Source organism: Haematobia irritans, chromosome 1 (genome assembly GCF_050003625.1).
Source record: "Haematobia irritans isolate KBUSLIRL chromosome 1, ASM5000362v1, whole genome shotgun sequence".
Classification (NCBI taxonomy): domain Eukaryota; kingdom Metazoa; phylum Arthropoda; class Insecta; order Diptera; family Muscidae; genus Haematobia; species Haematobia irritans.
This window is the reverse complement of record NC_134397.1, coordinates 182,288,037-182,360,125: the sequence shown is the minus strand read 5'-3', so window position 1 is coordinate 182,360,125 and position 72,089 is coordinate 182,288,037.

Below are 72,089 nucleotides of genomic sequence, written 5' to 3'. Positions count from 1 at the left end.
TGGGGATCGGTTTATATGGGAGCTATATATAATTATGGACCGATATGGACCAATTTTTGCATGGTTATTAGAGGCCGTATACTAACATCAGGTACCAAATTTCAACCGGATCCGATGAATTTTGCCCCTCCAAAAGTCTCCGGAGGTCAAATCTGGGTATCGGTTTATATGGGGGCTATATATAATTATGGACCGATATGGACCAATTTTTGCGTGGTTGTTAGAGACCATATACTAACATCAGGTACCAAATTTCAATCGGATCGGATGAATTTTGCCCCTCCAAGAGGCTCCGGAGGTCAAATCTGGGGATCGGTTTATATGGGGGCTATATATAATTATGGACCGATATGGACCAATTTTTGCATGGTTGTTAGAGACCGTATACTTAGACCACGTACCAAATTTCAACCGGATCGGATGAATTTTGCTGCTCCGGAAGGCTCCGCAAGCCAAATTTGGGGATCGGTTTATATGGGGGCTATACGTAAACGTGGTCCGATATGGCCCATTTTCAATACCATCCGACCTACATCAATAACAACTACTTGTGCCAAGTTTCAAGTCGATAGCTTGTTTCGTTCGGAAGTTAGCGTGATTTCCACAGACGGACGGACAGCCGGACAGACGGACAGACGGACGGACGGACAGACGGACAGACGGACGGACGGACGGACATGCTTAGATCGACTCAGAATTTCACCACGACCCAGAATATATATACTTTATGGGGTCTTAGAGCAATATTTCGATGTGTTACAAACGGAATGACAAAGTTAATATACCCCCATCCTATGGTGGAGGGTATAAAAAGTGATGAACATTTTTTTATTTTATAATTAAAAATGTATTTCAAACAATCATTTGTTATTCCAAATAAAAACTCTAAGCCAGTTCAGAAAGTAATTGAAAATATTGACCTTTTTTAATTAAAAAATTAATTGAGTTTTGCAATCAACATCAATTAAATTTTTAATTGAATCAATTAAAAAACTAATTGAAATTTGTTAATGAAATCAATTATTTTTTTAATCAAGAATTTTTTCTATGCTAAATTAAAACTGTGATTGATACTATTATTTTCGTGATTAAAGACATTTCAATTAAAAAACCAGTAAGGAAAGTCTAAAGTCGGGCGGGGCCGACTATATTATACCCTGCACCACTTTGTAGATCTAAATTTTCGATACCATATCACATCCGTCAAATGTGTTGGGGGCTATATATAAAGGTTTGTCCCAATACATACATTTAAATATCACTCGATCTGGAAGAATTTGATAGACTTCTACAAAATCTATAGACTCAAAATTTAAGTCGGCTAATGCACTAGGGTGGAACACAATGTTAGTAAAAAAATATGGGAAACGTTTAAATCTGAAGCAATTTTAAGGAAACTTCGAAATAGTTTATTTATGATTTATCGCTCGATATATATGTATTAGAAGTTTAGGAAAATTAGAGTCATTTTGACAACTTTTCGACTAAGCAGTGGCGATTTTACAAGGAAAATTTTGGTATTTTGACCATTTTTGTCGAAATCAGAAAAACATATATATGGGAGCTATATCTAAATCTGAACCGATTTCAACCAAATTTGGCACGCATAGCTACAATGCTACTCCCTGTGCAAAATTTCAACTAAATCGGAGCAAAAAATTGGCCTCTGTGGTCATATGAGTGTAAATCGGGCGAAAGCTTTATATGGGAGATATATCCAAATCTGAACCGATTTCAAGCAAATTCGGCACACATAGTTACAATGCTAATTCTACTCCCTATGCAAAATTTCAACTAAATCGGAGCAAAAAATTGGCCTCTGTGGGCAAATGAGTGTAAATCGGGCGAAAGCTATATATGGGAGCTATATCTAAATCTGAACCGATTTTGCTGATATTTTGCAAGTTTTTCGAGACTCATAAAATATTCGGATGTACGGAATTTGAGGAAGATGGGTTGATATACACGCCAATTATGACCAGATCGGTGAAAAATATAAATGCAGCTATATCTAAATCTGAACCGATTTTTTCCAAAATCAATAGGGATCGTCTTTGAGCCGAAACAGGATCCTATACCAAATTTTAGAACAATCGGACTAAAACTGCGAGCTGTACTTTGCACACAAATATACATCAACAGACAGACAGACAGACAGACAGACGGACAGACGGACAGACAGACAGACGGACAGACGGACATCGCTAAATCGACTCAGAATTTAATTCTAAGCCGATCCGTATACTAAAAGGTTGGTCTATGATTACTCCTTCTTGGCGTTACATACAAATGCACAAACTTATTATACCCTGTACCACAGTAGTGGTGAAGGGTATAATTAATTGGATCAATTAATTTCGTGATTGAATCAGAAAATTTTTTTTTTGTGTGTTAAGAGGAATCACAAACACCTCGTGTAGGTGTGCAAGAAAATGATGAACAAACGCCTTGATTTGAAATCCAAAATCTGTAAATTTTTAACCCCATTATTCAAATGATTAGAAGAAATAAAATCTGGAAATTTAGCTTTCAGTTTTAAGCAATTTTCATGATCAGTGCGCCTTCTATACTGACATCGGTCTATATGGAGGCCTTACAAAATGGACCGATAAAAAACTAAATCCGTTAAAATTTCAGGCAAATTTGGTAACAACTATGGTTTATATAAGCCCAAGGAATTAAATCGAGAGATCAGTCTATATGGGTTTATAAGAGGGATATATCAAAATCTCTCTACCGATACATAATATATTCGGAACACCTATTTATGGCCCTAAAAAACCTCTAGATGTCAAATTTCAGGCAAATGGGATAAAAACTATGGTTTCTAGAAGCCGAAGAAGTAAAATCGGGAGATTGGTCTATACGGGGGCTACACCAAAAGATTGATCGATAGACCCAATTTTCTGCAAACCTATTTGTGGTCATAAAATACCTCTAGAATTCAAATTTCAGGCAAATCGGATTGAAAATACGGTTTCTAGAAGTCCAAGAAGTAAAATCTGGAGATCGTTCTATATGGGGGCTATACCAAAACAAGGACCGATATGACCCATTTTCGCCACATCTATTTTTATACCCTGCGCCACACTGTGGAACAGGGTATTATAAGTTAGTGCATATGTTTGTAACACCTAGAAGGAGACGAGATAGACACATGGTGCCTTTGGCAATAATGCTCAGGGTGGGTCCCTGAGTCGATATAACCATGTCCGTCTGTCCGTCCGTCCGTCCGTCTGTCTGTGAACACATTTTTGTAATCAAAGTCTAGGTCGCAATTTAAGTCCAATCGCCTTCAAATTTGGCACATGTTCCTAATTTGGGTCAGAATAGAACCCTATTGATTTTGGAAGAAATCGGTTCAGATTTAGATATAGCTCCCATATATATATTTCGCCCGATATGCACTAATATGGATCCAGCAGCCAGAGTTTTATACCGATTTGCTTGAAATTTTTTACAAACATAACACTTAGTCGTATAGTCAAGTGTGCAAAATTTGATTGAAATCGATTCAGATTTAGATATAGCTCCCATATATATCTTTCGCCCGATATGGACATATATGGCCCCAGAAGCCAGATTTTTGGCCGAAATTCTTTGAAATTTTGCACTAGGAGTGCAATTAGTAGTTTAGTCAAGTGTGCAAAATTTGATTGAAATCGATTCAGATTTAGATATAGCTCCCATATATATCTTTCGCCCGATATGGACATATATGGCCCTAAAAGCCAGAGTTTTGGCCCAATTTGGTTGAAATTTTGCACAGGGAGTAGATTTAGCATTGTAGCTATGCGTGCCAAATTTGGTTGAAATCGATTCAGATTTAGATATAGCTCCCATATATATCTTTCACCCGATATGCACTTATATGGACCCAGAAGCCAGAGTTTTATCCCGATTACAAGGAGTACAATTGGTAGTATAGACATGTGTGCCAAATTTGATCGAAATCGGTTCAGATTTAGATATAGCTTCCATATATATTTTTCGCCCGATATGGACTTATATGACCCCAGAAGCCAGAGTTTTGGCCCAATTTGGTTGAAATTTTGCACTAGGAGTACAATTAGTAATATAGTCATGTGTGCCAAATTTTATTGAAATCGGTTCAGATTTAGGTATAGCTCCCATATATATGTTTTTCTGATTTCGACAAAAATGGTCATAATACCAACATTTTCCTTGTAAAATCGCCACTGCTTAATTTTCCTAAACTTCTAATACATATATATCGAGCGATAAATCATAAATAAACTTTTGCGAAGTTTCCTTAAAATTGCTTCAGATTTAAATGTTTCCCATATTTTTTTTTTTACTAAAATTGTGTTCCACCCTAGTGCAGACTTAAATTTTAAGTCTATAGATTTTGTAAAATCTATCAAATTCTGTCCAAATCGAGTGATATTTAAATGTATGTATTTGGGACAAACCTTTATATATAGCCCCCAACACATTTGACGGATGTGATATGGTATTGAAAATTTAGATCTACAAAGTGGTGCAGGGTATAATATAGTCGGCCCCGCCCGACTTTAGACTTTCCTTACTTGTTTTTTAATAAAATTGTGTTCCAACCTAGTGCATTAGCCAACTTAAATTTTGAGTCTATAGATTTTGTAAAAGTCTATCAAATTCTGTCCAATTCGAGTGATATTTAAATGTATGTGTTTGGGACAAACCTTTATATATTGCACCCAGGGCTGTGGAGTCGAGCCAATTTTGCTCGACTCCGACTCCGACTCCAGCATTTTTCATCAGCTCGACTCCGACTCCGACTCCGGAGTCGACTCCGGGTAATATAACTAAATCTCATTTTAATACCACTAATTTGTAGTTCTATTGTGGGGGTACCGTAAGTGGATCGATATAAAGTATCGTATTTATTTATGTGTGCAAAAAAGGTCTTAATTTCACATTAAATGCCAATTGAACTCTATATTTCAAATTTAGGGCAATGTTTAATAAATAAAATAATGATATAAATACCCATCATAATATGAGAAGATACCAACAGTATATGTTATGTATTTGTGGACCAAAATTATTGATACTATCTCAAATCCTTTAAATTTATTGCGAGCTATATAAAGGTTTATATTCCCATATGCATGAATTTGAATCTGAATCGATTTAGACAAAATTGTATATACTTCTACAAAATCTATGTACTTAAATTTTAAATCTAACGTTATGGGACGTAACACAATTTTAACAAAAAATAAAAATGCAAGGAAAGTCTAAAGTCGGGCGGGCCGATTATAATATACCCTGCACAACTTTGTATTTAGATCTACATTTTGATAAAATCTCAAATCAGACTTCTACAAAATCTCGGGCAATATTTGGGAAATATTTATAATTGTTTAGACAATTTCGCAGAAATGCATTTATTATTCATTCATTGAAAATTTTGAAAATTTGAGTCATTTCTACAAGTTTTCGACTTAGCAGTGAGTATCAGTGAGCATACAATTTTGGAAAAAATTTTGTCTAGTAAATAAAATTTTGCAAAATTTTATATAGAAATAAAATTTTGCAAAATTTTCTACAGAAACAACATTTTGACTAAATTTTCTATAGAAATAAAATTTTGGCACAATTTTCTATAGAAATCAAATTTTGACAAAATATATAGGAATAACATTTTTATAGAAATAAAATTTGGCAAAATTTTTATAGAAATTAAAGTTTGAAAAAATTATCATAGAAATACAATTTAAAAAAAATGTGTAGCAAAAAAAAAAAATTTGCAAAATTTTGTATAGAAATAAAATTTTGCAAAATATTCTACAGAAACAAAATTTTGACTAAATTTTCTACAGAAATAAAATGTTGACTAAATTTTATATAGAAAAAAATTTTCTATAGTAATAAAATTTTGAATACATTTTTTATAGCAGTGAGTATCAGTGAACATTAGTAAGAAAAAAAAATTTGAGAAAATTTGCTATAGAAATAAAATTTGACAATTTTTTCTTATAGAAATAAAATTTTGAAAAAATTATCAATAAAAATACAATTTTAGAAAAAATTTTGTGTAGTAAATAAAATTCTGCAAAATATTCTACAGAAACAACATTTCGACTCAATTTTCTATAGAAATAAAATTGTGACAAAATTTTCTATAGAAATAAAATTTTGACCAAATTTTCTAATAAAAAAATCTATTACTATAAAATTTTGGCAAAATTTTCTATAGAAATAAAATTATCAATAGAAATAAAATTTTGAAAAAATGTTTGTGTAACAAACAAAATTTTGCAAAATTTTCTATAGAAATAAAATTTTGCAAAATATTCTATAGAAACATAATTTTTTACCCAATTTTCTATAGAAATAAAATTTTGACTAAATTTTCTATAAAAAAAAAATATTTCTATAGTAATAAAATTTTGAATAAATTTTTTATAGAAATAAAATTTTGACAAAATTTGCTATAGAAATAAAATTTTGACAAAACTTTTTATAGAAATAACATTTTGACAAAATTTTCTATAAAAACAATTTTGTCAATATTCCACATATGTATATGGCCTTAAAATAAAATAAAATAAAAAATAATTTCGATTGTTCGAAATATTTCAAATAAATTGATATGGGCATTAAAATGGATCGATCCAGCCCATCTGCTAGTCTAACATTCTAGGAGACATAAAAAGATAGCCGTAATTGGAAGTTGATTTTCATTTACAACAATGCTGTACATTGATCGATTGAATAACGCAATGGAAACTAATTTGCGTAAAAACTTGCTTAGTTACAAAAATGTGAAGTGTTTTAAAAAATTTGGTTTAGCCGGAGTCGGAGTCGAGCAAAAATTTTACGACTCCGACTCCGACTCCAGCAAAATCTTCAGACTCCGACTCCAAGACTCCGACTCCGACTCCGGCTCCACAGCCCTGATTGCACCCAACACATTTGACGGATGTGATATGGTATCGAAAATTTAGATCTACAAAGTGGTGTAGGGTATAATATAGTCGGCCCCGCCCGACTTTAGACTTTCCTTACTTGTTTTTTTTTTTTTTTTTTCAATATCCCATTTACACCAAAGCTATTAATATTTCTGTCTAAAATGTGGATCTATAAAGTGGTGCAGGGTATAATATAGTCGTTCCCGCCCAATTTTAAAGTTTCCTTACTTGTTTCTCATTGCCATCTGCCAAAACTCTACTTAACTAAATTGCATATTTTGCAGAATTTAGTAAAATTTTTCGCTATTTTTTTTTAAGCAGTAGAATTGCATCTATCCTTATCCTTCCATTTTTTTTTTTTTCAATATTCCATTTACACTAGAGCTATCAATATTTCTCTCTAAAAACAAAATCCCAAGAGCTCAGATGCAAATGTTCTGGCACTTAGGCATAATGAAGGACCATTATGCAAATTTATGCAATTCCATTTTGTGGCGAAGGGACTTTCCTTAATTCGGTAAAATCAAATAACATAAAACAAAATTTATTGGAAAAACAATAAATTTCAGATCTTACAAAATTCATTGATGTTTAGTATGAGCCAAAGGAGAAAGCAGGATAAACCAAAGTAAGTGACATAGGAGTGGAAAAATGAATTCCATAAAATTGATTTAAATGATTATACCATCCCAGCATAAACCCGTTACGGCAAACGACAAAGGCCAGCATTTCCTTTTGTAGGTCATCAATTTTTCCAATATTTACCAAATATCCGGTGTTATGCATTGTATAAGAAATGAAGTGGAGAACAAAATCATGAATAAAAGAGGAATATTGTTTACCAAAAAAATTTACTTAGCCTATCAAAATTTATGATAAAACAAGCAAGGAAAGTCTAAAGTCGGACGAGGCCGACTATATTATACCCTGCACCACTTTGTAGATCTAAATTTTCGATACCATATCACATACGCCAAATGTGTTGGGTGCTATATATAAAGGTTCGTCCCACATACATACATTCAAATATCACTCGATTTGGACAGAATTTGATAGACTTTTACAAAATCTATAGACTCAAAATTTAAGTTGGCTAATGCACTAGGGTTGAACACAATTTTAGTAAAAAAGCAAGTAAGTAAAGTAGAAAGTCGGGCGGGGCCGACTATATCATACCCTAAACCACCATTACAGAATTAGTAATCATAAGCATTTGTGGGGTAACATATAGGTCTGGGAGATAAACCGCAGTTGCATATTTACATGTCTTTGGAAGCTTTGTGTCAATCTGACTATAGCTCATAGTCAATGTTGCCACTGAAAATGTTCGGTTTACCCTACAAGGACAAAAAAAAAATTTACAAAACAAAAATGGTTCTAAGTACTTTATTATCTTAAAACATGAGTATGCAACGTATATAACTTAGAATATAAATTTGTATTACCACCACGGTTGCCACAGTTGCTAGAATTCTACCCAAATTAGTAATCTTTTTTGTTAAATCTCTATAAAAATAAAATTTTGGAAAAAGTTTCTATAAACAAATTTTTGTGAGAAATTTTTCTATAGAAATAAAATTTTGACAATAAATTCTATAGAAATAAAATTTTGAGAAAAAATTCCACAGAAATAAAATTTTGAGAAAATTTTTTATAGAAATAATATTTTGAAAAATATTTCTATAGAAATACAATTTTGACAAAATGTTCTATAGAAAAAAAATGTTGACAAAATTCTCTACAGGAATAAAGTTTACCAAACATTGTTAAAGATCAAGTCTTGCCGGCTTCTAATTTCCTCCTCTAGAGCCACCAAAATATATAAATTATTACAAATTGTGTTGAGTGAAAATGTCCTACATTGTGGCCCTACGTCCCTACAAGACGCTAAGTATTAGAAACCCCCTACATATAGGGAATTTCCCCTACTTCTAGCAACACTGGCTGTGCTGATATTGCGCCTACGGAGTTAGTATGCCACTAATATTGAGCACATTATTAAAAAAGAGAAAATCGTTAAATTACTGTGGGTAATAAATCCAAATTTGTAAAAATCGAGCATTATTCTTATGTAAGAGCTAAGGGTACGGATCGGCTAGTACATCAAAATTTGAAATTTGAGTAAAATTGGTTAATAAATAAGATTACTATGGCCAAATTTGGGAAAATCGAACGATGCATATATATGGAAGCTATATCTAAATCTGAACCAATTTGCATAATATTTTGCGGGTTTGATTAATACCACAAAAGGTTATCTTGTGCAAGATTTGTAAGTAAGTAAGATCAGTTAAGAAATGAGGCCTGTATGGTCAAACATAATGTTATTAGGGGCGAATTTTTCAAAATCGGGTGATACATATATGGGAGCTATATCTACATCTGAAACGATTTTGATGAAATTTTGCACATACAGTTAGTACTATAGAGGACTGGATCTAGCCAACTTTTAGTAAGATCGGTTAATAAATAAGGATTCTGTGGCCAAATTTGGGAAAATCGGGCTATACATATATATGGGAGCTATATCTAAATCTGAACCGATTTCGATGATTTTTTTATAGTTAGTGCTATAGAAGACTACATTTAGGCAAATTTGGGTAAGATCGGTTGATAAATAAGGGTTTTATGGCCAAATTTAGAAAAATCGGGCGGTACATATATATGGGAGCTATAGCTAAATCTGAACCGATTTGAATGAAATTTTGCAGACTTGAAGCGCGATGGAAAAGATTACCTTATGCCAAATTTGGTGACGATCCGTTTGAAAAAACGCGCAACGTGACCCCATTTATCGAAATCGGGCGATACATATATATGGGAGCTATATCTAAATTTGATCCGATTTCTTCCAAATTCAATAGCGTTCGTCCTTATGCCCAAAAAACTCCCTGTACCAAATTTCATCAAAATCGGTTAATAATTGCGACCGGAATCCTGTGAACAACAAATACATGGACAGACGGACGGACGGACGGACACCAAGCGCTAGATCCACTCAGGAGGTGATTCTGAGTCGATCGGTATATATTTTATGGGGTCTAAAATCAATATTTCTGGTAGGCACATTTTTTGGCCGATCAAACTTATTATACCCTGACCACTATGTGGTTTAGGGTATAAATATGGGAAACATTTAAATCTGAAGCAATTTTAAAGAAACTTCGCAAAAGTTTATTTATGATTTATCGCTCGATATATATGTATTAGAAGTTTAGACCATTTTGACCATTTTTGTCGAAATCAGAAAAACATATATATGGGAGCTATATCTAAATCTGAACCGATGTCAACCAAATTTGGCACGCATAGCTACAATGCTAATTCTACTCCCTGTACAAAATTTCAACTAAATCGGAGTTAAAAATTGGCCTCTGTGGTCATATGAGTGTAAATCGGGCGAAAGCTATATATGGGAGATATATCCAAATCTGAACCGATTTCAACCAAATTTGGCACGCCTAGCTACAACGCTAATTCCACTCCCTGTGCAAAATTTCAACCAAATTGGGGTAAAACTCTGGCTTCTGGGACCGTATTAGTCCATATCGGGCGAAAAATATATGTGGAAGCTATGTCTTAATCTGAACCGATTTCGATGACATTTAGCACACTTAAAGGGTGGCCAATTGGATTACTTTGTGGCAAATTTGACGCCTGTCAGTTAGTAAAAGAATGCAATCTGACCCCATTTATCGAAATCGGACGATACATATATATATATGGGAGCTATATCAAAATTTGATCCGATTTTTTCCAAATTCAATAGCGTTCGTCTCTGTACCAAAAAACCGCCACATACCAAATTTCAAAATCGGTTAATAATTGCGACCGGAATCCTGCGAACAACAAACACATGAACGGACAGACGGACGGATACCAAGCAGATAGATTCAGGAGGTGATTCTGAGTCGATCGGTATATATTTTATGGGGTCAAAATTAAGTTTGTTTTATTTAGCGCTTTTTCTAAACATATGATTTTTTTTCGGAAAATTTGTTGTACTTCTGAGTAATCTACAATCAAAAATAAAAATCAAAGTTTGACCAATAGGTTAGGTTAGGTTAGGTGGCAGCCCGATGTGTCAGGCTCACTTAGACTATTCAGTCCATTGTGATAGCACATTGGTGAACTTCTCTCTTATCACTGAGTGCTGCCAGATTCCATGTTAAGCTCAATGACAAGGGATTTCCTTTTTATAGCCGAGTCCGAACGGCGTTCCACATTGCAGTGAATCCACTTAGAGAAGCTTTGATACCCTCAGAAATGTCACCAGCATTACTGAGGTGGGATAATCCACCGCTGAAAAACTTTTTGGTGTTCGGTCGAAGCAGGAATCGAAACCACGACCTTATGTATGCAAGGCGGGCTTGCTAACCATTGCACCACGGTGGCTCCCAAAATTTGTACAAATCTGTACACTTAGTACAAATCTGTACACTACAAAAATCATGCCCAGTTCCAAAGATTTTGTCTTTAAAAATGTTGGTATTGATTCCGAGCCAAAGAAGCGGAGAATACAAAATTTTCTATTTTGACAAAATTTTCTATAGAAATAAAATTTTGACAAAATTTTCTATAGAAATAAAATTTTGACAAAATTTTCTATAGAAATAAAATTTGTTTTGTTTTGTTATTGTTGGTTTTGTTCTTTAAGCATTGTTGTTTTTTATTTCAGCTTAAAACCATACATTGACTAAACCACAATTGTAGCTTAACCAACAGAGGAAAGAATGTTTGTCAAATTTATTTGGGCAAAGCCCTATAGACTGCAAGATGGTTGGATGGACGCACGTTTCGGAATTACCACATTCCTCATCAGCATCCTCTACTTGCAGCAAAACTATCAACCAATTATCAGAATAAATTCAGGCAGTTTATTAAACCCAACAAAAACTACACTTGAACCCTCCGAAAAAAGGTTTTACATTGATAGCCGGCTTATGCCGAAATAAATTCGAAACAAACATATCTCTTTTCCTATGCCACTGTCAAATCATCGATTTGAATTCACATGGCTGGGTTTATTTTGAGCGTGCCTCCTCTTCTTTTTCCATTTGTTTTGTTTTGTTATTGTTGGTTTTGTTCTTTAAGCATTGTTGTTGTTTTTTATTTCAGCTTAAAACCAAAATTTTGACAAAATTTTCTATAGAAATAAAATTTTGACAAAATTTTCTATAGTAACAAAATTTTGACAAAATTTTCTATAATAATAAAATTTTTTGGTAGATTATTTTTGGGGATCGACTATATATAACTATAGACCGATATGGACCAATTTTGGCATGGTTGTTAGCGGCCATATACTAGCACAATGTACCAAATTACAGCCGGATTGGATAAATTTTGCTTCTATTAGAAGCTCCGCAAACCAAATCTGCGGATCGGTTTATATGGGGGCTATATATGATTATGGACCGATATGGACAAATTTTTGCATGGTTGTTAGAGACCATATACCAACACCGTGTACCACTTTTCAGCCGGATCGGATGAATTTTGCTCATCCAAGAGGCTCCGCAAGACAAATATGGGGATCGGTTTATATGGGGGGTATATATAATTATGAACCGATGTGAACTAATTTTTGCATGGTTGTTGGAGACCATATACGAACACAATGTTCCAAACTTCAGCCAGATCGGATGAAATTTTCTTCTCTTAGAGGCTCCGCAAGCCAAATCTGCGGATCGGTTTATATGAGGGCTATATAATTACGGAACGATTTTGACCAATTTTTGCATGGTTGTTAGAGACCATATAATAACACCATGTACCAAATTTCAACGGAATAGGATGAGTTTAGCTCCTCCAAGAGGCTCCGCAAGCCAAATCTGAGCGTCGGTTTATATGGGGCCTATACGTAAAAATGGTTCGATATGGCCCATTTGCAACACCATCCGACCTACATCAATAACAACTATTTATGCCAAGTTTCAAGTCGATAGCTTGTTTCGTTCGGAAGTTAGCGATATTTCCACAGACGGACGGACGGACGGACATGCTTAGATCGACTCAAAATTTCACCACGACCCAGAATACATATATTCTTTGTGGGGTCTTAGACCAATATATAAATGTGTTACAAACGGAATGACTAAGTTAATATACCCCTCATCCAATGGTGGAGGGTATAACAATAATCTCCGATAGTAAAGCTGAAATTTATATAAAGTAAAAATTTCTTTCGATATACTACACCTATAATGTATGTACGTTGCCTTTATATAAAGGGGTCTATACAAACGGCATGTCTTCCTTTGATCATAACTCATGCCCATTGGTACATTCCAAAACTTCATTGCCACATCGACCTTCCTTTTACAAATAGCCCACTGCCCTTTGAGACAGCACCCCTACTAAGTCCAGTTGATTCAGCACCTTTGACGAGTTTTTCATACTCACAACTTCATTTTGTGTAGTACCTTTTGTTTCATTCACTTTGGTTATTCCTTTGATATCAATAGCGTTGAAATGTTTAATGCAAAAAATATAAATGAAAATGCCGTAATGTCATAAAGCTTTTGAAAAATTTATGATGTTACAAAATCAAAAGGGCAATGGTTCAGCCCACGACAGATTGTAGGTATTGGCAGCAAAGGATTTCTTCATTATATCTTGCAACAGAGCACAGAAAACAACTTTTACTAGAAAAATGAACTACACGGTGCGAAAATTTAAGCATTTTTTTTAGGATTGTTTAAATCCAAGGAAAATGGAATTGTAAAACTTTGCAAACCATTTACGAAATTATTCTCTCTAAAAGAACAAAGTAAATAAAACACATTTAAAGAGAATTAATTTTGGCCTGGCCGAATCTTAAATGTCCAACACAATGAATAACATAAAAAAAGGTTCTTTTGAAAATTTTTCATAGTCGCGTATTACTTGCAAACATATAGATTTTCAGGTGGATTTGGTAACAGATACTCTACCAAATAGATCGGCTCAGTCTAGTTTGAGTTCTAAAGGAAAAAGAAAAATTTTCTATAAAAATAAAATTTTGACAAAATTTTCCATATAAATAAACTTTTGACAAAGCTTTCTATAGAAATAAAATTTTGACAAAATTTTCTATAGATATAAAATTTTGACAAAATTTTCTATAGAAATAAAATTTTGACAAAATTTTCTATAGAAATAAAATTTTGGCACAATTTTCTATGGAAATAAAATTTTGAAAAAATGTTTCTATAGAAATAAAATTTTGACAAAATTTTCTATAGAAATAAAATTTTGACAACATTTTCTATAGAAATAAAATTTTGACAACATTTTCTATAGAAATAAAATTTTGATAAAATTTTCTATAGAAATTAAATTCAGAAAAAAAAATTTCTATACAAATAAAATGTTGACAAAATTTTCTATAGATATAAAATTTTGACAAAACTTTCTATATATAAAAAATTTGGACGAAATTTTCTATAGAAATAAAATCTTGAGAAAACTTTGTACGGAAATAAAATCTTGACAAAATTGTCTATCGATATAAAATTTTGAAATAATGAAATAATAAATTTTCTATAGAAATAAAATTTTAACAAAATTTTCTGTAGAAATAAAATTTTGAAAAAAATATCCCAACAATGAACCACACTTGACCATCTTGCAGTCTATAGGGCTATGCAAAAAATAAATTTGACAAACATTCTTTTCCTCTGTTGTTTAAACTACACTTGTAGTTTAGTCAATGCATGGTTTTAAGCTGAAATCAAAAAAAAAAACAACAACAATGATTAAAGAACAAAACCAACAATAAAATAAATAAAATTTTGATAAAATTTTCAATAGAAATAAAATTTTGACAAAATGTTCTATTGCAATAAAATTTTGACAACATTTTTTATAGAAATAAAATTTTTATAAAATGTTATATCGATATAAAATTTTGACACAATTTTCTACCGAAATAAAATTATGACAAAAGTTTCTATAGAAATAATATTATGACAAAAGTTTCTACAGAAATAAAATTTTGACAAAATTTTCTATAGAAATAAAATTATGACAAAATTTTCTATAGAAATAAAATTTTGACAAAATGTTCTTTAGAAATAATTTTTTGACAAAATTTTCTATAGAAATAAAATTATGATAAAATTTTCTATAAAAATAAAATTTTGATAACATTTTCTATAGAAATAAAATTTTGATAAAATTTTTCATAGAAATAAAATTTTGACAAAATTTTCTATAGAAATAAAATTTTGATAACATTTTCTATAGAAATAAAATTTTGATAAAATTTTTCATAGAAATAAAACTTTGACAAAATTTTCTATAGAAATAAAATTTTGACAAAATTTTCTATAGAAATAAAATTTTGACGAAATTTTCTATAGAAGTAAAATTTTGACAAAATTTTCTATAGAAATAAAATTTTGACAAAATTTTCTATAGAAATAAAATTTTGATAACATTTTCTATAGAAATAAAATGTTGATAAAATTTTCTATAGAAATAAAACTTTGACAAAATTTTCTATATAAATAAAATTTTGACAAAATTTTCTATAGGAATAAATTTTTGGTTAAAGTTTCTATAGAAATAAAATTCTGACAAAATTTTCTATAGAAATAAAATTATGACAAAATTTTCTATAGAAATAAAATTTTGACAAAATGTTCTTTAGAAATAATTTTTTGACAAAATTTTCTATAGTAATAAAATTTTGACAAAATTATGATAAAATTTTCTATAAAAATAAAATTTTCTATATAAGTAAAATTTTGATACAATTTCCTATCGAAATAAAATTTTAACACAATTTTCTATAGATATAAAATTTTGACAAAATTTTCTTAGAAATAAAATTTTGATACAATTTTCAATAAAAATAAAATTTTTACAAAATGTTCTACAGCATAAAATTTTGACAAAATTTTTTATAGAAATAAAATTTTGACACAATTTTCTATCGAAATAAAATTTTGACAAAATGTTCTTTAAAAATAATTTTTTGACAAAATTTTCTATAGAAAAAAATTTTCTATAGCATACAATTTTGACAAAATTTTTTATAGAAAGAAAATTTGTATAAATTTTTATATCGATATAAGATTTTGACACAATTTTCTACCGAAATAAAATTATGACAAAAGTTTCCATAGAAATAAAATTTTGATAAAATTTTCTATAGAAACAAAACTTTGACAAAATTTTCTATAGAAATAAAATTTTGACAAAATTTTCTATAGTAGTAAAATTTTGACACAATTTTCTATAGAAAAACAAGTAAGGAAAGTCTAAAGTCGGGCGGGGCCGACTATATTATACCCTGCACCACTTTGTAGATCTAAATTTTCGATACCATATCACATCCGTCAAATGTGTTGGGGGCTATATATAAAGGTTTGTCCCAAATACATACATTTAAATATCACTCGATCTGGACAGAATTTGATAGACATTTACAAAATCTATAGATTCAAAATTTAAGTTGGCTAATGCACAAGGGTGGAACACAATTTTAGTACAAAATATGGGAAACATTTAAATCTGAAGCAATTTTAGGGAAACTTCGCAAAAGTCTATTTATGATTTATCGCTTTATATATATGTATTAGAAGTTTAGGAAAATTAGAGTCATTTTTACAACTTTTCGACTAAGCAGTGGCGATTTTACAAGGAAAATGTTGGTATTTTGACCATTTTTGTCGAAATCAGAAAAACATATATATGGGAGCTATATCTAAATCTGAACCGATTTCAACCAAATTTGGCACGCATAGCAACAATGCTTATTCTACTCCCTGCGCAAAATTTCAACTAAATCGGAGTTAAAAATTGGCCGCTGTGGCCATATGAGTGTAAATCGGGCGAAAGCTATATATGGGAGAAATATCCAAATCTGAACCGATTTCAACCAAATTTGGCACGCATAGCTACAATGCTAATTCTACTCCCTGTGCAAAATTTCAAATAAATCGGAGCAAAAAATTGGCCTCTGTGGTCATATGAGTGTAAATCGGGCGAAAGCTATATATGGGGGATATATCCAAATCTGAACCGATTTCAACCAAATTTGGCACGCATAGTTACAATGCTAATTCTACTCCCTATGCAAAATTTCAACTAAATCGGAGCAAAAAATTGGCCTCTGTGGGCAAATGAGTGTAAATCGGGCGAATGCTTTATATGGGAGCTATATCTAAATCTGAACCGATTTGGCTGATATTTTGCAAGTTTTTCGAGACTCATAAAATATCCGGATGTACGAAATTTGAGGAAGATCGGTTGATATACACGCCAATTATGACCAGATCGGTGAAAAATATATATGTCAGCTATATCTAAATCTGAACCGATTTTTTCCAAAATCAATAGGGATCGTCTTTGAGCCGAAACAGGACCCTGTATCAAATTTTAGGACAATCGGACTAAAACTGCGAGTTGTACTTTGCACACAAAAATACATCAACAGACAGACAGACAGACGGACATCGCTAAAAGGTTGGTCTATGATTACTCCTTCTTGGCGTTACATACAAATTCACAAACTTATTATACCCTGTACCACAGTAGTGGTGAAGGGTATAAAAATTATGACAAAAGTTTCTACAGAAATAAAATGTTGTTAAAATTTTCTATAGAAATAAAATTATGACACAATTTTCTACAGAAATAAAATTTTGACAAAATGTTCTTTAGAAATAATTTTTTGCCTAATTTTCTATAGAAAAAAAACAATGAGAAAATTTTCTATAGAAATAAAATTTTGACAAAATTTTCTATAAGGATAAAATTTTGACTAAATTTTCTATAAGAATAAAATTTTGACTAAATGTTCTATAGAAATAAAATTGTGACAAAATTTTCTATAGAAATTTTGACAAAATTTTCCATAGAAATAAAATTTTGACAAAATTTTCTATAGACATAAAATTTTGACAAAATTTTCTATAGAAATAAAAATTTGACAAAATTTTCTATAGACATAAAAATTTTGACAAAATTTTCTATAGAAATAAAATTTTGACAAAATTTTATATAGATATAAAATGTTCTATAGAAATACAATTTTGACAAAAGTTTCTATAGAAATAAAATTTTGACAAAATTTTATATAGATATAAAATTTTGGCAAAATTTTCTATTGAAATAAAAATTTCGAAAAAAATTTTTATTGAAATAAAAATTTGCAAAATAAATTTTTTTGCTAGGAAATTTTTTGCAGCTGGGCTAGGAAATTTTTCTACATTTGTAAAATCATTTCGAGAGGCCTTGGGCTTAAATATTTTGTCCGCAAGAGCCAGAAAAATGCTGACAACACTGTCAAGAAGTCATCTATGGAGATCGGTTTATATGGGTAAGATATACCACAATTCTTTGAATTTCAAGCAAATCGGTATATGTGGGGACTTTACCAAACCATGCACCGATACATACATACATAGTCAGCACACCATTTTGTTGATCTAAAATCGGAGCCAACTAGGCATAACATTGCGGTGCCTAGATACTCAAGACCCCATTCATGTGGGCCTATATTAAAACTGCGACCGATATAGCTCATCTTTGAACTTGACTTGCGTGCAGACACAGTGGTTCAGACTAAACAATCATTTATACCAAATCATGACAATGCTTACTGTGCAATAATTCCTTCTTAAAATTATTTTTAAATTTTTTTTCCGGCTTCAGTTTACATTGAATTTTATTTATACGGCCTTTGAATTTTATACCCATGTTTATGGATCAGGAAAATTTCAAAGAAAACACAAAATTAAGCTAAAACTTTTCAAGCTCCTCTGAAGCGCAAAGAAAAATTGTTTTTATAATAAATGTCAAAAATGTATACGCATTTCTGGAGAATTATAAGATTGCTAGCATACCACCTTTTGATTTTCCACTTGACAATTTTTTTCTCACGGAAAAGTAACTAAGCTGAATACTATCACTGGTTCGCTAGTGATTTGTTTCTCATCTGCTTTTGTATGGCCTAGGGTAGTCAACTTGAATGCGTATAAAAAATTAAAAAAAGCGTTTGAACATTCTTTCGCCTGTCACAAGGAGTAAAATATCGCTCCATTATTCTAGTGTTTTCAGGACATTTTAAATTGAATTCGTTTGCATCTCATCTTCTAAACGTTTACATCCTTTTTCCAACATTTATTATGAGTATGGAGGACATGGAATACTGAATGACCGTCTATGGTATTCATGGGGAAGGGTAGAGATTTTTTTGTTATTTGCATTGTCGATTACCAACCAACCATGATTCGTCTCGCAACACGGATGCTTGGCAGGTATTTGATATAAATTATAAAAAAAAAAAAAACAAATTCCATGAAAAATGAAATGGATCTTTTGTCATATTTCAATTTTTTAAATGACAATGATGAACGTTTTTATACCCACCATCATAGGATGGAGGTACAAAATATTGTCATTCCAATTGTAGGACATCGAAACGTTGATATTCGACTATATAAAGTATCAGGATAAAATTCAAAGACTGTGTCTGTGTGGCTGTCAGTCAATAGTTGCAAACTTAGAGGCTTTGCAGTATTTCCATTCATAATACCATGGAACCAAGGTTCCAGAACCACCTTTTGAGTCGATCTAGCTCTTGGTGTCCGTCCATCTGCCCAACCACTAGTTGTTCAAAGATTCAGGTCACAATTATTAACCGATTATGATGAAATTTAAAACAGCGTGTTTTTTGACACAAGAACAAATATTATAGAATTGGAAATTATTCGGATCACATTTAGATATAGTCCACATACATATCCTAGCAAAAAAAGCGTCGCCAAAAACAGTAGTAAAAATGTTTTTTTTTTTTTTTTTTTTTGGAAACCAGAAGTGGTGCAAAATTTGTTCAAAGGCAATGAATTTAAAATAAGATGTCATTATTTCAATAGCCCGTTGCATTGAATTTCCATCACTTCTTAAGGTGTGGTCCACATTCAGTGTTTTAGATGTGGATTTAAACATTTTGTGATAATTTTTATATATTTTATATTTTTAATATTTTTTATAATTTTTATATTTTTCATAATTTTTTATAAGTTTTATATTTAGTATATTTTTTTTTAATTTTTAGTGTATTCCACGGTTGTCACTCGTGTTAAAAATAATTTACCAAAATTTGAAGAAAATTTTTGCAAAATCAACCAAATTAAAAATGAAATTATTTTGAAGTTTACTACATCTACAAAAAGGGAGAACTTTCTCATAATGGATTTTGATAGTATTAACTAACATAAAAATAAAAAATTTTAAGGATATTATTGAATTTATAGAAAATTTTGCCAAAATTTTATTTCTATAGAAAATTTTGCCAAAATTTTATTTCTATAGAAAATTTTTTCCAAATTTATTTTTATAGAAAATTTTCTCAATATTTTATTTTTATTAAAATTCAGTCAAAATTTTATTTTTATAGCAAATTTAAGTACCACTTAGTTGGAGAAATATATTTTACAAAATCTACAAAAAATATCAAGAATTCTTCCAATCTATCAAACAATAAAAAATCTATAATTTTTGGTAGAATTCTACCAATTGTGATAACCGTGATTTTAACGCTTGTCTAAACGTTTGACCTCAAATTCAAATTTCAAATTTTTCTAGAATTTGGTATATTTTGATTCTTTTTTAACCTAATTGAAACAAATAAAGTTAAAATTACTCATTAAAAATATGATACAAGCGAGTTATAAAAAAATTGAAAAAATTGAATTGAAAGAACTTCCTCCACTAACCAAATATTTACGTGATACGCAACCTAAATTTTAGGATGCGAAATTTACAAAATATTAAGGACAAATTTCTTTAAATAAAATAATGAAATTTTGATAAAAAAAATAAAGTTTATAATCTTTGCTTCAAAAAATTTTTTTCATTAATTTTTTAGGACACAAATTTTGTCAACTTGTTTCCCTCCGTTAAAGTTTCATGTATTTGAACTAAGGCTAATTTTCCTTAAAGTAAAGAAACACATTTTTATACCCTCCACCATAGGATAGGGGGTATATTAACTTTGTCATTCCGTTTGTAACACATCGAAATATTGTTCTAAGACTCCATAAAGTATTCTGGGTCGTGGTGAAATTCTAAGTCAATCTAGCGATGTCCGTCCGTCCGTCTGTTGAAATCACGCTTACTTCCGAACGTAACAAGCTATCGACTTGAAACTTGGCACAAGTAGTTGTTATTGATGTAGGTCGGATGGTATTGCAAATGGGCCATATCGGTCCACTTTTACGTATAGCCCCCATATAAACAGGCCCCCAGATTTGGATGCGCAGCCTCTTAGAGATCAAATTTCATTCGATTCGTTTGAAATTTGATACGTGGAGTACGTATATGCACACAAAAAAAGTTTTTTTTTCTAATTCAATTACGAAATTAATTGATCCAATTAATTTTTTAATTGGAATGTCTTCAATCACAGCAATGATAGTATCAATTAAAAAATTAATTGAAGGTCAATTTAAAAATTAAATGATGGTCAATTTAAAAATTAATTGATCCAATTAAAAAATTAATTGATACTATAAGTTTTTGTGATTGATTTTTGGTTCAATTATAAAATTGGTTGAATCAATTAAATTTTTAATTGAATATTTTTTAAAACTCAAATAAAATTTTAATTGGAAAAATGATCGTGAATTTTTTTTTCTGTGTGGTCTCTAACAACCAAGCACAAAATGGTCCATATCGGTCTATAATTATATACATAGCCCAATATATACCGATCCCCAGCTTTGGCTTCCGGAACCTCTTGGGGCAAAAAATTTCTTACGATTAGGTTGAAATTTTGTACGTTATGTTAGTATATAGTCCCTAATACCCATGGAAAATTGGTTTACATCGGTCCATAATTATATAGCCCCCATATAATCCGATTCCCAGATTTTCCTTGAGGAACCATTTGTATGAGCAAATTTCATCCGACCCGTTTGAAATTTGGTTCGTGGTTTTAGTATATGGTCTCTAACAACCATCCTAAAAATTGGTCCATATTGGTTCATAGTTATCTATAGCCCCCATATAAATCGATCCCCAAATTTGACCTCCGGAACCTCTTGGAGGAGCAAAATTCATCCGATTCGGTTGAAATTTGGTACATTACGCTAGTATATGGCCGCTAACAACCATGCCAAAATTGGTATATATTGGTCTATAGTTATATATTGCCGATCTCCAATCACACAAATCGCCAAAAATAATTTAACAAAATTTTATTTCTATAGAAAATTTTGTGAAAATTTTAAATCTATACAAAATTTTGTCAAGATTTTATTTCTGTAGAAAATTTTGTCAAAATTTTATTCCTATAGAAAATTTTGTTAAAATTTTATTCCTTTAAAAAAGTTTGTAAAATTTTATTCCTATAGAAAAGTTTGTCAAAATTTTATTACTATATAACATTTTGTCAAAATGTTTTTTCTATAGAAAATTTTGTCAAAATTTATTTCTATAGAAGATTTTGTCAAAATTTTATTTCTATAGAAAATTTTGTCAAAATTTTATTCCTATAGAAAATTTTGTTAAAATTTTATTCCTTTAAAAAAGTTTGTAAAATTTTATTCCTATAGAAAAGTTTGTCAAAATTTTATTACTATATAACATTTTGTCAAAATATTTTTTCTATAGAAAATTTTGTCAAAATTTATTTCTATAGAAGATTTTGTCAAAATTTTATTTCTATAGAAAATTTTGTCAAAATTGTATTTATATAGAAAATTTTTCAAAATTTTATTTCCATAGAAAATTTTGTAAAAATCTTATTTCCATAGAAAATTTTGTCAAAATTGTATTTATATAGAAAATTTTGTGAAAATTGTATTTATATAGAAAATTTTGTGAAAATTTTATTTCCATAGAAAATTTTGTCAAAATTTTATTTCTATAGAAAATTTTGCCAAAATTTTACTTCTATAGAAAATGTTGTTAAAATTTTATTTGTATAGAAAATTTTGTAAAAATTTTATTACTATAGAAAATTTTGTCAAAATTTAATTTCTATAGAAAATTTTGTCAAGATTTTATTTCTGTAGAAAAGTTTGTCAAATTTTTATTGCTATAGAAAATTTTATTAAAATTTTATTTGTGTAGAAAATTTTGTCAAAATTTAATTTCTATAGAAAATTTTGCCAAAATTTTATTTCTATAGAAAATTTTGCCAAAATTTTATTTCTATAGAAAATGTTTGCCAAACTGAATTATATACGCATTTAATCGGCCTTTTTTATACACTCCACCATAGGGTGGGGGTATATTAACTTTCCGTTTGTAACACATCGAAATATAGTATATATATTCTGGGTCGTGGTGAAATTCTGAGTCGATCTGACCATTTCCGTCCGTCCGTCCGTCTGTTGAAATCACGCTAACTTCCGAACGAAACAAGCTATCGACTTGAAATTTGGCTCAAGTAGTTGTTATTGATGTAGGTCGGACGGTATTGCAAATGGGCCATATCGGCCCACTTTTACGTATAGCCCCCATATAAACGGACCCCCAAATTTGGCTTGCGATTGCTCTAAGAGAAGCAAATTTCATCCGATCCTGCTGAAATTTGGTACATGGTTTTAGTATATGGTATCTAACAACCGTGCACAAATTAGTCCACATCGGTTCATAATTACATGTAGCCCCCATATAAACCGATCCCCCGATTTGGTTTGCGGAGCCTCTAAGATAAGCTAATTTCATCCGATCGGGGTGAAATTTGGTACATGGTGTTGGTATATGGTCTCTAACAACCATGCTAAAATTGGTCCCCATCGGTCAATAATTATATATAGCCCCCATATAAACCGATCAACCGATTTGCCTTGCGGAGTCTCTAAGAGAAGCAAATTTCATCCGATCCGGCTGAAATTTGGTATATGGTGTTAGTTTATGGTCTCTAATGATCATGCATGAATTGGTCCACATCGGTCCATAATTATATATAGCCCCCAAATAAACCGATCAACAAATTTGACCTCCGGAGCCTCTTGGAAGACCAAAATTCATCTGATTCAGTTCATATTTGGTACATGGTGTTAATATATGGCCTCAAACAACCATGCAAAAATTGGTCGGAATCGGTCAATAATTATATATAGGCCCCATATAAACCGATCACCAGATTTGACCTCCGGAGCCTCTTGGAAGAGTAAAATTCCTCAGATACAGTTGAAATTTGGTACGTGATGTTAGTATATGGTATCCACCAACCATACAGGAATTGGTTCATACCATCCCATAATTATATAGAGACCCCATATAAACTGATCCCCAGATTTGTCCTCCTGTGCCTTTTGGAGTAGCAAAATTCATCCGATCTGGTTGAAATTTGGTACGTGGTGTTAGTATATGATATTTAACAACCATGCCAAAAGTGGTCCATATCAGTCCATAATTATATATAGCCCCCATATAAACCCATCCCGAGATTTGGTTTTGGAGCCTCTTGTAGGAGCAAATTTCATCCGAGTTAGTTGAAATTTGGTACATTGTGCTAGTATATGGCCGTTAACGACCATGCCTAACTAGGTTCATATCGGTCTATAGTGACATATATATATCCTTCAGATAAATCGATTTCCAATCACACAAAAATTGGTCCATATCAAGTTCATAATTGTATATAGCCCCCATATAAGTGACCTCCATATTTCAATTCTGGCTCTCTACGTACCGTGCAAAAAGTCCATATCGATTCCTAATTATTTGTAGACTTAACTATACATAACTTTTTTGTCTAATATTTACCACGTATGGACTAACTCACAATTTAGAAAACGATGTTAAGAAGTTTTAAGATACCACAACCCAAGTAATTCGATTGTGGATGACAGTCTTTCGTAGAAGTTTCTACGCAATCCATGGTGGAGAGTACATAAGATTCGGTCTGGCCGAACTTACGGCCGTATATACTTGTTTTTGTTTAATAATATACCCCGTATTGACTAACTTACAATTGAGAAGACGGTGTTAAGAAGTTTTCAGATACCTTGCCATCGGCAAGTGTTACCGCAACCCAAGTAATTCGATTGTGGGTGACAGCCTTTAGTAGAAGTTTCTATGCAATCCATGGTGGAGGGTACGTAGGATTCGGCCTTATATACTTGTTTTTATATTTTATTTATTTATAAAATATATTTTATATCTTTTTTTTTCGATTCGTAACAGTATTGAAATTTTTGTCATCATTGTCATCTAATTGAATAAGACTTGTCACTGTAGGTGTCACTGTTGTTCCATTAGATACACAGGGAATAACACGATGTTGCAGTATCAGCACCCCACCCGCATAATACACATGCAAGAGAAGCTTAAAGTAGCAAATTTGTTTTTATTACAAATCCTTTTAATAGACCATAAACCATCATCCTCGTCATAGCTGTCGTTTTCGTTTTCATTGTCAGCATAAACATGGCTGTCATCATATCCATATCGCCACCCAGTTTCATTCAATTTGCACTGCAATGACAATCTCATCTATAATGGAAATATAGAAATTTCCAAGAAAATTTTCCAGAAATGACAGATGAACGAACGAAAAAGGAGCGAAGCGCTCAAATGCAATGGTGACAAAGGGAGAATGGGCTCCATACCAAACATGACATTGGATGGATTCTAATGGCCTTGAATATCTTTCAGGAATTTAATTGAAAAATACTTTGTTGTCAATTACGTCCATCTATTTTCTGCACAAAATTAATATAATTTTCTGAAATGCAACTTCCGTTCTCCCTCTCTCCTTCTTTTGCTCTTTCGATACTTCCACGTTCTCTTGCATTAGCACATTGTCTTTTATATGGTGGGTTAACAATCCTTCTTCGTTGATAGCAGCAACGATGTTTTTTTATATGCCACCATCATAAAAAATGTTGCTGCTGATGAGGATGTTTCTGATGCTAAACTACATGGGCGAAAGTTTATTATTTCAGCATTTGTCGAACACTGAATGAAAGAGAATTTCATAGTCAACATATAACACTGCTCTCTATTAGTGAGAGTCAAGGTGTTGCAGGACATACGTAGAAGTTGAATTTCCATGACTACTCTTCCCGGGTGTTTACCCGTCAAAATCTTGGTAACCATATCTCATTACAATTTGCATTACTAGTAGTAAAATATCGGGCGAGTTGACATTACCATGATCTTTCGTATAGATCTCTCTCAATGGGGGTCTTATATGCTAATATCTAATGGAGAAGGCATATGTTCATACGAATGATGCGTTTTATATTTCGGAATTGAACAATCCTACACAGAAGAAAAATTTCACAAATTTTTTTCCAATTGAGTTTTAAACAAGTAAGGAAAGTCTAAAGTCGGGCGGGACCGACTATATTATACCCTGCACCACTTTGTACATCCAAATTTTCGATACCATATCACATCCGTCAAATGTGTTGGGGGCTATATATAAAGGTTTGTCACAAATACATATATTTAAATATCACTCGATTTTGACAGAATTTGATAGACTTTTACAAAATCTATAGACTCAAAATTTAAATTGGCTAATGCACTAGGGTGGACCACAATTTTAGTAAAAAAAAAATATGGGAAACATTTAAATCTGAAGCAATTTTAAGGAAACTTCGCAAACTTATTTATGATTTATCGCTCGATATATATGTATTAGAAGTTTAGGAAAATTAGAGTCATTTTTACAACTTTTCGACTAACCCCCAGCAGTAGTGATTTAACAAGGAAAATGTTGGTATTTTGACCATTTTTGTCGAAATCAGAAAAACATATATATGGGAGCTATATCTAAATCTGAACCGATTTCAATCAAATTTGGCACGCATAGCTACAATGCTAATTCTACTCCCTGTGCAAAATTTCAATTAAATCGTAGCAAAAACTTGGCCTCTGTGGTCATATGAGTGTAAATCGGGCGAAAGCTATATATGGGAGATATATCTAAATCTGAACCGATTTCAACCAAATTTGGCACGCATAGCTACAATGCTAATTATACTCCCTGTGCAAAATTTCAACTAAATCGGAGCAAAAAATTGGCCTCTGTGGTCATTTGAGTGTAAATCGGACGAAAGCTATATATGGGAGCTATATCTAAATCTGAACCGGTTTGGCTGATATTTTGCAAGTTTTTCGAGACTCGTAAAATATTCGGATGTACGGAATACGGTTGATATACACGCCAATTATGACCAGATCGGTGAAAAATATATATGGCAGCTATATCTAAATCTGAACCAAAATCAAAAGGGATCGTCTTTGAGCCGAAACAGGACCCTATACCAAATTTTAGGACAATCGGACTAGAACTGCGAACTGTACTTTGCATACAAAAATACACCAACAGACAGACAGACGGACAGACAGACAGACGGACGGACATCGCTAAATCGACTCAGAATTTAATTCTAAGACGATCAGTATACTAAACGATGGGTCTCAGACTTTCCTTGTTGGCGTTACATACAAATACACAAACTTATTATACCCTGTACCACAGTAGTGGTGAAGGGTTTAAAAATACACAATTAAAAATTTAATAGATTTAACAAATTTTTTAATTGAACCAAAAATCAATCACAAAAATTAATAGTATCAATAAATTTTTTCATTGGATCAATTAGTTTTTTAATTGACGTTCAATTATTAATTAATTAATTAATACTATCATTTCTGTGATTGAAAACATTTCAATTAAAAAATTAATTGGTTCAATTAATTTATTGATTGTATCAGAAAAAAATATTTTATGTGTAATTTTGCAACTTACAATCTACCAACTGACAGCTTTATCGTAAAAGTTTACATTTTTGGGATTATACGAATTCAGAACGAGCGCTACTTGGGTTGTTTACAACAACAGTGCATCGATTAAATTAACTAAATTTTTGGCGATGAAGTTCTGTGAAGAACCAGTGTTTATCGATGGTAGGGTGAATTCAGACCATAGTTCAACCCAAGACGAAATTCATGAAGGTCATCCAAAAACAATTGTTGTTCCTGCAACCATTGATGGTTACACACAAAAAATATTTTTCTGATTCAATCACGAAATTAATTGATCCAATTAATTTTTTAATTGAAATGTCTTCAATCATAGAAATGATAGTATCAATTAAAAAATTAATTGACAGTCAATTAAAAAATTAATTGATACTATTATATATTCTGGTGTGAAATTCTGAATCGCTCTAGCGATGTCACTTGAAACTTGACACAAGTAGCGGTTATACATATCGGTCGGACGGTGTTGCCACTCGAGCCAAAAGTAATCTACAAAAATTTGGAAAAGTTTCAGCAAATAACTACCAAACAAATCAAATCATATTTTGCAAAATTTTCTTAGTATAGTAAATTTTTCCAAAATGTTATGTCTATAGCAAATTTTGACAAGATATTATTTCTATAGAAAATTTTGACAAAATTTTATTTCTATAGGTAATTTTGTGAAAATTCCATTTCTCTAGAAAATTTTGTCACCATTTTATTTCTATAGAAAATTTTGTCAAAATTTTATTTCTATAGAAAATTTTGTCAAAACTTTATTTCTATAGAAAAATTCATAAAAACATTATTTCTTTTGAAAATTTTGTCAAAATTTTATTTTTATAGAAAATTTTGTAAAATTTTATTTTTATAGAAAATTTTGTAAAATTTAATTTCCGTAGAAAATTTATATCAAAATTTTATTTCTATAAAAAATTTTGTGAAAATTTTATTTCTATAGAAAATTTTGTCAAAATTTTATTTCTATAGAAAATTTTTATTTCTATAGAAAGTTTTGACAAAATGTTATTTTTTTAAAAAATTTTGTCAACATTTTTTCTTAAAGAAAATTTTGTCAAACTTTATTTCTTTGGACAATTTTTTCAAAATGTTATTTCTATAGAAAATTTTGTCGAAATTTTATTTCTATAGAAAATTTTGTCACAGCTTTATTTCTATAGAAAATTTTCTCAAAATTTTATTTGTATAGAAAATTTTTTCAAAATTTTATTTCTACAGAAAACTTTTTAAAAATTTTATTTCTCTTTAAAATTTTGTCAAAATTTTATTTTTATAGAAAAATTCGTCAAAATTGTATTTTTATAGAAAATTTTGTCAAAATTTTGTTTTCATAGAAATTTTTTTCAAAATTTTATTTCTATAGAAAATTTTGTAAAAATTTTATATCTATAGACAATTTTGTCAAAATTTAATTTCTATAGAGAATTTTATCAAAATTTTATTTCTATATCAAATTTTGTGAAAATTTTATTTCCATAGAAAATTTTGTCAAAATTTTTTCTTTACTTTCTATTGGAAATTTTGTCAAAATTTTATTTTTATAGAAAATTTTGTCAAAATTTTATTTCTATAGAAAATTTTGTAAAATCTTTATTTCTATAGAAAATTTTGACAAAATATTTTTTCTCTAGAAACATTTGTCAACATTTTTTTCTAAAGAAAATTTTGTCAAACTTTATTTCTTTGGACAACTTTGTCAAAATTTTATTTCTATAGAAAATTTTAGCAAAATTTTGCTTCTTTAAAAAAAATTTGTCAACATTTTATTTCTATAGAAAATTTTGTTAACATTTGATTTCTATTGAAAAATTTGGTCAAATTTTATTTCTATAGACAACTTTGTCAAAATTTTATTTCTATAGAAAATCTTGTCAAAATTTTAATTTTATTTCTATAGAAAATTTTGTCAAAACTCTGTTTCTATAGAAAATTTTATTTCTACAGAAAACTTTATAAAAATTTAAATTCCGTAGAAAATTTTGTCAAAATTTAATTTTTATAGAAAATTTTGTAAAATTTTTATTTCATTAGAAAATATTGATAAAATGTTTTTTCTCTAGAAAATTTTCTCAACATTTTTTTCTAAAGACAATTTTGTCAAACTTTATTTCTTTGCACAATTTTGTCAAAATTTTATTTCTATAGAAAATTTTGACAACATTTTATTTCTATAAACAATTTTGTCAACATTTTATTTCTATAGAAAATTTTGTCAACATTTTCTATTGAAAAATGTGTCCAAATTTTATTTCTATAGACAACTTTGTCAAAATTGTATTTCTATAGAAAACTTTATAAAATTTTATTTCTCTTGAAAATTTTGTCAAAATTTGATTTTTATAAAAAATTTTGTCAAATTTTTATTTCTATAGAAAATTTTGTCAAAATTTTATTTCTGTAGAAAATTTTGTCAAAATTTTATTTCTATAGAAAATTTTCTAAAATTTTTATTTCTATAGAAAATTTTGACAAAATGTTGTTTCTCTAGAAAATTTTGTCAACATTTGTTTCTAAAGAAAATTTTGTCAAAATCTATTTCCTTGGACAATTTTGTCAAAATTTTGTTTCTATAGAAAATTTTGTCGAAATTTTATTTCTATAGAAAATTTTGTCAAAACTTTTTTTCTATAGAAAATTTTGTCAAAATTTTATTTCTATAGAAATTTTTTTCAAAATTTTATTCCTACAGAAAACTTTTTAAAAATTTTATTTCTCTTGAAAATTTTGTAAAAATTTTATTTTTATAGAAAATTTCGTCAAAATTTTATTTTTAGAAAATTTTGTCAAAATTTTATTTTCATAGAAATTTTGTCAAAATTTTATATCTATAGACAATTTTGTAAAATTTTTATTTCTATAGAAAATTTTGACAAAATGTTTTTGCTCTAAAAAAATTTGTCAACATTTTTTTCTAAAGAAAATTTTGTCAAACTTTATTTTTTGGGACAAGTTTGTCAAAATTTTGTTTCTATAGAAAATTTTGGCAAAAAAAATTCTTTAAAAAATTTTGTCAACATTTTATTGCTATGGAAAATTTTGTGAACATTTGATTTCTATTTAAAAATTTGTCCAAATTTTATTTCTATAGACAACTTTGTCAAAATTTTATTTCTATAAAAAATTTTGTCAAAATTTTAATTTTATTTCTATAGAAAATTTTGTCAAAACTTTATTTCTATAGAAAATTTTATTTCTATAGAATTTTTTTTTTCAAAATTTTATTTCTACAGAAAATTTTATAAAAATTTAATTTCCGTAGAAAATTTTTTCAAAATTTAATTTCTCTAGAAGATTTTGTAAAATTTTTATTTCATTAGAAAATTTTGATAAAATATTTTTTCTCTAGAAAATTTTGTTAATATTTTTTTCTAAAGAAAATTTTGTCAAACTTTATTTCTTTGCACAATTTTGTCAAAATTTAGAATATTTTGACAAAATTTTAATTTTATTTCTATAGAAAATTTTGACAAAATGTTAATTTTATTTCTATAGAAAATTTTGTCATAACTTTATTTCTATAGAAAATTTTGTCAGAATTTTACTTCTATAGAAAATTTTGGCAAAATTTTATTTCTATAAAAAATTTGTCCAAATTTTATTTCTATAGACAACTTTATAAAAATTTTATTTCTCTTGAAAATTTTGTCAACATTTTATTTATACAGAAAATTTTTTCAAAATTTTATTTCCATAGAAAATTTTGTCAAAATTGTATTTCTATAGAAAATTTTATCAAATCTTTTTTCTATAGAAAATTTTATCAAAATTTTATATCTATAAAAAATTTTGTCAACATTTTATTTCCAATTCACATTTGATTTCTATTCAAAATTTTGTTAAAATTTTATTTCTATAGAACATTTGAGAAATACATCTTAGTTGGAGGGGAATATTTTGCAAAATCTATAGAAAAATTTAGCAAAATTTTGCTTCTTTAAAAAAAATTTGTCAACATTTTATTTCTATAGAAAATTTTGTTAACATTTGATTTCTATTGAAAAATTTGGTCAAATTTTATTTCTATAGACAACTTTGTCAAAATTTTATTTCTATAGAAAATCTTGTCAAAATTTTAATTTTATTCTATAGAAAATTTTGTCAAAACTCTGTTTCTATAGAAAATTTTATTTCTACAGAAAACTTTATAAAAATTTAAATTCCGTAGAAAATTTTGTCAAAATTTAATTTTTATAGAAAATTTTGTAAAATTTTTATTTCATTAGAAAATATTGATAAAATGTTTTTTCTCTAGAAAATTTTCTCAACATTTTTTTCTAAAGACAATTTTGTCAAACTTTATTTCTTTGCACAATTTTGTCAAAATTTTATTTCTATAGAAAATTTTGACAACATTTTATTTCTATAAACAATTTTGTCAACATTTTATTTCTATAGAAAATTTTGTCAACATTTTCTATTGAAAAATGTGTCCAAATTTTATTTCTATAGACAACTTTGTCAAAATTGTATTTCTATAGAAAACTTTATAAAATTTTATTTCTCTTGAAAATTTTGTCAAAATTTGATTTTTATAAAAAATTTTGTCAAATTTTTATTTCTATAGAAAATTTTGTCAAAATTTTATTTCTGTAGAAAATTTTGTCAAAATTTTATTTCTATAGAAAATTTTCTAAAATTTTTATTTCTATAGAAAATTTTGACAAAATGTTGTTTCTCTAGAAAATTTTGTCAACATTTGTTTCTAAAGAAAATTTTGTCAAAATCTATTTCCTTGGACAATTTTGTCAAAATTTTGTTTCTATAGAAAATTTTGTCGAAATTTTATTTCTATAGAAAATTTTGTCAAAACTTTTTTTCTATAGAAAATTTTGTCAAAATTTTATTTCTATAGAAATTTTTTTCAAAATTTTATTCCTACAGAAAACTTTTTAAAAATTTTATTTCTCTTGAAAATTTTGTAAAAATTTTATTTTTATAGAAAATTTCGTCAAAATTTTATTTTTAGAAAATTTTGTCAAAATTTTATTTTCATAGAAATTTTGTCAAAATTTTATATCTATAGACAATTTTGTAAAATTTTTATTTCTATAGAAAATTTTGACAAAATGTTTTTGCTCTAAAAAAATTTGTCAACATTTTTTTCTAAAGAAAATTTTGTCAAACTTTATTTTTTGGGACAAGTTTGTCAAAATTTTGTTTCTATAGAAAATTTTGGCAAAAAAAATTCTTTAAAAAATTTTGTCAACATTTTATTGCTATGGAAAATTTTGTGAACATTTGATTTCTATTTAAAAATTTGTCCAAATTTTATTTCTATAGACAACTTTGTCAAAATTTTATTTCTATAAAAAATTTTGTCAAAATTTTAATTTTATTTCTATAGAAAATTTTGTCAAAACTTTATTTCTATAGAAAATTTTATTTCTATAGAATTTTTTTTTTCAAAATTTTATTTCTACAGAAAATTTTATAAAAATTTAATTTCCGTAGAAAATTTTTTCAAAATTTAATTTCTCTAGAAGATTTTGTAAAATTTTTATTTCATTAGAAAATTTTGATAAAATATTTTTTCTCTAGAAAATTTTGTTAATATTTTTTTCTAAAGAAAATTTTGTCAAACTTTATTTCTTTGCACAATTTTGTCAAAATTTAGAATATTTTGACAAAATTTTAATTTTATTTCTATAGAAAATTTTGACAAAATGTTAATTTTATTTCTATAGAAAATTTTGTCATAACTTTATTTCTATAGAAAATTTTGTCAGAATTTTACTTCTATAGAAAATTTTGGCAAAATTTTATTTCTATAAAAAATTTGTCCAAATTTTATTTCTATAGACAACTTTATAAAAATTTTATTTCTCTTGAAAATTTTGTCAACATTTTATTTATACAGAAAATTTTTTCAAAATTTTATTTCCATAGAAAATTTTGTCAAAATTGTATTTCTATAGAAAATTTTATCAAATCTTTTTTCTATAGAAAATTTTATCAAAATTTTATATCTATAAAAAATTTTGTCAACATTTTATTTCCAATTCACATTTGATTTCTATTCAAAATTTTGTTAAAATTTTATTTCTATAGAACATTTGAGAAATACATCTTAGTTGGAGGGGAATATTTTGCAAAATCTACTAAAATATTAAGAATTCTACCAATCTACCAAACAGTAAAAAATTTACTATTAGGGCTGTTTTCTTTTAGCACTGGATACCCTAAGCCGTGAAGGACTAAAAGAAAACAAAGTACTCGTTTATCCAGGACATCTCCAAAAATATGCAACACTGTCATTTAAAAATAATCACAGAAAAGAAGTGAAATCTTGAATTTTTAATGTATGAAATACTCCAATTAGTAATAAATATTTACTGCTGCGATTATTTATGACACTATACCACTTTGAATTACATGTTTTTCGATGAATTAGTCACAATAAAGTGCGTTTGTGAATCGATGAAGCGTCACTTTATCAAAACACAATCTGGCAAGATCGGCGCGACTTGCACTGATGAGATGTTCTGGATAGAACACCAGTGCAACGATGTACTGGATAGCCCATACAAATGTTGTATCCAGTGCAAAAAGGAAACAGACCTATTGTTGGTCGAATTCTACCAACTGTGGCAACCGTGGTTGCAGGGCCATAACTGTGGCAACCGTGGTTGCAGGGCCATAACGGAACACTTGCCGATTCCAAAAATTGGTTCATATTGGTCCATAACTATATAGTCCCCATATAAACCGATCCCCAATTTTTTTCAATTTTTATTAAAATTGTTCTAATTTTTATACCCTTCACCACTACTGTGGTACAGGGTATAATAAGTTTGTGCATTTGTATGTAACGCCAAGAAGGAGTAATCATAGACCAACCTTTTAGTATACGGATCGGCTTAGAATTAAATTCTGAGTCGATTAAGCGATGTCCGTCTGTCTGTCTGTCCGTCTGTCTGTCCGTCTGTCTGTCCGTCTGTCTGTCTGTCTGTTGATGTATTTTTGTGTGCAAAGTACAGCTCGCAGTTTTAGTCCGATTGTCCTAAAATTTGGTATAGGGTCCTGTTTCGGCTCAAAGACGATCCCTATTGATTTTGGAAAAAATCGGTTCAGATTTAGATATAGCTGCCATATATATTTTTCACCGATCTGGTCATAATTGGCGTGTATATCAACCGATCTTCCTCAAATTCCATACATCCGAATATTTTATGAGTCTCGAACAACTTGCAAAATATCAGCAAAATCGGTTCAGATTTAGATATAGCTCCCATATATAGCTTTCGCCCGATTTACACTCATTTGCCCACAGAGGCCAATTTTTTGCTCCGATTTAGTTGAAATTTTGCATAGGGAGTAGAATTAGCGTTGTAACTATGCGTGCCAAATTTGCTTGAAATCGGTTCAGATTTAGATATAGCTCCCATATATATGTTTTTCTGATTTCGACAAAAATGGTCAAAATACCAAAATTTTCCTTGTAAAATCGCCACTGCTTGGTCGAAAAGTTGTAAAAATGACTCTAATTTTCCTAAACTTCTAATACATATATATCGAGCGATAAATCATAAATAAACTTTTTCGAAGTTTCCTTCAAATTGCTTCAGATTTAAGCGTTTCCCATATTTTTTTTTTACTAACATTGTGTTCCACCCTAGTGCATTAGCCGACTTAAATTTTGAGTCTATAGATTTTGTAGAAGTCTATCAAATTCTTCCAGATCGAGTGATATTTAAATGTATGTATTTGGGACAAACCTTTATATATAGCCCCCAACACATTTGACGGATGTGATATGGTATCGAAAATTTAGATCTACAAAGTGGTGCAGGGTATAATATAGTCGGCCCCTCCCGACTTTAGACTTTCCTTACTTGTTTTAACTTTAATTTAATTAAAAAAACTTTATCAAAGTAAAAAAATATTAAAGTTATTTATCTAAATTTTTACTAAAATTGTTACCAATTTTTTTTATCAACTTTACTTTAATTTAATTTAAAAAAAATGTTTTTTATAATTTTATTTAATTAATGTTATTTTGAATATTAAATTCAATAATAATAAATTTAAATAATTAATTAATTTAGGCTTTATTTGTTTTTAATTTCAAACTTTCAATTTAATAAATCTTTTAATTTTATAAAGACATGGACAAAGTTCGAATTTAAGACAAACATTTGTCTAATTTATGTCAATCTCTAGGGAGGATTACATTAAAAAACATGTTTTTGTGTTCGTCTACAACTCGTTTTCACATATAGGTGGCGCTGCAATGAATACTTATATACGGATTTATTTCCTCCGACATTATTTTGCAGCCACATCTATGCAGAGTCCATTACAGTATGTTGGCATAGACCTCTATCGCTTCACTTTTATAATGGGAAAGCTACCTCTTACTACTAAATGTTCTTTGACTGCATAATGATTATTGACATGCCAATGCCTCACAAAAGAACATTTTCCTTTAAAATGAAAATGTGCACACTTACGGGTAACTGCTACAATGACACAAAGGACACTAATTCAAATTTCAATTTTCCAGGAAAATGCATTAGGAAAATGCTTTGCAAAAATTTAGCCGCCATGGTGGACTACGGAGTTAAGTAATATGAGGAAATCCTGCAGGAAGCTCTTTAACAAAGCAAAGTCCACAAGAGCTCCGGAGGATTGGGACACCTACAAGATGAATCTGAGAGAATATAAACGAGAACTGAGAAGGTCTCAACAAAACTCTTGGGATGATTACTGTAGCAGTATTGAGAATACGTCAGAGGCTTCCAGACTACGGAAGGTACTAGCATCAACTAACACCGCTCCAGGTTTCATTAAAACATCGGAGGGAAATTGGACAACGTCCAGTGAGGAGACGCTGGAGGTACTATTGGACACACATTTTCCCGGAAATCAGACGGTTGAACCATGTTCCGGCGGTGTAACAGAGGCTCATCGATCATTTCCTATCGAGGAAATTGTGTCGGAATCTAGAATAAAATGGGCTTTAAATAGCTTTGGACCATTCAAATCCCCCGGACCTGATGGAATTACTCCGGCGGAGTTACAGGCAGTGGCTGAAAGAATTATCCCCTGGTTGACGGTGATATATAAACAATGTGTAAACTTAGCATATATTCCAGAAAAGTGGAGGGAAACAAAAGTCGTCTTCATACCTAAAGCAGGAAAAGCCTCTCACTCGAGTGCGAAGGATTTCCGACCAATCAGCTTATCCTCATTCCTACTTAAGACCCTGGAGAGGATGATATACATGTATCTTAGAACTAGCGTGGATTCAAGTTTGCTCTCGAAACGACAGCATGCATACTCGAAGGGCAGGTCTACTGAGACCGCATTGCATGAACTGGTCAGCTTTATTGAAAGCTCACTATCTGTCAAAGAATACACAATCGTGGCGTTTCTAGACATCGAAGGGGCGTTCGATAATGTCCATCCGAGCTCGATATTAAATGGACTGACAACTCTGAATGTTGATCCAGGTATACTTAGGCTGTTAGACGAACTTCTAATAAAGAGACGTATTTCAGCCACACTAGGGCAAGCAAACGTACAAAGGTATGTGAACAGAGGCACTCCCCAAGGAGGAGTTCTATCACCTCTTCTTTGGAATGTTGCTATAAACAACCTTCTGGTTTCTCTAGAAAAAGAAAGGATAAAAGTGGTGGCATACGCAGATGATGTGGCTCTAGCAGTCAGGGGAAAATTCCCATCCACAATCAGAGATATTATACAGAGAGCTCTCCGGATGACTGAGAAATGGGCGAAAGATAATGGTCTTGGTGTAAATCCAGCAAAGACAGAACTAGTCATGTACTGCAAAGATCGCAAAACTCCCACGGATAGACCCATTTCCTTAGGGGGTATTGAAATTCCCTTTAGTGAGTGTGCAAAATACCTTGGCGTTATTTTGGACAGGAAGCTGAACTTTAAGCTTAATATTGAAGAAAGGTCGAGGAAAACAACGGTAGCTTTGTACTCGTGCAAAAGGCAATAGGGAAAAAGTGGGGACTAAGACCAAAAATTGTGCATTGGCTATACACGGCAGTGGTTAGACCTATAATGCTATATGGTGTTGTAGTCTGGTGGCCGGCACTTCAGAAACCTACTTGTTTAGATAAAGTTCAGCGTATGGCGAGCTTATGTATCTCAGGCGCATTTAGTAAGACAGGAACAGACTCCCTTAATGTCATGCTACATCTATTGCCTTTAGACATTTTGGCCAAACAGTCAGCTGCAACAACGGCTGTGCGGTTGCGCGAGCTATCGCTATGGTCGGAAAAAATGTACGGTCATAGTTCGGTCCTCAAAGTAATGTCAGATGTGCCTAACGTAGTGGATTACACCCTGGCAAAACCACTTTTCGACAAAAAGTTTGAAACTCTAATTCCCAACAGTGAGTCGTGGTGTACACAGACCCCGGGGAATAAAAGATATATAGATTTCTATATTGATGGCTCCAAATTGAATGTACAAGTGGGGTTCGGAGTATATTCTAAAGATCTGGAAATTCGAATAGCGAAAAGATTACCTAATCACTGTAGTGTTTTTCAGGCTGAAATATTGGCAATAGGAGAGGTGGTGAATTGGCTGAGAAGTAATGTTCCAACAAATATTGGCATTAATATATACTCAGACAGTCAACCTGCAATAAAATCCTTGGACTCTGTGTTCCTTAACTCAAAAACGGCCATAGACTGCCGCAAATCTCTCAACGAGATGGCTGAGCAGTACAATATTCACCTAATATGGGTGCCTGGCCATAGGAACATACCGGGGAACTGTGAAGCAGATGTGTTAGCAAGGCTAGGAACTACCTTACATATTCCAGGGGAACTAGAATCTGTTGGTATGCCTCTGGCCACCTGCAAGCTCTTACTGCGTGAGAAGGCTGTAATGATGGCCAATATTCGATGGGAAAATTGCAAGGGTTGTAACGACACCAAGCAAATATGGCCCCATTTAAACTTAAACCGCACACTAGATATGCTAGTGTTCTCAAGGCGTCAGATAGCACTCCTAATATCTGCTATAACGGGTCGCTGCCTGATAGGCGAATTTGCAAAAACTATAGGTGCGAAGTATAATGACTATTGTATAAGCTGTCACGATGTGGAGGAAAAGCAATCAATTAAACAACTCTTGTGTGAGTGTCCTGCTTTTTGTGTAAGGCGTAAGCGAATTTTAGGAGCATATAGCTTTAGATTACTGGCTGACCTGGAAAACGTTAACTTAAGCAGTTTGTTTTGGAACAATCTGGTTGGTTCCACAAAAGTAAATAATAGAGAAGGTTCAGTGGTTAAGACTAGAAGTGCCCATATGTAATAGGTACTTTTAGTTAAATGTGGTATCACACTGGACTGAATAGTCTAAGTGAGCCTGAAATTTAATCGGGCTGCCACTTTAACCTAACCTAACCTAACCTAGCCGTTAATTAAATTTAAACTTTGATCAAATAATTTAAAAAGAAATAACAGAGGAGACGGAGAGAAAATCACATAATACAAAAAACGTAGTTTCAAATTTTGAGGATTAGATAAGGCTCTCATGTAAGAGGAACAAAGTCTCAGATGAAAATACTGTTGTATAAAAATGGGTTTAGACCCATTTTGGAAAATGTCCATATTCACGCAGTAATTCCTACCACAGAAAAGCATAAAGACAGAACAACAAAATCTTTGAGTTAATAAACTTCGATTTATATGTGCTATAAGATAGGCATGTGGCGATCTGCTAAAAAAGAGATCGTAAATTACATTTATTTTAGTTTAGATAAGAATAGAAAATATTCAAGTCCTATCAACGTGTAGAGTAAATTTGACAAATATAATCAACTAAATAAATCCATTTTCAAATCAAATGACACTTTTATGTTTGACGAAGATTGTACTTCGCTAGCGAGGTGAGGAGGTTTGTCAAACAACGATTTAACTTCGCGGCGATCGCCAACCTACAGTCATATATGTTGCCCAGAAACTAGAATTGGGTAGTTCCGGATGGGACAAGTTCATTGGAACTAATCACTTTAAGGAATTACGGGATCTAGCGCCAGCTCTTTCGATCTTTTACTTCCACAGTTCCTTTTTTTCTTAGGCGTAATAACAGGTTGGCTGATAAGTCCCCGGTCTGACACATAGATGGCGTCGCTAGTATTAAATGCATATTATTTTTATATAGTACCAACCTTCAAATGATTCGTGTCAAAATTTGACGTCTGTAAGTCAATTAGTTTGTGAGATAGAGCGTCTTTTGTGAAGCAACTTTTACTATTGTGAAAAAAATGGAAAAAAGGAATTTCGTGTTTTGATCAAATAGTGTTTTCTGAAGGGAAAAAATACGGTGGAAGCAAAAACTTGGCTTGATAATGAGTTTCCGGACTCTGCCCCAGGGAAATCAACAATAATGGATTGGTATGCAAAATTCAAGCGTGGTGAAATGAGCACGGAGGATGGTGAACGCAGTGGACGCCCGAAAGAGGTGATTACCAACGAAAACATCAAAAAAATCCACAAAATGATTTTGAATGACCGTAAAATGAAGTTGATCGAGATAGTAGAGGCCTTAAATATATCAAAGGAACGTGTTGGTCATATCATTCATCAATATTTGGATATGCGGAAGCTCTGTGCAAAATGGGTGCCGCGCGAGCTCACATTTGACCAAAAACAACAACGTGTTGATGATTCTGAGCGGTGTTTGCAGCTGTTAACTCGTAATACACCCGAGTTTTTCCTTCGATATATGACAATGGATGAAACATGGCTCCATCACTACACTCCTGAGTCCAATCGACAGTCGGCTGAGTGGACAGCGACCGAAGCGTGGAAAGACTCAAAAGTCCGCTGGCAAAGTAATGGCCTCTGTTTTTTGGGATGCGCATGGAATAATTTTTATCGATTATCTTGAGAAGGGAAAAACAATCAACAGTGACTATTATATGGCGTTATTGGAGCGTTTGAAATTCGAAATCGCGGCAAAACGGCCCCACATGAAGAAGAAAAAAGTGTTGATCATTGAGAACGATGGCAAAAATTCATGAATTGGGCTTCGAATTGCTTCCCCAGCCACCGTATTCTCCAGATCTGGCCCCCAGTGACTTTTTCTTGTTCTCAGATCTCAAAAGTATGCTCGCAGGGAAAATTTTGGCTGCAATGAAGAGGTGATCGCCGAAACCGAAGGAATACCACCAAAATGGTATCAAAAAATTTAGGGTCGTTATAATCGTTGTATCGCTCGTGAAGGGAACTATGTTGAATAATAAAAACGAATTTTGACAAAAACAAGTAAGGAAAGTCTAAAGTTGGGCGGGGCCGACTATATTATACCCTGCACCACTTAGTAGATCTAAATTTTCGATACTATATCACATTCGTCAAACTTGTTGGGGGCTATATAAAGGTTTGTCCCAAATACATTTAAATATCACTCGATCTGGACAGAATTTGATAGACTTCTACAAAATCTATAGACTCAAAATTTATGTCGGCTAATGCACTAGGGTGGAACACAATTTTAGTAAAAAATAAATATGGGAAACATTTAAATCTTAAGCAATTTTAAGGAAACTTCGCAAAAGTTTATTTATGATTTATCGCTCGATATATATGTATTAGAAGTTTAGGAAAATTAGAGTCATTTCTACAACTTTTGGACTAAGCAGTGGCGATTTTACAAGGAAAATGTTGGTATTTTGACCATTTTTGTCGAAATCAGAAAAACATATATATGGGAGCTATATCTAAATCTGAACCAATTTACACCAAATTTGGCACGCATAGCTACAATGCTAATTCTACTCTCTGTGCAAAATTTCAACTAAATCGGAGTTAAAAATTGGCCTCTGTGGTCATATGAGTGTAAATCGGGCGAAAGCTATGGGAGATATATCTAAATCTGAACCGATTTCAACCAAATTTGGCACGCATAGTAACAATGCTAATTCTACTCCCTATGCAAAATTTCAACTAAATCGGAGCAAAAAATTGGCCTCTATGGGCAAATGAGTGTAAATCGGGCGAAAGCTATATATGGGAGCTATATCTAAATCTGAACCGATTTGGGTGATATTTTGCAAGTTTTTCGAGACTCATAAAATATTCGGATGTACGGAATTTGAGGAAGATCGGTTGATATACACGCCAATTATGACCAGATCGGTGAAAAATATATATGGCAGCTATATCTAAATCTGAACCGATTTTTTCCAAAATCAATAGGGATCGTCTTTGAGCCGAAACAGGACCCTGTACCAAATTTTAGGACAATCGGACTAAAACTGCGAGTTGTACTTTGCACACAAAAATACATCAACAGACAGACAGACGGACATCGCTAAATCGACTCAGAATTTAATTCTTAGACGATCGGTATACTAAACGATGGGTCTCAGACTTTTCCTTCTTGGCATTACATACAAATGCACAAACTTATTATACCCTGTACCACAGTAGTGGTGAAGGGTATAAAAATGTGTTTTTCTTTGTTAGACCGGGGACTTATCAGCCAACCTGTTAAATATTGACCGATTTCGACCAATTTTTACATGGGTGTTTGAGGCCATATCACGTACCAAATTTCAACTGAATCAGATGAATTTTGGTCTTCCAAGAGGCTCCGGAGGTCAAATCTGGTGACCTCCTCCCACGTTCCCTGTAAATTTCAAGTAGATCGGAGATGTTTAAATTTTGCTCTATTGTTTTAAAGGGACGTCACTTTCCCCGATACCATATCGACAAACACCGTAGTGAATAGCACCCCTAACCTTCCCTAAAAATTCTTGAAACTTTCCTTCAAGTGTGGGGCAAGGAAGGTTGCCTCTTCATTCATAACCTTCCCCCATTGCCTTTGTAAATTTCAAGAAAATTTAAAAATTTTTGTTTTTTATGCAGTGTTAGAGGAGGACCTCCTCCCCGACCAGATATCGAAAAATACTGTAGCGGATTTTTGTCTAGATGCCAGCCCCAACATTCAATGAAAATTTCAAGCAAATCGCTTATTTTTGTACCAAGTTTCAAAAAATAGGGCAAGGGGGAGGTCCCCCTCCCCATCCACATATGAAATCATCAGGTACCCCATACTAATTCCATAACCACACCGCATGTTCTCTGTAAATCTCGGATAATTGAGAGAATTTTTGTTTTTCCACTGTACTTTAAAAAAAAGTCGAACAAAGTTGAGGTCCCCCTCCGCCACTAAAACATCGAAATATAAAGTAGCGGATCTTTGTCTAGATGCCAACCCCAATCTTCAATGAAAATTTCAAGCAAATCGGTCAACTTTGGTCCAATTTTCAAAAAGTCCGACAAAGGGGAGGTCCCCCTCCGCGACCAGGTGTCAAAAAATGAAGTACATGGGCTTAGCCGTTTCGGAGCCAACTGGGAACATACAAACAAACAAACATAGATTGAATTTTATATATATATATAAATGTTGTCACACTTTTATTTCTATAGAAAATTTTGTCAAAAATTTATTTCTATAGAAAATTTTGTCAACATTTTATTTTTATAAACATTTTGTCAACATTTTATTGCTATAGAGAAACTTGTCAAATTTTTATTTCTATAGAAAATTTTGTAAAAAGTTAAATTTTATTTCTATAGAAAATTTTGTCAAAACTTTATTTCTATAGAAACTTTTGTCAAAATTTTATTTCTATAGAAAACTTTATAAAAATTGTATTTCTACTGAAAATTTTGTCAAAATTTTATTTTTATAGAAAATGTTGTCACACTTTTATTTCCATAGAAAATTTTGTCAAAAATTTATTTCTATAGAAAATTTTTTCAAAACTTTATTTCTATAGAAACTTTTGTCAAAATTTTATTTCTATGGAAGTTTTTTCAAAATTTTATTTCTATAGAAAACTTTATAAAAATTGTATTTCTACTGAAAATTTTTTCAAAATTTTATTTTTATAGAAAATGTTGTCACACTTTTATTTCCATAGAAAATTTTGTCACAAATTTATTTCTATAGAAAATTTTGTCAAAAATTTATTTCTATAGAAAATTTTGTCAAAAAGTTATTTCTATAGAAAATTTTGTCAAAATTTTAATTCTATAAAAATTTTTGTCAACATTTTATTTTTATTAAAAATTTCAATTTTATTTCCATAGAAAATTTTGTAAAAATTTAAATTTTATTTCTATAGAAAATTTTGTCAAAACTTTATTTCTAAAGAAAATTTTTTCAAAATTTTATTTCTATAGAAATTTTTTTTTGAAAATTTTATTTCTATAGAAAACTTTATGAAAATTTTACTTCCACTGAAAATTTTGTCAAAATTTTATTTTTATAGAAAACTTTGTCAAAATTTTATTTTTATAGAAAACTTTGTCAAAGTTTAATTTCCGTAGAAAATTTCGTCAAAATTTTATTTCTATAGAAAATTTTAACAAAATGACACTGTGGAACAGGGTATTATAAGCTAGTGCACATGTTTGCAACACCCAGAAGGAGACGAGATAGACACATGGTGTCTTTGGCAAAAATGCTCAGGGTGGGCTCATGAGTCGATATAGCCATGTCCGTCTGTCCGTGAACACATTTTTGTAATCAAAGTCTAGGTCGCAGTTTTAGTCCAATCGACCTCAAATTTGGCACAAGTATGTGTTTTGGCTCAGAATAGAACCCTATTGATTTTGGAAGAAAGCGGTTCAGATTTAGATATAGCTCCCATATATATCTTTCGCCCGATATGGACTTATATGGCCCCAGAAGCCAGAGTTTTACCCTAATTTGCTTAAAGTTTGGCACAAGAAGAACAATTAGTACTATAGTCAAGTGTGCCAAATTTTATTGAAATCGGTTCAGATTTAGATATAGCTCCCATATATATCGTTCGCCCGATTTACACTCATATGACCACAGTGGTCAGTCTTTTACTCCGATTTAATTGAAATTTTACACTGGGTGTAGAATTAGCATTGTGCCAAATTTGGTTGAAATCGGTTCAGATTTAGATATATCTCCCATATATAGCTTTCTGCCCGATTTACACTCATATGACCACAGAGGCCAATTTTTAATTCAGATTTAGTTAAAATTTTGCACAGGGATTAGAATTAGCATTGTAGCTATGCGTGCCAAATTTGGTTGAAATCGGTTCAGATTTAGATATAGCTCCCATATATATGTTTTTCTTATTTCGACAAAAATTGTCAAAATACCAACATTTTCCTTGTAAAATCGCCACTGCTTAGTCGGAAAGTTGTAAAAATTACTGTAATTTTCCTAAACTTCTAATACATATAAATATATCGAGCGATAAATAATAAATAAACCTTTGCAAAGTTTCCTTAAAATTGCTTCAGATTTAAATGTTTCCCATACTTTTTTACTAAAATTGTGTTCCACCCTAGTGCATTAGCCGACTTAAATTTTGAGTCTATAGATTTTGTAGAAGTCTATCAAATTCTGTCCAGATCGAGTGATATTTAAATGTATGTATTTGGGACAAACCTTAATATATAGCCACCAACACATTTGACGGATGTGATTTGGTATGGAAAATTTAGATCTACAAAGTGGTGCAGGGTATAATAGTCGGGTATAATAGTGCAGGGTATAATAGTCGGCCCCGCCCGACTTTAGACTTTCCTTATTTGTTTTTGTTAAACTATGTATTTATAATTTATCTGTCGATCTGCATCTTAATCCATTTTTTATAAAGGTTGACTTAGCACCTTTACACATTAAGCTAACGATATACTTCTTTTTTAATTCAATCAACTTTTTATTTGGAAATATTTGGTTGATATTTTTCTGTGCATATACTGTTCGAGAATCAGTCCAGTAGAATCCTCTCAGAATATTCTTGAGGAAATAGCTTAAACCCTAACAAGTATATAAGGCCGTAAGTTCGGCCAGGCCGAAGCTTATATACCCTCCATCATGGATTGCGTAGAAACTTCTTCTAAACACTGCCATCCACAATCGAATTACTTAAGTTGCGGTAACGCTTGCCGATGGCAAGGTATCTTAAAACCTCCTAACACCATCTTCTAAATTGTATGTAAGTCCATACGTGGTATATATTAAATCAAAAAAGATCGATCCAATACGTATATAATTCAGTTTGACAAAGTAGACATAACATTTTGACAAAATTTTCTACAGAAATAAAATTTTAACAAAATTTTCTATAGAAATAAAATTTTCACAAAATTTTCTATAGAAATAAAAATTTTGACAAAATATTCTATAGAAAGAAAATTTTGACAAAAATTTCTATAGAAATAAAATTCTAACAAAATTTTCTATAGAAATAAACTTTTGACAAAATTTTCTATAGAAATAAAATCTTGGTAGATTATTTGTGGCTCGAGTGGCAACCATGATTATGAACCGAATAAAATTTGAACAAAATTTTCTATAGAAATAAAATGTTGACAAAATTTTCTATAGAAATAAAATTTTGAAAATGGTGAAAATTTTATTATGAACCGAATAAAATTTTAACAAAATTTTCTCTAGAAATAAAATTTTGACAAAATTTTCTATAGAAATAAAATTTTGACAAAATTTTCTATTGAAATAAAATTTTGGTTGATTATTTTTGGCTCTAGTGGCAACCATGATTATGAACCGATATGGACCAATTTTTGTGTGATTGGACCAATTTTGGTATGGTTGTTAGCGACCATATACTAACACCACATTCCTAATTTGAACCGGATCGGATGAATTTTGCTCCTCCAAGAGGCTCCGTAGGTCAAATCTGGGGAACGTTTTATATGGGCTATATATAATTATGGACCGATATGGACCAATTCTGGCACGGTTGTTAAAGATCATATACTAACACCATGTTCCAAATTACAACCGGCTTGGATGAAATTTGCTTCTCTTGGAGACTTCACAAGCCAAATCTGGGGATCGGTTTATATGGGGGCTATATATAATTATGAACCGATGTGGACCAATTTTTGCATGGTTGTTAGAGACCATATACCAACATCATGTACCAAATTTCAGCCGGATCGGATGAAATTTGCTTCTCTTTGAGGCTCCGCAAGCCAAATCTGGGGATCAGTTTATATGGGGGTAATATATAATTATGGACCGATGTGGACCAATTTTTCCATGATTGTTAGAGACCATATACCAACACCACGTACCAAATTTCAGCCGGATCGGATGAAATATGCATCTCTTAGAGGCTCCACAAGCCAAATCTGGGGATCGGTTTATATGGGGGCTATATATAATTAAGGACCGATATGGACCAATTTTTGCATGGTTGTTAGAGACCATATACCAACATCATGTACCAAATTTCAGCCGGATCGGATGAAATTTTCTTCTCTTTGAGGCTCCGCAAGCCAAATCTGGGGATCGGTTTATATGGGGGCTACATATAATTATGGACCGATGTGGACCGATTTTTGCATGGTTGTTAGAGACCATATACCAACACCATGTACCAAATTTCAGGCGGATCGGATGAAATTTGCTTCTCTTTAAGGCTCCGCAAGCCAAATCTGGGGATCGGTTTATATGGGGGCTATATATAATTAAGGACCGATATGGACCAATTTTTGCATGGTTGTTAGAGACCATATACCAACATCATGTACCAAATTTCAGCCGGATCGGATGAAATTTTCTTCTCTTTGAGGCTCCGCAAGCCAAATCTGGGGATCGGTTTATATGGGGGCTACATATAATTATGGACCGATGTGGACCGATTTTTGCATGGTTGTTAGAGACCATATACCAACACCATGTACCAAATTTCAGGCGGATCGGATGAAATTTGTTTCTCTTTTAGGCTCCGCAAGCCAAATCTGGGGATCGGTTTATATGGGTGCTATATATAATTACGGACCGATGTGGACCAATTTTTGCATGGTTGTTAGAGACCATATACCAACACCATGTACCAAATTTCAGCCGGATCGGATGAAATTTGCTTCTCTTAGAGCAATCGCAAGCCAAATTTGGGGGTCCGTTTATATGGGGGCTATACGTAAAAGTGGACCGATATGGACCAATTTTTGCTTGGTTGTTAGAAACCATATACTAACACCATGTACCAAATTTCAGCCGGATCGGATGAAATTTGCTTCTCTTAGAGCAATCGCAAGCCAAATTTGGGGGTCCGTTTATATGGGGGCTATACGTAAAAGTGGACCGATATGGCCCATTTGCAATACCATCCGACCTACATCAATAACAACTACTTGTGCCAAGCTTCAAGTCGATAGCTTGTTTCGTTCGGAAGTTAGCGTGATTTCAACAGTCGGACGGACGGACGGACGGACGGACGGACGGACGGACGGACATGCTCAGATCGACTCAGAATTTCACCACGACCCAGAATATATGTACTTTATGGGGTCTTAGAGCAATATTTCGATGTGTTACAAACGGAATGACAAAGTTAATATACCCCCGTCCTATGGTGGAGGGTATAATAAAAATGGTTTAAATCCATAGTTGTGGGTACATAAGATTCGGCCTGGCCGAACTTTCAGCCGTATATACTTCTTTTTTAATTCAATCAACATTTTATTTGGAAATATTTCTTTGCATATACTGCTTCTAAAAATTATGTATCCGACTTTTCACCGCTCCTATTTCTTGTTTCGTAAATTCTTAAAGCCTTTGACATTTCAGCCTCTATTAGACGATATTATTGAAAATGCTTCTCTTATATTGGAATACATTAGATAATATCCAATCTCTTTTGCAGGACAATGTTATCACAAGGCCTCATTGTTGCAATGGTTTCGTTTCATGCATTAAGGATATAATCGGATCTTCTGTTAGGATTTCCACAGACGATTTCCTTATTCTCGGATTTTCCTTTTTCGTTTGGCTTTCGCTGGTTCATGGATTTGTAGGCCATAATAATCATAATACATGCAAACAGTATGGATATCAAGGTTAAACTCGGTCAAAAGCATTAGCACACACTCCCTCTGACACTGATGTATGTGCTACATACGATAGACCACAAAGTTAATATCCGCCCATATCCACTTCCGGCCAAAAGTTTGCACATCACCATAGTAGTCACAACAACCATTGACAAAATAGGAAATTCCGAAATACCCCCCAAAAGTGTAAATGGAACAATGGAAGTCTATGGATATACAGGCAATGCCACCATATTCCTAAATAAATACCGTCAAAGATTTTGTTCTTTTGCTGCAGCAGCTATCACTAACACTACACCACCTTCACCACCTTCTACAAAATACACTCCCCATTGAAAAAAAAGGACAAAAAGGATCTACCGAAAATGGTTGATGCTGTTGATGTTTGTAATAAAAATATTATGACCATAGCTTCTTACAAATATTTAATGGGCGAAAAGAGAAGTACCTCAAAAATGGGTAAAACCCTAAATAAGTCCATGTCCACCCCCCCCCCACATCCCCTCTATTACGGAATTTATTACTTTTGGTAAATACAAATAAATTCCAAGCCAGCGGAAGATGGGAATGGGAAAGAAAAATAATTAATATCCTTCAACTGTCAAAGTACCGCTTAAAATTATGAAATCATAAAACCACGTGGAGTTGTTTTTTTTACTCACGTTCCATTATATGACACTCACACATTACCTGGCATGTCATTCAAAGTTGATGGCATAATTTTCCTCCTCATAGTTCATCTACAGACATTTTTAATTGAAAAATCAAAGTAGCAAAAGGTAAACCAATTTGCGGTTTACCTTTTTAGTATAATTAAGTTTTGAAGCATATACACTTAGGCGAAATGAGATTAGAAAACCCTTCCGCAAAGCAATTAAATATAAAAAGGGAAATGGGGAAATTTATATCAAGAACATATGCATGCAAAAACAAATAAGGAAAGTCTAAAGTTGGCTGTGGTCGACAATATCATACACTGCACAATTCTGTGGATCAATATTTTCGATATCATTTCGAAATCCCTCAAATTTGTTGGGAGCTATAAATAACAGATCTACATTCACATATATAGATATATTTTAATCTGAATATATGATTCTATGCGTCCGATAGATTAGAAGATATGAGCACAACAAGTTTTTCATATAAAAATGTCACCCAATTTAAATTTTCAGAATTTTAATGGAATTTTGGATTTTTTGAGAGCGACTACGAATTAACCTCATTTTCGCTGTAGAACGCATAATTAAGCAGATATGAACAAAACAAGATTTTAACTTTCATTTCTATAGGAAATTTTTTCAAAATTTATTTTCTATAGGAAATTTTGTGAAAATTTTATTTCTTTAGGAAATTTTGTCAAAACTTTATTTCTATAGAAAATTTTGTCAAAACTTTATACCTTTAGGAAATTTTGTTAACACTCCATTTCTATCGGAAATTTTATTAAAATTTCATTTCTATCGGAAATTTTATCAAAATTTCATTTCTATCGGAAATATTGTCAAAATTTCATTTCCATCGGAAATTTTGTCAAACTTTCATTTCTATAGGAAATTTTTTCAAAATTTATTTTCTATAGGAAATTTTGTCAAAATTTTATTTCTTTAGGAAATTTTGCAAAATTTTATTTCTATAGAAAATTTTGTCAAAACTTTATACCTTAAGGAATTTTTGTCAACACTCGCATTTCTATAGGAAATTTTGTCAAAATTTCATTTCTATCGGAAATTTTATCAAAATTTCATTTCTATCGGAAATATTGTCAAAATTTCATTTCCATCGGAAATTTTGTCAAAATTTCATTTCTATAGGAAATTTTGTCAAAATTTCATTTCTATAGCAAATTTTGTCAAAATTTCTTTTCTATAGGAAATTTTGTCAAAAAAATTTTTTTATAGAAAATTTTGTCAAAATTTCATGTTTTTGGGAAATTTTGTAAAAATGTCATGTCTTTAGAAAATTTTGTCAAACTTGCTTTAGAAATTTTTTTCAAAACTTCATTTCTATAGGAAATTTAGTACAAATTTCATTTCTATAGGAAATTTTGTAAAAATTTCACTTCTATACATTTTGTCAAAATTTCATTTCTATACGACATTTTGTCAAAATTTCAGATCTAAAGGAAATTTTGTTAAAATTTCATTTTCATAGGAAATTTTGTCAAAATTTCATTTCCGCAGGAAACTTTTCCAAAATTTTCACAAACTTTCATCTATATGAGAAATTTTTCCAAAATTTAATTTCTATAGGAAATTTAGCCAAAATTTCATTTCTATTGGAAATTTTCTAAAAGTTTCATTTCAATGGGAAATTTTGTCCACATTTCATTTCTATAGGAGATTTTGTAAAAATTTCATTTCTATGGGAAATTTTGTCCAAAAGAAAATTTTGTCAACATTTCATTTCTATGGGAAATTTTGTCAAAATTCCATTTCTATAGGAAATTTTGTCAAAACTCCATTTCTATGGGGAATTTTGTCAAAACCTAATTTCTATAGAAAATTTTGTCAACATTCTATTTCTATAGGAAATTTTGTCAAAATTTCATTTCTATAGGAAATTTTTTAAAAATTTTATTTCTATCGGAAATTTTGTCAAAATGTCATTTCCATAAAAAATTTTGTCAAAATTTCATATCTATAGAAAATTTGTTAAAATTTAATTTTCATAGGAAAATTTGTCAAAATTTCATTTCCGCAGGAAATTTTTCCAAAATTTTCATTTTTAAGAATTTTTTTCAAAATTTATTTTCTATAGGAAATTTTGTCAAAATTTCATTTCTATGGGAAATTTTCTAAAAATTTCATTTCTATGGGAATTTTTGTCCACATTTCATTTCTAAAGGAGATTTTGTAAAAATTTCATTTCTATGGGAAATTTTGTCAACATTCCATTTCTATAGGGAATTTTGTCAAAACTTCATTTCTATAGGAAATTTTTCAATTTTTTTTTTTTTATTTTGTCAAATTTTCATTTCTATAGGAAATTTTGCCAACATTTTATTTCTATCGGAAATTTTGTCAAAATGTCATTTCCATAAAAAATTTTGTTAAAATTTCATTTCTATAGGACATTTTGTCAAAATATCTTTTTTTTGAAAATTTTGTCAAAATTTCATGGTTTTGGGAAATTTTTAGGAAATTTTAATTTTTATATATATAGGAAATTTTCATTTTCAAAATATCACTTCTATAGGAAATTTTCACAAACTTTCATTTCTATAAGAAATTTTTTCAAAATTTCATTTCTATAGGATATTTTGTCAAAATATCTTTTTATTGAAAATTTTGTCAAAATTTCATGTTTTTGGGAAATTTTTAGGAAATTTTCATTTTATAAGAAATTTTTGGAAAATCTCATTCGTATGAGAAATTTTGTCAAAATTTCATTTCTATAGGAAATTTTCTAAAACTTGTATGTCTTTAGAAAATTTTGTCAAAATTTCATTTCCATTGGAAACTTTTTCAAAATTTTAATTTTTATAAGAAATTTTTGTAAAATTTCATTCGTATGAGAAATTTTGTCAAAATTTCATTTCTATAGAAAATTTTCACAAAATTTCATTTCTATTGAAAATTTTGTCAAAATTTCATTTCTATAGGGAATTTTCACAAACTTTAATTTCTATAAATTTTTTTTCAAAATTTCGTTTTTATAAAAAATTTTATTAAAATTTCATATCTATAGGAAATTGTGTTAAAATTTCATTTTCATAAGAAATTTTGTCAAAATTTCATTTCCGCAGGAAATTTTTCCAAAATTTTCACAAACTTTCATTTCTATAAACAATTTTTTCAAAATTTATTTTCTATAGGAAATTTTGTCAAAATTTAATTTCTATAGGAAATTTTCTAAAAATTACATGTCTTTAGAAAATTTCGCCAAAATTTCATTTCTATAGGAAATTTTCTAAAAATTTCAGGTCTTTAGAAAATTTTGACAAAATTTCATTTCTATACTAAATCTTCTAAAAATTTTATGTCTTTAGAAAATTTTGTAAAAATTTCATTTCTATGGGAAATTTTGCTAAAATTTCATTTCCATAGAAACCTTTGTCAAAATTTCATTGCTATAGGATATTTTTTGTCAAAATTTAATTTCTATAGGAAATGTTGCCAAAATTTCATTTCTATAAGATATATTGTCAAAATTTGGTTTCTATAGGAAATTTTCTCAAAGTTTCATGTCTATGGAAATTTTCTGAAATTTTCATTTTTAAAAGAAATTTTTGGAATTTTTCATTTCATTTCTATAAAAAATTTTGTCAAAATTTCATATCTATAGAAAATTTTGTGAACATTTCATTTCAATAGGAAATTTTGTCAAAATTTCATTACCGCAGGAAAATTTTCCAAAACTTCATTTGTTCATTACCGCAGGAAAATTTTCCAAAACTTCATTTGTGTATATACTATAGGAAATTTTTACAAACTTTAATTTCTATAAGAAATTTTTTCAAAAATTCTATAGAAAATTTGTCATTTTATTTCTATAGGAAATTTTCAAACAATTTCATGTCTTTGGAAAATTTTGTCAACATTTCATTTCTATAGAAAATTTTCTGAAAATTTTATTTCTTTAGAAAATTTTGTCAAAATTTCAATTCAATAGGAAATTTTCTAAAAATGTTATGTCTTTAGAAAATTTTGTCAAAATTTTATTTCTATAGGACATTTTGTCAAAATATCTTTTTTTTTGAAAATTTTGTCAAAATTTCATGTTTTTGGGAAATTTTTAGGTAATTTTAATTTTTATATATATAGGAAATTTTCATTTTCAAAATATCATTTCTATAGGAAATTTTCACAAACTTTCATTTCTATAAGAATTTTTTCAAAATTTCATTTCTGTAGGAAATTTTGTCAAAATATCTTTTTTTTGAAAATTTTGTCAAAATTTCATGTTTTTGGGAAATTTTTAGGAAATTTTCATTTTATAAGAAATTTTTGGAAAATCTCATTCGTATGAGAAATTTTGTCAAAATTTCATTTCTATAGGAAATTTTCTAAAACTTGTATGTCTTTAGAAAATTTTGTCAAAATTTCAATACTATAGAAATTTTGTCAAAATTTCATTTCCATTGGAAACTTTTTCAAAATTTTAATTTTTATAAGAAATTTTTGTAAAATTTCATTCGTATGACAAATTTTGTAAAAATTTCATTTCTATAGAAAATTTTCACAAAATTTCATTTCTATTGAAAATTTTGTCAAAATTTCATTTCTATAGGGAATTTTCACAAACTTTAATTTCTATAAAAATTTTTTCAAAATTTCGTTTTTATAAAAAATTTTATCAAAATTTCATATCTATAGGAAATTGTGTTAAAATTTCATTTTCATAGGAAATGTTTTCAAAATTTTCACAAACTTTCATTTCTATAAGCAATTTTTTCAAAATTTATTTTCTATAGGAAATTTAGTCAAAATTTCATTTCTATAGGAAATTTAGTCAAAATTTCATTTCTATAGAAAATTTTTAAAAAATTACATGTCTTTAGAAAATTTCGTCAAAACTTCATTTCTATAGGAAATTTCTAAAAATGTCATGTCTTTAGAAAATTTTGTTAAAATTTCATTTCCATAGGAAACTTTGTCAAAATTTTATTTTTATAGGAAATTTTGCCAAAATTTCATTTCTATAGGAAATTTTGTAAAAATTTCTTGTTTTAGGAAATTTTTGTCAAACTTAATTTCGAAGAAAATTATCACAAAATTTCATTTCTATGATAAATTTTGTCAACTTTTCATATCTACGAGCAGTTTTGTTTATCCGTATCCTAAGCGATTAATTCCAAAAATACTCTTAATTCAAACCACTTTGTTTACATGAATATGAAATACTAACATTGTCTCAATTGGCACGGCTAACATTGTCTCAATTGGCATGAAATTTGTCATTGCTCATCACAAATATCCGGAAGCCAAAATGCGACATAAATATTAATTACCTAATAGTCATTAAATTTATTCACTTTACTTTTTGCCAGCAGCATAATGTTCATTGACCTCTGCTGTAGGATTTTTGATGTTACAACTGTTTGGTCAGAGGGACACGTAATTGAGCAATTGCTGTGTAGGCGATATTGCTAAAGGAAATCGCTATAACAAAAACATAGAATTAGAGCAAATAAAATCTCCTACCTCTAACCACCACAGTAAATTTGTGTGTGGAAATGGGAATTTTTGGCTTAGAAAAAAGATGGCATAAAAACGCAATAGAAATACAAATTAAGCTGTCATTGTTTAATGCCATGAAGAGGTGCTATGAATTTCAAAAAGGACTCGTACAGTGAGAGGAAATATCACAATTTTTTTTTTTACAAATTTTTCCTAGTGACAGAACCAGAATTCAAGGTTTTCCCTACACTGAAAAAAATTTTTCGTAATATTAACAAGTATATACAGCAGTAAATTCGGCCGGGCCGAATGTTAAATACCCACCACCATGAATCAAGTATAATAGTTTACTATGAAAACTCTTCGTCGTAGTGGGTTACTTGATAATATATAGAATTGTAGGGGGTTTGATGACAAATCTTCTCCAAAACGAGCCAGCTCCCGAAGACAAACTTTAAAGATTCTACCTATGAAGACCAGATAAGATTCTGGATTTATGAGAACCAATTTTGTTAGAGTTTTAGAGAAAATTTAAACATATCGTGTATATGTTGAAATTACGCCTGGATTTAAAATCTTAAATCTGTAGATTTTTCCGCATTTATTTAAATACGATGAGTAAAATCTGAAACTTTTACTTTCAGTTTGAAGCAATTTTCATGATCAGTGCGTCTGCTATACCCTGAAAGAGAAAGAAATTTTTGAGAAACGTAATTTTAGACAAGCAAAGTTTTCTTTTGACACAAATTTTAGAGACAATCGTTGAATAAACGAAAACACTTAATAACAAAAAGAAATTTCGTTTGTCTAAAATTTTATTATAGATTACTAATTTCCAGCAAATCGGATAAAAACTACGGATTCTAGAAGCCCAAGAAATAAAGCCGGGAGATCGGTGTATATGGGGGCTATACCAAAACAAGGACCGATAGGCACCATTTGCTACTAACATATTTGTGATCTTAAAATATCTCCAGATTTTCCATTTTAAACAAATTGACCAGAAAATATAGTCTCTAGACGCCCAAGAAGTAAAAATCGAGAGATCAGTATATATGGGGGTTATACCAAAATATGGACCGATATACCTCAATTTCGGCACTCTTATTTGTAATCTAAAAATACCTCTAGATTTCGAATTTCAGGCAAATCATGTAATAAATACAGTTTATTATAGCTCAAGAATTCCAGGCAAAGCGGATGGTAAATATAGTTTCTAGAAGCCCAAGAAGCAAAATCGGGAAATCAGTCTCTATGGGGGCTATATCAAAACATGGACCGATGAGCACCATTTTCGGCACACCTTTTTATGGTCCTCAAATACCTCTAGATTTCCAATTTCAGGCAAATCGGATGGTAAATATAGTTTATAGAAGCCCTAAAAGCAAAATCGGGATATCGGTCTATATGGGGGCTATACCAAAACATGGACCGATGAGCACCATTTTCGGCACCCCTTTTTATGGTCCTCAAATACCTTTATATTTCCACTTTCAGGCAAATTGGATAAAAACTACGGTTTTTATAGGCCCAAGACTCCAAATCGGGAGGTTGGTTTATATGGGGGCTATATGAAAACATGGACCGATGCGGACCATTTTCGACACACCTCTTTATAGTCCCACAATACCTCTAGATTTCCAATTTCAGGCAAATCGGATGGTAAATATAGTTTCTAGACGCCCAAGAAGCAAAATCGGGAGATCGGTCTATATGGGGGCTATATCAAAACATGGACCGATACGAATGATTTTCGACACACCTCCTTATGGTCCTAAAATACCTCTAGATTTTCAATTTCAGACAAATCGGATAGAAAATACTGTTTCTAGACGCCTATATGGGGGCTATACTAAAACATGGACCGATACGGACCATTTTCGACACACCTCTTTTTGGTCCCAAAATATCTCTAGATTTCCAATTTCAGGCAAATCTGATAAAAACTACGGTCCAAGACCCCAAATCGGGAGGTCGGTTTATATGGGGACTATATCAAAACTTGGACCGATATAGCCCATCTTCGAACTTGACCTGCCTGCAAACAAAAAACTAATCTGTGCCAAATTTCGGGACGATAGCGCCATTATGGAAGGCTGTAGCGTGATTACAACAGACAGACAGACAGACAGACAGACGGACATGCTTATATCGTCTTAGAATTTCTCCCTGATCAAGAATATATATACTTTATATAGTCGGAAATCGATATTTCGATGTGTTACAAACGGAATGACAAACTTATTATACCCCCGTCACCATTTTATGGTGGTGGGTATAAAAAGTATGCAACCTAAATTTTAGGATGAGCAATTTACACAATATTGAAGACTCATTTCTATAAAATAACGAAATTTTAACAAAAATAAAGTTTATATTATTTCCTTTAAAAAATGTTTCCATTAACTTTAGTACAAATTTTTTGGAAATTTGAACAAAGACAAATTTTCCTTAACGTAAAGAAACACATATTTCCGTTAGAGAAATCGCCTTAAAATTAACTGAAATATTAAATCTTTAGATTTAAGATAAAAACGCTTCAAATATTGACTATGGCTTATTTTGAGGATTTATAGGTTTACATTTTTATACCCTCCACCATAGGATGGGGGCTATATTAACTTTGTCATTCCGTTTGTAACACATCAAAATATTGCTCTAAGACCCCATAAAGTATATATATTCTGGGTCGTGGTGATTCTGGGTCCGTCCGTCCGTCTGTTGAAATCACGCTAACTTTCGAACGAAACAAGCTATCGAATTGAAACTTTGCACAAGTAGTTGTTATTGATGTAGGTCGGATGGTATTGCAAATGGGTCATATCGGTCCACTTTTACGTATAGCCCCCACTTTTACGTATAGCCCCCAAATTTGGTTTGCGAATCCTCTAAGAGAAGCAAATTTCATCCGATCCGGCTGAAATTTGGTACGTGGTGTTAGTATATGGTCTCTAATAACCATGCAAAAATTGGTCCACGTCGGTCCACTTTTACGTATAGCCCCCATATAAACGGACCCCCAAATTTGGCTTGCGAATCCTCTAAGAGAACCAAATTTCATCCGATCCGGCTGAAATTTGGTACATGGTGTTAATATATGGTCACTAATGACCACGCAAAAATTGGTCCACATCGGTCCATAATTATATATAGGCCCCATATAAACCGATCCCCGGATTTGGCTTGCGGAGCCATCCCATCCGGCTGAAATTTGGTACATGGTGTTAATATATGGTCACTAATGACCATGCAAAAATTGGTCCACATCGGTCCATAATTATATATAGGCCCCATATAAACCGATCCCCAGATTTGACCTCCGGAGCCTCTTGGAAGAGCAAAATTCATCCGATTCAGTTGAAATTTGGTACCTGAAGTTAGTATATGGTATCCAACAACAATGCAGGAATTGGTTCATATCAGTCCATAATTATATATAGCCCCCATATAAACCGATCCCCAGATTTGACATCCGGTGCCTTTTGGAGAAGCAAAATTCATCCGATCTGGTTGAAATTTGGTACGTGGTGGTAGTATATGATATTTAACAACTATGCCAAAAGTGGTCCATATCAGTCCATAATCATATATAGCCCCCATATAAACCGATCCCGAGATTTGGTTTTGGAGCCTCTTGGAGGAGCAAATTTCATCCGAGTGAGTTGAAATTTGGTACATTGTGCTAGTATATGGCCGTTAACAACCACGCCTAACTAGGTCCATATCGGTCTATAGTTATTATAGCCCTCAGATAAATAGATCCCCAATTTTTTTAATTAAGAAAACATTTTTTACTTAGAAATAACCGTTATAGACTATAGCTATATACAGGTTGTTCTGGTGCGAACAACTTTTCATTGCACAAAATTCCAGAAAATTTTAAAAAATCCCACTTTCCTGGGAATCGAAATCGTCCAAGAAAAAAACGCCAATTCGGAACACTGTGCTTTTGCATTCTGTTTTTTTTTTTTTTTTTGCCTGCTAGATGATTGTACCTTAAAACATGTGGCGTTTATTGCCCAGCGTAGCTCATAGCTTTAAGCTGTTACCGAATATCTTTCCTCTACCCTCCCCACTCCCTACTATTCACAGCCCAACAACGGTGGCGTAAAACTTGAAGTATTATATTAAAAATATCGCTTTGCTCTTTTTAAAGCGAGCGAATAGTGTAATTACTGGAGCACTTCAAAGGAAGACAAAAACAAGTGTTCCATTTAATTATTTACACATTGATAAACGTGTTACCCACATCCACATAGACCACCACCACCATTAACTCTGTGTGGCGACTTCCAAACCCTATCGCTTTGTTGCCCCCCCCCCCCCCCTTTGGATGACCATTTGTTAGCCACATGCAATGCAAGGAAGTTGTTAATTCAACACTTTATGGTACTTTCAGTCACATGGTGTCCATCTAGCGAGGACAATCGCTAGACACCAACCAACCGACCAACCATTCTGACAGTATAACAAACAACCATTCATTCAAAGTCCTTGTTTTAGGGGTTTACTTTTCTCACTGTTTTTTTTTTTTGCAATACACTTCCTTAGACATGCCATTGGGAGTAATGTCGGTATGGGGTAAAATGGTGCGTGATGCAGTAAATTCCAATGTAGTATTAATAAACCATGTCAGTGGTCATTATCTAGAGACTAATTTCCTAGTGTTTATATCTTCCACACAACAAAAGAGAGAAGATCTCTAAGAATATGACCACAATAAATTTGCGATTTTTATTTTTTGAGAATCATGGTTGTTTGTGACCTAAAGTAAAATCAAAGAAATATATATTGGCCAAAGTTTCTGAGGGCCGTATCAAAGCATAAACCATCACAATGGATGACATATAAAAATGTTCATTGAGAAAATCTCATCGTAATGGATAACATGATAATTTATAGAATTTTAGCTGAATATGGGGAATTATACTCCGACCAAATGATAAGTTGGTAATGAAGCTAAATTTAAAATTTGCTCATGGGACAGGCCAAAAGATGTGATCACAAACGGACCTAATCAAATGACTGGTACTGGTACGCTCGTTCATAGCAATTTTTAAATTTTCATATAATTTATTGATTTCTATACTTAACTAGTGTAACCCGGCCCGCTTTGCTGCGCCTCCCGAAACCTATTTTCGTTAACTTAGTCAACCATATCCTTCTGGATCTGAAAAGAAAGTCGAAAAGATTTGAACTCTTTTAAAGAGTAGGGTCAGGGGAAGTCTGGCACAAAAACTGAAGAACAAATGGTTTCCACACACGTGTCCCGTACTTTTCAAAAAAATCGGACTACTTGCTTTTTCGTTTATATACAGAAATAGGGCGATTATGCAGATGTAAAACGGACCGGCTTAACAAACTTCGGGTAGCGGGTGTTACCTTTCAACCAATTTTTGTACCCCCCACTATAGGATGGGTGTATATTAACATTGTCATTCCGACCGTTCTGGGTCGTGGTGAAATTCTGAGTCGATCTAAGCATGTCCGTCCGTCCGTCCGTCTGTTGAAATCACTACCGAATAACTACCGAAAGAAACAAGCTATGGACTTGAAACTTGGCACAAGTAGTTGTTATTGATGTAGGTCGGATGGTATTGAAAATGGGCCATATGGGTCCACTTTTACGCTTAGCCCCCATATAAACGGACCCCCAAATTTGGCTTGCGAGGCATCTAAGAGAAGCAAATTTCATCCGATCCGGCTGAAATTTGGTACATGGTGTTAGTATATGGTCTCTAATAACCACGCAAAAATTGGCTTACATCGGTCCATAATTATATATAGCCCCCATATAAACCGATCCCCCGATTTGGCTTGCGAGGCCTCTAAGAGAAGCAAATTTCATCCGATCCAGCTGAAATTTGGTACATGGTGTTAGTATATTGTCTCTACCAACTATGTAAAAATTGGTCCACATCGGTCCATAATTATATATAGCCACCATATAAACCGATCCCCAGATTTGACTTGCGGAGCCTCTAAGAGAAGAAAGTTTCGTCCGATCCGGCTGGAATTTGGTACATGGTGTTAGTATATGGTCTCTAACAACTATGCAAAAATTGGTCCACATCGTTCAATAACTATATATAGCCCCCATATAAACCGATCCCCCGATTTGGCTTGCGAGGCCTCTAAGAGAAGCAAATTTCATCCGATCCAGCTGAAATTTGGTACATGGTGTTAGTATATGGTCTCTACCAACTATGTAAAAATTGGTCCACATCGGTCCATAATTATATATAGCCCCCATATAAACCGATCCCCAGATTTGACTTGCGGAGCCTCTAAGAGAAGAAAGTTTCGTCCGATCCGGCTGGAATTTGGTACATAGTGTTAGAATATGGTCTCTAATGACAATGCAAAAATTAGTCCACATCGGTCTATAATTATATATAGCCCCCATATAAACCGATCCCCAGATTTGACCTCCGGAGCCCCTTAGAAGAGCAAAATTCATCCGATTCGGTTGTCATTTGGTACGTGATGTTAGTATATGGTATCCAACAACCATGCAGGAATTGGTTCATATCAGTCAATAATTATATATAGCCCCCATATAAACCGATCCCCAGATTTGGTTTGCGGAGCCTCTAAAAGAAGAAAGTTTCGTCCGATCCGGCTGTAATTTGGTACATGGTGTTAGTATATGGTCTCTAACAACTATGCAAAAATTGGTCCACATCGGTCAATAATTATATATAGTATATTTTATTTAACAACCATGCCAAAAGTGGTCCATATCAGTCCATAATAATATATAGCCCCCATATAAACCGATCCCGAGATTTGGTTTTGGAGCCACTTGGAGGAGGACATTTCATCCGAGTCACTTGAAATTTGGTACATTGTGCTAGTATATGGCCGTTAACAAACATGCCGAACTAGGTCCATATCGGTCTGTAGTTATATATAGCCCTCAGATAAACCGATCCCCAATCCCACATAAATTGGTCCATATCGGTTCATAATTGTATATAGCCCACATATAGGTTAGGTTAGGTGGCAGCCCGATGTATCAAGCCCATTTAGACTATTTAGTCCATTGTGATACCACATTGGTGAACTTTTCTCTTATCACTGAGTGCTGCCCGATTCCATGTTAAGCCCAATGACAAGGGATCTCCTTTTTATAGCCGAGTCCGATCGCCGTTCCATATTGCAGTGAAACCATTTAGAGAAGCTTTGAAACCCTCAGAAATGTAACCAGCATTACTGAGGTGGGATAATCCACCTATATAAAAAAAATTTTGCAAAAATTTTCTATAGAAATAAGATTTTGACAAAATTTTCTAAAAAATAAAATTTTGCAAAAATTTTCTATAGAAATAAAATTTTGACAAAATTTTCTATAGAAATAAAATTAATTTAAATTTAAAGAACAGTGAACTTCTTTACAAGGGAGTATATTTACAGTTGTAAATATACTCCCTTGTAAAGAAGTTCACTGTTCTTTAAATTTAAATTAATTTCCCTGAAGACGAGCATCGGAGATGTCTCGAAATATTGGAAAATTTTAAATATAAAAATACAACTCAAAAAACAACGACATCTGTTTTTATTCACATGACCTCAAGCCGAACTAAGCAAAAAGGTCAACTAATTAAAACAAAATAAAATTTTGCAAAAATTTTCTATAGAAATAAAGTTTTACAAAAATTTTCTATAGAAATAAAATTATTGTAAAATTTTATTTCTATAGAAAATTTTTGTAAAACTTTATTTCTATAGAAAATTTTTGCAAAATTTTATTTTGTTTTAAATTTTACAAAAATTTTCTATAGAAATAAAATTTTACAAAAATTTTCTATAGAAATAAAATTGTGACCAAAATTTTCTACAGAAATAAAATTTTGACGAAATTTTCTATAGAACTAAAATTTTGACGAAATTTTCTATAGAAATAAAATTTTGCAAAAATTTTCTATAGAAGTAAAATTTTGATGATTCCTGCTGAAGACAATAGAACCACGGTTGCCAATAGAGAAGCTTTGAAACCCTCAGAAATGTAACCAGCATTACTGAGGTGGGATAATCCACCGCTGATAAACTTTTTGGTGTTCGGTCGAAGCAGGAATCGAACCCACGACATTGTATATGCAAGGCGGGCATGCTAACCATTGCACCACGGTGGCTCCCGGCTTTGATGAAACAAACATTCTCCCAAAAGACCGACTCAAATGGCACGTTGGCAGAGGTTGAATTTCGGGTGTATATGGAGATTTCTCAAGTAATTATCTTCATATACAAAATCTGGGCCGACGCAAATTTCCGCATTTATTTAGGGATCTCAAATAACTCTAAATTCAAAATTTCTGACAAATTTTAAACTTGGAAAAAGTTCTTAAAACAAATCGGAAGACGGGTTTATATGTAGGTGCTATATCACAAAATTGTCCGGTATGACCCATCTTCGAACTCGACATGCCTGCCAAAAAAAAACTTAGAGCATTAGGTTCTACTGCTATGTTATATTGCCTTAAAATTGTACCTTTATCAAGAGTACATATAGGATCAAAAATCGATATTTTAATATGTTAAAAATAGACAACACAATTCATCTATTCAGCCCATAGTCTAGTAAAACCAACTTTTTATATCACCGTGAAATTTCACCCATATAAATACACTTTGAAATTCATTACTTCGATTTTCGTTGTTCGATTAAAAACCCTAATGGAATCTAATTTGTCGAAATATTTCTTTAGTTACAAAGATAGAAAGTGTTTTTCAAAGTTTGTTTCGCCGGAGTCGGAGTCGAACAAAATTTCTACGACTCCGGCTCCGACCACGACTCCAGCAAAATCTTCAGACTCCGACTCCACATCGCTGGTTTGACTGAAACTTTTTTGCTTCTGCATCCATAGAGTTTCTAGTTTTGTGTATCCAACTTATGGTGGAAGCTTATGCACATCACAACGATCGAACTCCATTACGCTTCTCTTCATTATGCTTAATTTCCTCCCATTTGTTTGCTTGTGGATTATTAAAGTATCATTACATGTAATATAGACATCTTAAAATGCTTCCGCCACAAAAGTTTTTTTTTTTTTTGTATATATACGAACTAAAATAAATTAAACATAGCATCAGTAGCCTAATTTGCTCGTAATCAGAGACTAAGCGAAATCTACTTGTAAGCCAAAACAAAAAAAAACAAACAAGGAAGGCATGTCAAACACAAAACCCCCTCGAAACAGACCACAAATCCAGTTTAAATGTTATGGCATGATGCCGAATTAATTCGGTTACACAAAACGCACAAAACAAAAATTAGGATTCCAACGCAAGAGTTTTTTGCAATGGCCAATAGAATGCACTCGAAAAAAAATCGAGTCAGCGAAACTACTTAATGTTTAGTAACATATATAGGATACAAGATCTGAGAGGATACAAGTGAGAACTGAGAAAGGCTCAGCATAACTCTTGGAATGATTACTGCAGCACTATTGAGAATACGTCCGAGGCTTACAGACTACGAAGGTACTAGCATCCACTAACTTCACTCCAGGTTTCATTGAAACATCGGAGGGCAATTGGACAATGTCCAGTGAGGAGACGCTGGAGGTACTATTGGACACACATCAGCGGTTTCAGCGGCTCAGCGGTCGTTTCCTATCGAGGAAATTGTATCGGAATCTAGAATAAAATGGGCGTTAAATAGCTTTGGAACATTCAAATCCCCCGGACCTGATGGAATTACTCCGGCGGAGTTACAAGCAGTGACTGACAGAATCATCCCCTGGTTGTCGGCTATATAACAGGTTGGCTGATAAATCCCCGGCCTGACACATAGATGGCGTCGCTAGTACACATAGATGGCGTCACTAGTATTAAATTATTTTTATATAGTACCAACCTTCAAATGATTCGTGTCAAAATTTGACGTCTGTAAGTCAATTAGTTTGTGAGATAGAGCGTCTTTTGTGAAGCAAGTTTTGTTATTGAGAAAAAAAATGGAATAAAAGGAATTTCGTGTTTTGATAAAATACTGTTTTCTGAAGGGAAAAAATACGGTGGAAGCAAAAACTTGGCTTGATAATGAGTTTCCGGACTCTGCCCCAGGCAAATCAACAATAATTGATTGGTATGCAAAATTCAAGCGTGGTGAAATGAGCATGGAGGACGGTGAACGCAGTGGAAGCCCGAAAGAGGTGGTTACCAACGAAAACATCAAAAAAATCCACAAAATGATTTTGAATGGCCGTAAAATGAAGTTGATCGAAATAGCAGAGGCCTTAAAGATATCAAAGGAACGTCTTGGTCATACCATTCATCAATATTTGGATATGCGGAAGCTCTGTGCTAAATGGGTGCCGCGCGAGCTCACATTTGACCAAAAACAACAACGTGTTGATGATTCTGAGCGGTGTTTGCAGCTGTTAACTCGTAATACACCCGAGTTTTTCCGTCGATATATGACAATGGCTGAAACATGGCTCCATCACTACACTCCTGAGTCCAATCGACAGTCGACTGAGTGGACAGCGACCGATGAACCGTCTCCGAAGCGTGGAAAGACTCAAAAGTCCGCTGGCAAAGTAATGGCCTCTGTTTTTTTGGGATGCGCATGGAATAATTTTTATCGGTTATCTTGAGAAGGGAAAAACCATCAACAGTGACTATTATATGGCGTTATTGGAGCGTTTGAAGGTCGTTTGAATCGCGGCAAAACGGCCCCATATGAAGAAGAAAAAAGTGTTGTTCCACCAAGACAACGCACCGTGCCACAAGTCATTGAGAACGATGGCAAAAATTCATGAATTGGGCTTCGAATTGCTTCCCCACCCACCGTATTCTCCAGATCTGGCCCCCAGCGACTTTTTCTTGTTCTCAGACCTCAAAAGGATGCTTGCAGGGAAAAAATTTGGCTGCAATGAAGAGGTGATCGCCGAAACTGAGGCCTATTTTGAGGCAAAACCGGAGGAGTACTACCAAAATGGTATCAACAAATTGGAAGGTCGTTATAATCATTGTATCGCTCTTGAAGGGAACTATGTTGAATAATAAAAACGAATTTTGACAAAAAAATGTGTTTTTCTTTGTTAGACCGGGGACTTATCAGCCAACCTGTTATTCTCCAGATCTGGCCTACAGCGACTTTTTCTTGTTCTCAGACCTCAAAAGGATGCTTGCAGGGAAAAAATTTGGCTGCAATGAAGAGGTGATCGCCGAAACTGAGGACTATTTTGAGCAAAACCGAAGGAGTACTACCAAAATGGTATCAACAAATTGGAAGGTCGTTATAATCGTTGTATCGCTCTTCAAGGGAACTATGTTGAATAATAAAAACGAATTTTGTTTTTCTTTGTTAGACCGGGGACTTATCAGCCAACCTGTTATATAGGATGTATCAACTTAGCATATATTCCAGGAAAGTGGAGGGAAACAAAAGTCGTTTTCATACCTAAGGCGGGAAAAGCCTCTCAATCGAGGGCGAAGGATTTCCGACCAATCAGCTTATCCTCATTCCTACTTAAGACTCTGGAGAGGATGATAGATATTTATCTTAGAACTAGCATCGATTCAAGTTTGTTCTCGAAAGGACAGCATGCATACTGGAAGGGCAGGTCTACTGAGACCGCATTACATGAACTAGTCAGCTTTATTGAAAGCTCACTATCTGTCAATGAATACACAATCGTGGCGTTTCTAGACATCGAAGGGGAGTTCAACAACATCCATCCGAGCTCGATTTTAAATGGACTCACAACTCTGAATGTTGATCCATGTATACTTAGGCTGTTAGACGAACTTCTAACGCAGAGACGTAGTTCAGCCACACTAGGACAAGCAAACATAGCAAGGAAAGGTATGTGAACAGAGGCACTCCCCAAGGAGGAGTTCTATCACCTCTTCTTTGGAATGTTGCTATAAACAACCTTCTGTTTGCCCCAGAAAAAGAAAGGATACAAGTGGTGGCATACGCAGATGATGTGGCGCTAGCTGTCTGGGGAAAATTCCTATCCACAATCAGAGATATTATACGGAGAGCCCTCCGGATGACTGAGAAATGGACGAAAGACAATGGTCTTGGGGTAAATCCTGCAAAGACAGAATTAGTCATGTACTGCAAAGATCGCAAAACTCCCACGGTTAGGCCCATTTCCGTAGGGGGTATTGAAATTCCCTTTGGTGAGTGTGCAAAATACCTTGGCGTTATTTTGGACAGGAAGCTGAACTTTAAGCTTAATATTGAAGTAAGGGCGAGGAAGGCAACGGTATCTTTGTACTCGTGCAAAAAGGCAATAGGAACAAAGTGGGGACTAAAACAAAAAATTGTGATTAGACATATAATGCTATATGGTGTTGTAGTCCTGTGGCCGGCACTTCACCAGCCGACAAGTTTAGACAAAGTTCAGCGTATGGCGTGCTTGTGTATCTCAGGCGCATTCAGCAAGACAGGAACAAATTCCCTTAATGTCATGCTGCATCTATTGCCTTTAGACATTTTGGCCAAACAGTCAGCTGCAACAACGGCTGTGCGGTTGCGTGAGCTATCGCTGTGGTCGGAAAAAAGTTACGGTCACAGTTCGGTCCTCAAAATAATGCAAGATGTGCCTAACGTAGTGGATTATACTTTGGCGAGACCACTTTTCGACAAAAAGTTTGAAACTCTAATTCCCAACAGTGAGGCGTGGTGCACACAGGCCCCGGGGAATAAACGATATAAAGATTTCTACACTGATGGCTCCAAATTGGATGGACAAGTGGGTTTCGAAGTATATTCTAAAGTTCTGGAATTTCGAATAGCGAGTGTTTTACAGGCTGAAATATTAGCAATAACAAAGGTGGCGAATAGGCTGAGAGTAATGGTCTAAAAAATGTTGGCATTAATAACAGGTTGGCTGATAAGTTCCCGCTCTAACAAAGAAAAACAAAATTCGTTTTTTCCGACCACAGCGATAGCTCGCGCAACCGCACAGCCGTTGTTGCAGCTGACTGTTTGGCCAAAATGTCTAAAGGCAATAGATGCAGTATGACATTAAGGGAGTTTGTTCCTGTCTTGCTGAATGCACCTGAGATACACAAGCACGCCATACGCTGAACTTTGTCTAAACTTGTCGGCTGGTGAAGTGCCGGCCACCAGACTACAACACCATATAGCATTATAGGTCTAACCACTGCCGTGTATAGCCAATGTACAATTTTTGGTTTTAGTCCCCACTTTGTTCCTATTGCCTTTTTGCACGAGTACAAAGATACCGTTGCCTTTCTCGCCCTTACTTCAATATTAAGCTTAAAGTTCAGCTTCCTGTCCAAAATAACGCCAAGGTATTTTGCACACTCACCAAAGGGAATTTCAATACCCCCTACGGAAATGGGCCTAACCGTGGGAGTTTTGCGATCTTTGCAGTACATGACTAATTCTGTCTTTGCAGGATTTACCCCAAGACCATTGTCTTTCGCCCATTTCTCAGTCATCCGGAGGGCTCTCCGTATAATATCTCTGATTGTGGATAGGAATTTTCCCCAGACAGCTAGCACCACATCATTTGCGTATGTCACCACTTTTATCCTTTCTTTTTCTGGGGCAAACAGAAGGTTGTTTATAGCAACATTCCAAAGAAGAGGTGATAGAACTTCTCCTTGGGGAGTGCCTCTGTTCACATACCTTTCCTTGCTATGTTTGCTTGACCTAGTGTGGCTGAACTACGTCTCTGCGTTAGAAGTTTGTCTAACAGCCTAGGTTAGGTTAGTATATACCTGGAGCCTAAGTATACCTGGATCAACATTCAGAGTTGTGAGTCCATTTAAAATCGAGCTCAGATGGATGTTGTTGAACTCCCCTTCGATGTCTAGAAACGCCACGATTGTGTATTCATTGACAGATAGTGAGCTTTCAATAAAGCTGACTAGTTCATGTAATGCGGTCTCAGTAGACCTGCCCTTCGAGTATACATGCTGTCGTTTCGAGAGCAAACTTGAATCGACGCTAGTTCTAAGATAAATATCTCTCATCCTGTCCAGAGTCTTAAGTAGGAATGAGGATAAGCTGATTGGTCGGAAATCCTTCGCATTCGAGTGAGAGGCTTTTCCCACTTTAGGTATGAAAACGACTTTTGTTTCACTCCACTTTCCTGGAATATATTCTAAGTTGATACATCCTATATAACTGGTTGGCTGATAAGTCCCCGGTCTAACAAAGAAAAACACATTTTGTTGTCAAAATTCATTTTTATTATTCAACATAGTTCCCTTCAAGAGCGATACAACGATTATAACGACCTTCCAATTTGTTGATACCATTTTGGTAGTACTCCTTCGGTTTTGCCTCAAAATAGGCCTCAGTTTCGGCGATCACCTCTTCATTGCAGCCAAATTTTTTTCCCTGCAAGCATCCTTGTGAGGTCTGAGAACAAGAAAAATCGTTGGGGCCAGATCTGGAGAATAACAGGTTGGCTGATAAGTCCCCGGTCTAACAAAGAAAAACACATTTTTTTGTCAAAATTCGTTTTTATTATTCAACATAGTTCCCTTCAAGAGCCATACAACGATTATAACGACCTTCCAATTTTTTGATACCATTTTGGTAGTACTCCTTCGTAGTAGGTACTTTTAGTTAATGTGGTATCACAATGGACTGAATAGTCTAAGTGAGCCTGAATCTTAATCGGGCTGCCACTTTAACCTAACCTAACTTAATTAGGATGAAAATCTACAGTATTTAAATTTGAATTCATATGAGAAGAATTATTTCATTGGGTTTTAGATACGGTGTTTAAGATTCCTCCAGATATCAATCTTTTTTAAATTTGATTAAAAACTTAATTGTGTCATTTAATTTTCGTTTAACTCTTCAGTTTCCACAAAACTTTTTAATTGGGAATTTGTTGCTTATATTTTTTTCTGTGCGTATCTACACTTTATCAGTTCACTTCTCTCGAGTTTAACAAAGAAAAGAAATTAATCCTTATTTTATACATTAAACTTTATATACAATGTATCTCTAAATGTATGTAAATATGTTAGATTTGTATCTAAGAATAAATATCTGATTATCCCTACCAAGGCGGTTAGTATAGAAGTACATGGTTTGTGAGTTGTTTGAATACTCTGATATGTGATATAGGAACTCATTTATATCTATGTGAATTAAGGATATTTTTTTTGGTATTATAAAAGGAAATATTCGTAAAGAATCCGAGATCCTTTTTTGTTCAAGTTCTATAATTATCTGAATAGTATTCACATTCACATACATATATCTACCCATGCTATGCGTTTATGGGTATGTGTTGTTAAATACGAATGTATGGTGGGAAATAAATATCTCAACAAAAACCCATATAAATGTCAACTTTCTTCCACTCACACATTAACAAAAATACACTAATCTAGTGGCATATATAGACACTATATGGCCGAATACTTGTATTCATACTTATTCAATCACTGTGAAAATATCTTAAACATTATAAGTCATCGAAAAGTTTTTAAGCACCCGACAAATTAACCGAACTCATATTAGATTAATGTGGGTAAGCGTTCAAAAGTCATTTAGGCAACCTTAAAACAAAACAAAATTCAACATGGAAATTTAATAAAGGATCCTAGAAGATGATAACATCACAACACTGATTTAGGATATTTCGAAACATAGGATAAGTTTTTATATATTGCGTGTCCCAAGACACAATGGAGGGTATTTAAATTAATAATTTAACAAAATTGTTCACTGAAAAAGTAATCGCATAAAATAATGAATGATTTGGAAAGCAAATTAAAAATTAGGCAATGTTTCAAATGTTTGAAAATTTATTTCGAAAAAAATGCAACAAACTGAATAATTGAAATATTATCCATCGCCAGTCACCTTTTTTTTCAATTTTTGAGGCAATACTTCTACCTAAACCAAAAATTAACTTTTTTAATGATATTGACATAATATTGGCTTTAAAGACATATTTGCTTCTTACAGAAAATTTTGTCTCCTATAGAAAATTTTGTCCAAATTATATTTCTATTGAAAATTTTAAAAAAATTTCATTTCTATAGAATATTTTTACAAAATTTTATTTCCATAGAAAATTTTTACAAAATTTTATTTCCATAGAAAATTGTTAAAAAATTTTATTTCCATAGAAAATTTTTACAAAATTTTATTTCTGTAGAAAATTTTATCAGAATGTTGTTTCTCTAGAAAAGTTAGCCAAAATTTTATTTCTATAGAAATTTTGTCACCATTTTATTTTATAGAAAATTTTGTCACAAATTTTATTTCTATATAAAATTTTGTCAAAATTCTTTTCCTCTGTTGGTTAAGCTACATTTGTAGTTTAGTCAATGTATGGTTTTATGCTGAAATCAAAAAAACAACAACAAAGATTAAAGAACAAAACCGACAAAAAAATTTATTTTTTTATAAAAATTTGTCAAAATTTTATTTCTATGGAATTTTTTGTGAAAATTTTATTTCTATAGAAGTTTTTGTCAAAATTTTATTTCTATAGAAAATTTTGTCAAAAATTTTATTTCTAAAGAAAATTTTGTCAAAATTTTATTTCTATAGAAAATTTTTTCAAAAATTTTATTTGTATAGAAAATTTTGTCAAAATTTTATTTGTATAGAAAATGTTGTCAAAATGTTATTTCTATAGAATAATTTTACAAAATTTTATTTCCATAGAAAATTTTTACAAAATTTTATTTCGATAGAAAATTTTGTCAGAATGTTGTTTCTCTAGAAAATTTAGAAAATTTTATCAACATTTTATTTCTATAGACAATTTTGTCAAAATTTTATTTCTATCGAAATCTTTGTCAAAATCTTATTTCTATAGAAAATTTTGTCAAAATTTTATTTCTATAGAAAATTTAGTCAAAATTTTATTTCTTTAGAAAATTTAATCAAAATTTTATTTCTATAGAAATTTTGTCACCATTTTATTTCTATAGAAAATTTTGTCAAAATTTTATTTCTATAGAAAAATTTGTCAAAATTTTATTTCTATACAAAATTTTGTCAAAATTTTATTACTATAGAAAATTTTGTATAAATTTTATTTCTATATAAAATTTTACAAAATTTTATTTCCATAGAAATTTTTTACAAAAATTTTATTTCTATAGAAAATTTTGTCAGGATGTTATTTCTATAGAAAATTTAGTTAAAATTTTATTTCTATAGAAATTTTGTCTCCATTTTATTACTATAGAAAATTTTGTCAAAATTTTATTTCTATATAAAATTTTTCAATTTTTTATTTCTAGAGAAAGTTTTGTCAAAATTTTATTTCTATAGAAAAATTTGTCACAATTTTATTTCTGTAGAAAATTTTGTAAAAATGTTATTTCTATCGAAAATTTTGTCAAAATTTTATTACTATAATTCTACAAAATTTTATTTCTAAAAAAAATCTTGTAAAAATTTTTTTCTAAAGACAATTTTGTCAAAATTTTATTTCTATTGAAAATTTTGTCAAAATTATATATTATATGTCTATAAAAAATTTTGTCAA